General features: G+C 49.9%; 1 protein-coding gene across 11 annotated transcripts; it reads right to left on the bottom strand.

Moving 5' to 3' along the window:
- Nucleotides 1-2290: 2290 nt before the first annotated feature.
- Nucleotides 2291-24898, bottom strand: SLC45A3 (solute carrier family 45 member 3). 11 transcript variants are annotated; one of them, XM_054451568.2, is made up of 6 exons: nucleotides 24770-24898; nucleotides 10812-10931; nucleotides 8909-9310; nucleotides 7256-8041; nucleotides 6270-6535; nucleotides 2291-4091 (listed from the first exon to the last, which is right to left on the bottom strand). In XM_054451568.2, the coding sequence occupies exons 3-6, from the start codon at nucleotides 9078-9080 to the stop codon at nucleotides 3654-3656; spliced, it is 1662 nt and encodes a 553-aa protein (XP_054307543.1). In that variant the 5' UTR covers nucleotides 9081-9310; nucleotides 10812-10931; nucleotides 24770-24898; the 3' UTR covers nucleotides 2291-3653. The 11 variants fall into 11 exon arrangements, with proteins under 11 accessions (XP_054307543.1, XP_054307552.1, XP_054307558.1 ...); XM_054451577.2 differs by having other exon boundaries at nucleotides 10812-10927; nucleotides 24770-24871; XM_054451583.2 differs by lacking the exon at nucleotides 24770-24898 and adding an exon at nucleotides 15362-15414.
- Nucleotides 24899-57352: the final 32454 nt, after the last annotated feature.

Below are 57352 nucleotides of genomic sequence, written 5' to 3'. Positions count from 1 at the left end.
TGCACACGTACGTTTATTGTGGCACTATTCACAATAGCAAAGACTTGGAACCAACCCAAATGTCCAACAATGATAGACTGGATTAAGAAAATGTGGCACATATACACCATGGAATACTATGCAGCCATAAAAAATGATGAGTTCATTTCCTTTGTAGGGACATGGATGAAATTGGAAATCATCATTCTCAGTAAACTATCACAAGAACAAAAAACCAAACACCGCATATTCTCACTCATAGGTGGGAATTGAACAATGAGAACACATGGACACATGAAGGGGAACATCACACTCTGGGGACTGTTGTGGGGTGGGGGGAGCAGGGAGGGATAGCTTTAGGAGATATACCTAATGCTAAATGACGAGTTAATGGGTGCAGCGCACCAGCATGGCACATGTATACATATGTAACTAACCTGCACATTGTGCACATGTACCCTAAAACTTAAAGTATAATAATAAAATAAAATAATACAAAAAAATTATCTGGGCATAGTGGTGCATGCCTGTAATCCCAGCTACTCGGGAGGATGAGGCACAAGAATTTGCTCGAACCTGGGAGGCGGAGGTTACAGTGAGCTGACATCATGCCACTGCACTCCAGCCTGGGCAACAGAGCGAGACTCCATCTCAAAAATAAATAAATAAATAAATACATAAATACATAAATAAATAAATCTAAATTTATTCAAGCCTCTTAGCTCTTATTAGCTTACAGGAAAAAAAAAAAAAAAAAAAGAGGACAAAGAGGAGTATCTTTTTATTTTTTGTGGAGATGGGGTTTCACCACATTGCCCAGGCTGGTCTCAGACTCTTGGACTTGACTGATCTGCCTGGCTCGGCCTCCCATAGTGCTGGGACCACAGATGTGAGGCATCTGTGCCTGGCTCAAGAGGAGCATCTTAAACACCACTCTGAGGATACAGTCAGCCAAATATAGAATGGGGGCAATTCTGTAGGAAAAATTATTGTTCATCAATAAATAGCATTGAAAGAATAGAGGAGCTGTTAGAGATTAAGAGAAACCTGAGGCACACAGAAACTAAATACAATTTGTTTATCTCAGTTGATTCCTGATTCAAACCAACCAAAGAATTTTTGAGGCAATTGGAGAAAACTGTCCATGGACTGGATAATTGATAAGGAATTATTGTATACTTTGTGGGATATCATGGTATTGTGATCAAGTTTTTAAAAATTTAGTCCTATTTCTTAGAGACACATACAGAAGTATATACAGGTGAAACTAAATTGTCTGGCACGAGCTTTAAAAATACCCTAGGGGATGGGGGGAAGGGGGATAGATGAAACAAAGCAGCAGAATGTTAATAACCGTTGCAGCTTGGTTCTTTATATCTGGTTCCCTACTTGTGTATATTTGAAATTTTCCATAACAAAAAAGTTAAATATAGAACATTTTTTAAAAATAGGCAAAAGAAGCCCTTGCACAGGTATTAACGGAACTGAACTCTTGGGAATTTAAGGAACTGGAAGGCCAGTCGAGGTTGGAGGCATCGGGGAGATGGCAGGGCAGGGAAGACTCTGAGCTTGACCTGGGCCTGGCATGAGGGTGGAGGAGAGGGGAAGGGGCATGAACCAAGGCACAGTGGAGTCAAAAGCCTCATCGTGCACATGCCAGGTACATTCCCTATTCCCATGCTGTGGGTGATGGGTGCTTGTTCCATCTCCTGGCCACACTATGGGTTTTTTTTTTTTTTTTTTTTCCATTTTTTGAGATGGAGTTTCACTCTTGTCACCCAGGATGGAGTGCAATGGCACGATCTCAGCTCACTGCAATCTCCACCTCCTGGATTCAAGCGATTCTCCTGCCTCAGCCTCCTGAGTAGCTGGGATTACAGGCATGCACCACCACACCTGGCTAATTTTTTATATTTTTAGTAGAGACAGGGTTTCATCATGTTGGCCAGGCTGGTCTCGACCTCCTGACCTCAAGTGATCCACCTGCCTCAGCCTCCCAAAGTGCTGGGATTACAGGCGTGAGTCATCATGCCCATCCCTACTCAGGGGTCTTTTAGAAGGAAAATGCCACCATTGTCCCACACTTCAGACTCTTCCTGACCCCCTCTCCCCAACTCCCAAACCCCCCAATCCAAGGTGCAGCACAACCCCACCCAATTGGCAATTGACACAGAGTGCTGGTCTATGCCTCCACCTGCTGGTGGCCACTGGGAAGTGAAGCTGTCAAAAGCCAAAGGGCCCCCTGAACAGAGAGTTAAGAATGTTGTAGAAAGATCTGATCTTTCCCCCTCATAAAAGAAACACATGCCAATAAACATATAAGAAAGCCTTTAATTTCGTCACCATAAACATTATACTCTGATTGCTCACTTACAGTATAAAATATTCACCCCGCTAAATAAATAAGACGACATTATTGCAAACGGCACTTAAACCCCCCTGAGAGATAAGACCTCCCTTAGCTCAGGCAGGGGGTGCTCCTGAGTTTCTGTGTGAGATTCCCCAAGCACAGATATACTCTGGGGGCTGAGATGGACAAAGGCTTGGGAAACCACACTTTGTGCTTCTGGTCCAGCAATAGCTCCAAACAGGGTTGTGGAGCCAGTGGGGAAAGTTGGGGGTAGGGGAAATTTCGGGCAGTGCCTTCATCACCCCAGTCCTAGAGAGAGTAGAGGGGAGTGGAAGTGGGGGGAACCAGGCTGGGCCAAGAGAAGAGGGGTGGTTAGGGAAGCCGTTGAGACCGGAAGCCCCACCCTCCACCTTCCTTCAACACCCTAACCTTGGGTAACAGCATTTGGAATTATCATTTGGGATGAGTAGAATTTCCAAGGTCCTGGGTTAGGCATTTTGGGGGGCCAGACCCCAGGAGAAGAAGATTCTGGCAATGATCAGCCCAATGGCCAGATATCTCAGGGGACCTGACTGTTGGGGATCCCACCCTACCCAAATATTAGACACCAACACAGAAAAGCTAGCAATGGATTCCCTTCTACTTTGTTAAATAAATAAGTTAAATATTTAAATGCCTGTGTCCCTGTGATGGCAACAGAGGGACCAACAGGCCACATCCTGATAAAAGGTAAGAGCGGGGTGGATCAGCAAAAAGACAGTGCTGTGGGCTGAGGGTACCTAGTTCTTGTGTGTTGCCCCTCAGGACTCTTCCCCTACAAATAACTTTCATATGTTCAAATCCCACGGAGGAGTGTTTCATCCTAGAAACTCCCATGCAAGAGCTACATTAAATGAAGCTGCAGGTTAAGGGGCTAAGAGGTGGGAAACCAGGTGACTGAGTTTATTCAGCTCCCAAAAACCCTTCTCTAGGTGTGTCTCAACCAGAAGGCTAGCTGTTAACCCTGAGCCTGGGTAATCCACCTGCAGAGTCCCCGCATTCCAGTGCATGGAGCCCTTCCGGCCTCCCTGTAGAAGTCCAGACCGAAACCCCCTTGGAAGGCCTCCAGTCAGGCGGCCCTAGAGACTGGGGAGAGAGCAGAGGGACGCCCCAGCCCCCAGCTGTGCAGCTATGCACCTCAGCAGCACAGGGTGGCAGCAGAGAGCCACATTACTTTGGCAGCAACAGAAACTGGCGGCCAGCCCGGCAGCCCCATGGGGCTAACAGGAGTGGGGAGCTGGGACCCAGTGAGGCAGGCCCTCCACTCCAATGTGCTGGAAGTGTTCTACACTGAGTATTTGGCCAAGTCGCTCTTGTCAAATACTACCTGTGTAGCAAAGTAAATGGCGACCAGACCCAGGCCTGCAGCAGACACCATATAGGCAGTGACAGACTGGCTGAGCTGGACGATGGAGCCCATAAACAGGGACGGGGCCACCTGGGACAGCAGGAAGGCACTATCCAGGATGGCGAGGTCCAGGCAGATGCCCCGGCCCGGAACCACCCTTGCCTCGGTGGGCTCACCCACCACCACACGTACGGAGACGTCGCAGGCAGAGGCCCCGCAGAGCGCGGGCGGAGGCGGGAGCAGGCCACTGCCTCCAGCACCCACGTGTCCATTAGGGAAGGGAGCTCCAGGCTTAGGGCCTGGCAGGAAGCTGGTCATCAGGCTGTCCTCACTGCTAGCGCCTCCAGCGTCCCCTCGGTATTTGGGCAGGAACACCTAAGGCGGAGGGGTGAAGAAAAGGGGAAGAGGACAGGTGTGTACCCAGCACTGGCACCTCCCCCACCAAGGTGTGAGAACAGACCCTTGTCTCCATCCCAGGGGCAATGGGACTTCATGAGAATCAGGAGCAGGAGAGAAGATGGAGACCCTACTTGGTTCAGGTCTAACCAGGACCCTTCCTCAGGAGTGGGAGAAGGGTAACGGGGTGGGGCGGGGACAAATGTGAACCCAGAAGTCTAGGTCTCCTCTAGCCTCTTAGAACAGGTAAGAGGCAGACAAACTCAATAGCACAGGTCAGAGAGAACAGAGCTCCAAGGTAAGGAAAAGACACAGGGGGAATGAAGACGGTGGTAAGAGATGCACAGAATAGAGGAACAAAAGCCAAGGCAGGGCCCCTGATGGCCCAAACCCCACACAGGCTCTCCTAACCTTCCTTCCTGTCTGCCCTCCACTTCGACATCTGGAGATCCTCATTGCCCTGTGCAGAGAAGCTCTGCCTCTCTGGGGTCCCAGATGCCATGGGCAGCTGCCCTGCCATGAGCTCCCTTGTCCCCAGCCTTGGGGCAGGGAGAATCCAGTAGACCCAAAGCAGGAGGAATGCCCCTCTTCCCACCTCCCCCAGCCCCAGCTGTGCTAATGTTGAAGGCTTCTCACTTCCTTCCTGCTGTCTGACTTAGATCAGAGTGACTGGTCGACCACCATCCCCCCAACCCCTGCCCTTGATGGCCCAGAGCCTCCTATTTAAGGACAAGGCCAGGTCTTATCCAACATTGTCCCCATGCCAAAAGAGTTGAGTTGGCTGCATTTGCGAGCTGGGAGCCATGGCAGAGCTCAAACCTGATACCAGGGAAGCCCACGGCTCACCATGCAGCTCAACAAGTGGGCAAAGAAACAGGCAGACAGCGTGCAGTGCCAAGTCTGCCATCAGCTGCTGTTAGGAAGGGGCCTCCCAGGACTTCTCCTCCCTGCCTGCCACCCCAGGAATGTCCGCTGAGGCTGGAGTCTGGAGTGGTCCGAGGACAGACATGCTCCTCCATCTGGAGAAGATGGCTAGCCCCAGAACGTTCCCTGACACGACAGCACACACTCAGACCTGGCCGCTGATGCCAGCCCCCTGCCCCCAGCCCAGGCATGCAGATGAGTGAAGGCTGAAGAAGGTTATCAGTGGGCTAACAGGAGTCTCAGGGACTAGACTCCCCCAACCAAAACCTTAGCCCCTTCCCTTCATACCTCTCACCCCTGCAGCTACCTACTCAGTTAACCAGCCTCTCAGCTATGAACTTACCTACTCCTCCTCAAGTGCTACCAGACACAGGGGCAGGTCTTCCCTACAGTCTGAGAGCTCTGTGAGAGCAGTCCTGCATCTTCTCCTCCCTTGGGACACCCCAACTTCATGCCCCTCAAGGCAGAGTCCAGCACCCAGGCTTGTAGCTCAGTGAGGTCAGTGGAGGAGACAAAGATGACCACACTGCCTGGGTTAGGTGGCTTCCCAAGGAAGGGGGCCCCTGGAGAGGCTCGTTAGTGTAGGGCCAACCAAGAAGGAGGTCCCCACAACTTACACAGTGCCCAAGTGAGTGGGTCAGGTGTCAAGCTCAGATATCTGCCACAGGGGAAGGGGAAAGGGAAGGAGGCAAAGGAGGGAGGCAGGGAAAGAAAAGGGAATTAGACAGAAAAGAAAAATAAGCCAGAAAGAAAGGGGGTAGGAAGGAGCCTGCCCCATCTCAGAGACCAGAGTAGGACACAGGCTAAGTCAGGTTGCTGCTCCCTGAAGGAAGGTGTTGCTAAGGCCGGACCATTCCCACGCCCATCTGCTGAGGCTGAATGGCCCAGGGTTCATCTGATCCAGCGCCCTGCCTCTTTATAGAACAACCAGCCTAGAAGCCTAGGGCTCCTGCTGGCCTGACTCTTCGGAATTCCCACTAACATATTTTGCATTTCTTGCAATCATCCATTCAAGTGCTACATAGTCCTGACCCCAGAAAGTCATTCCCAGAATCTAATCTACACTCTTCTGCAGCCCAAGCCTCTGGCCCTGGGGCTAGGATAAGCTTCCTCTCTGATTCAAAGAAGCATTCTCCAAAGTCACTTGCCAGATACCAGGTTCTGAGCTAGTCAGCCTCCCAAAAACCCAGACCACCCCTCCCGCCCTGACTCCACCCACTGGCCAATGAGTACCTGCTTCTCCCGGTGGTAGAGGGAAGCCAGTGTGTAGGGCAGGATCTGCAGGGCTGAGAAGGTGAACCCGGTGAGGGCGGCTGAAGCCGTCACCACGGCCACACTGTGGGAGAGGCATGTGGCACCGGCAGCCACAGGGAAAGCTGCCACACTGGCCAAATAGACTGCTCGAGTGCCGAACCGCTGCACCAGCCGGTCCATGACCAGAGAGAAGACCAGGGAGATGGTGCACTGCAGGAACAGCCCCAGACTGCCCATCCGAACGCCTGCAGAGGGAGAGAGGCCATCAGACAGGGCCTGGGAGGGAAGGGTAGGAGCAGTCTCGGGGAGATGAGAAGGCGGGACCACAGGCACCTGCTGCACGAGACCTGCTGTGGACCAGCCCTGCTCCCCAGCACCCTTCCCCTTTCTACCCGTAGCAATGGGAGTCTAGGTTCTTCCGCTGGCCCTCAGAGAATGTGGGCAAAGCCCCTTGCTGAAGGCAGAGGAAGGTGGTCTGAAGGTTTCCTGGGAGTCTCAGCTGTGGGGACAGGCGGGTGAGAGGGAACACAAAGACAGCTGGCCACAGGCTTCAAGACGCTTCTAGGACGCCTGAGCTGGAAGGCGCTGGTGAGATTATTTGGAAAGTCGTCGGGGGAGCAGAGGGCACACTGCGGCTGGAACCAGGCAGATCTGAAATCCAGCCTTGACTCCTCCACTCCCTCTAGACTTTGAATAAGCTCCGCCTTTCCTTCTGTCAAACTGGGGCAATGACTGATCAAACTCCTAGAGCAGCCACAGGCCTTCCTGAAACTGCGAGCAGAGATGTTCCACACCCATGAGAAGCTGTGTATGCAGACGGGGTCCATCCCCACTTTCCTGACAGAGAAGTCGGGGTCAGGATGGAGAGGTGCCAGGATGGAGAGGCACCAGCCCAGACACAGCCCCAAGTGTCATCTCTGGTGGGCGGCTCCCACACCAGCCTCTGCTGGTTGCCAAGGCCTTACCTTCATCATAGTGTCTCCGGGCCTCGGTGCCCGGCTCAGCTCTGGGCACGCCCTGGTACAGCCCCTCGCCCACGAAATCCGTGTAAAACAGCGTGAAGGTCATGAGTGCCATCCAGCTGCACAGCTCAGCCACGAAGAGCCGGCGCAGGGTGCGGGGCATGCGGCAGCACAGCTGGTGCAGTCGGGGAAGCAGGGCGCCCAGGTTCCGGAAAGCCAAGCGGGCCCAGCATGGACAGCAGTGGGGAGGCAAGGAGGGGGCCGACAGCCCTTCTGCTGGCTCAGTGGGGCCCAGCGCTGCCTCCTCAGCCACCAGCAGTGTGGCTGCTACGCAGGTGAGGAAGATGAGGGTGAGCAGGCCAAAGAGGCACTCCTCCTGGGTGCCCAGGTAGGGGGCCAGGGCACTGGTGTCCCAGTCAATGGCAGGCAGGAGGTAGCCCAGGCAGCCCCCAAGACTGATCATGAAGGCATAGACAGAGTAGGCCTGGCGACAGTGGTCCGGGTCCCGGAAGAGGTCAGAGAGCAGGGCCTCCAGTGGAGTGAAGCACACCTGGCCACAGAAGTCCAGCAGCCCCACGCCCAGGATGAGCAGTGCCAGCTCCAGGGGCCTGGGATCCGGGCACAGCAGCCCTGCCAGCCAGCCGGCCCTTGGGATGAGAAAGAGGCTCAGTAGGATGCCCAAGGACAGCACCCAGATGAAGGGCCGGCGGCGGCCATAGCGTCCGTGCCAGTGGTCACTGGCTGAGCCTAGGAGCGGGACAGAGACCAGGCCCAGCACTGGACCAATGCCTGCAAGAAGGGAAGTAGTATGAGTCAATGGCTGGGACAAGTAAAGGGCAAGGGGAAGGGCAACCAAGCTCCGTGAGAAGGATGGAAATAACATTCCGTACTCGACACTGTGCTACGTCTTCACGGGGATGCTGTAATTTACTCCTCGTAACACAGACATTACAGATGCCCCCATTTTCAGATGGACAAACTGAGGCATGGAGCAACTAAGAAGTGATACTTATTCAAAGGTGCAGACCTAGGGAGGGTAAGAGGCAGCGTTTCAACAAGCAGTGTGACTCCAGAGCCTGCAATCCTCACAGGGGCCCCTCTCCCTGGGGGTGAGGGGTTGTCACACAATGGTTACTACTTGCCTTCTGTGGCTTTTGTAGAATTTATCTGCAGAGTCAGGAGCCCGCCCCTTGTCCTAGGGGTAGGAGGAAGCCCCGGCTGGGAGACCTTGATGGAGTCCCAGCTCTACTGTTCAGCTGCTATTTGGCTTTGGCTAAGACTTACCTAACCTCTTAAAAAGCCTCTGCTTCCTTCTCTGTAAAATGGATCACCTCAAATGGTGGTTGTAAGCATTAAATGAGATAATCGCTATAAATTATAAAAGGGCTAGCCAAAGGTTAGGAGCATTTCTCTAGTGTCTCCTATGAGCCAGGCACTGTGCAGGACCAGGGATCCAGAGGTGACTGGGGTATGTCCTTGGTATTCTCTTCTTTCTCTTGGTGTGCCCCCTCAGCCCAGGGTCACCCTCCTGCCCAGCAATGCCTTCCCAGCAGACCACCTCTCCCTCCAAGCAGCTCCCAGGGCAGAGGTACTCCTGTCCCACATCCCAGGTGGCACATATCTGGAACAGGAAGGAAGGAGGATGTAGTGACTCACCCAGCACCATGGTCATGAACTTCTCCTCTACCCCCACTTCCAGCAGCAGAGGCGGCACATAGGTGATGCCTGCGGCCAAACACACCTCCAGGCCAAAGGTTAGCAGGTTGACCAGCAAGAGCTGGGCTTTCCGGTGCCGCAGCAGGCGGCTCACCCACAGCCTCTGGACCATAGTGGGCCAGGCGGGTAGGGCTCAGGGGGCCGTTCAAGCACTCCAGAACTGCTTCGTCTCGGCTCTGCTCCAAAAGCTGCGGCCTCTCCTCCTTGCTGCCGCCAACTGCCTAGGAATCAGCCAGGCGCCCATTTCCGCCAGCCCTTTGGTGCCGGTCCAGCTTCTCAGCCCATGCTCAACACCTGCTGCTGTGGGGCACCTCAGTGGGGACACGTCTCATCACTCAGATCCTAGAAGGGCGGGGCAATCACAAGCACACGGGGTGTTAAGTCCTGGGAGCCAGGTCTCCACGATTTGCTCTAAATTGTCTGGATCCTGATCATTCACAGGCTGGCGACTGGCCCTGTCACCGAGGTGCCACCCCCTTCTGCCCAGTCAGGAAATACATGTTAATATTAGCCTAAGGCTGACATAATTAATAAGGTAAATATGATTTTTTAAACCTCAGCACACTCCAGAGCCAAACAGATGTTGGTTATTCTCTGTTTTGAAAAATCTACAATTGCCCTTCCCTGTTAATATTGGGGAGCGGGAGGGAGCAATCAAACCAACTGAATTTTTAGTTGCCCAGCTATCAAGGTGCCCCTGGAGAACCTCTGCCAGGCCTGGTTTGTTTGCTTTTCTCTTTCTACTCCCCAAACCTGGGGTGTTCAATTCCCCTTTGTTAAGAGTAACACTTCCTATTCTGCATTGCTTGGCCATGAGCCACATTGCACCACAACCCCTAACCCCAAAGACCAGGATGAAGGGGAAAGGGAGGAGAGGCTGTTTTGTTGGGTTGAGTTTTAACTTAGAGAAGGCTCCCTGGGATGAGCCTAGGCCTGAAAATCTCTCCCTTGAGTTTCTCCCTGAGTTCAATGTTCAAGGGGAAGAAACAATCCCTCACGTGGCCATCCAACTGTCATGGGAGAGTGGAGCCGTCCCCAGGTTCTAGCTCACAGGGGCATGAAACCACACCACCTGGCAACACCTGTAATGATACCAGTGACTCCCCCAAGCTGGCAGGATGCCCAGCCACTTCCAGGGCAGCCTTTCTGTGCTCTTAAATGGCAGAGAAAGGAATTTTTCTGTGCTCTTTCCAATTTTCAGCAGAGAAGTCCCACACTCCTTCCTGCTAGCCCTGCCTCCTGTGCAGAGAGAACCATCCTGTACCTCCCCCGCCAAGCAAGCGGTCTCCAAGTCTTGCTTCCCGACAATATACACATTGCAGTATCTAAGCCTCTGCTTAGAAGTGACTATGAAAAGCCGGGTGTGGTGGCACACGCCTGTAATCCTAGCACTTTGGGAGGCCAAGGCAGGCGGATCACTTGAGGTCAGGAGTTCAAGACCAGCCTGGCCAACATGGTGAAACCCCGTCTCTGCTAAAAATACAAAAATTAGCCAGGCATGGTGGCAGGTGCCTCCACCACCCCCAGCCCTGACTCATGCCCTCTGCCAATCTCAGCACCTCATAATAAAAGGCACTTCAACTTCTCTTATCTTATCTTTTCACATAATACTAAGCCCCATGGGGCCTTGCATGTTACAAAGCATGTTGTGGGTGCTCTGAGCTATGCCACAGAGAAATCAGCCAGGACTGAGTGTGGTGGCTCACGCCTATAATCCCAGAACTTCAAGAGGCCAAGGCAGGAGGATCACTTGAGCCCAGGAGTTTGAGACCAGCCTGGGCAATACAGCGAGACCCCCTCACTACAAAAAATTTAAAAATTAGCGAGGCGTGGTAGTACGCACCTGTGGTCCCAGCTGCTTAAGAGGCTGAGATGGGAGATTGCTTGAGCCTGGGAGGTCAAGGGTGCAGTGCGCAGTGATCGGACCACTGCCTCCAGTCTGGGTGACAGAGGGAGACACTGCCTAAAAAAAAATCAGATGGCTATCAGTCCTGAGTAAGGTCTGTTCACTCCACCACCACCTTCAGGGGCTTTGCAGCTGGCAGATCATGAAGGAAGGGAATTGAGATAAGGCTGGGCAACCAGCAGCCTCCTCCCCTAAATCCTGCTCAGACTCACCCTTTGGGATGGGGCACATGGCCTCCTATGGAGGTGGCATAAGAAGGTGTGTAAAATACTGACCCATACTGTCTCCAAAAGGAAGATGGAAGGCCAGACCTCAGTCTTAGCTGAGCTGTCATAGGTTCAACTTGAGCCTCTCATTGCTGCATTTCCACAGTGCCCCCAAGAAGGAAAGCAGGAGACAGCACAGAGACCAAGACGCAGTGCCATCCAGCCTAAAGGGAAAGGTTCTGCGGCCAAAGGCTTCCAACCCATTCCACTCCCCACCCTTGTTCTGGGAGGGCCCTGAATGCTAACCTGCTCTGGGTTTTCAGGAGACCAGGTCCTCCCTGAGCAAACAGAGACTTTGTTAGACCCAGCCTCGCCTATAACCTGCACCCATTCTCTAAGTCCTGGCTGCTCCCTATTGTTTAAAATAAATTGCAGGCCAGGCACAGTGGCTCACATCTGTAATCTCAGCACTTTGGGAGGCTGGAGTGGGAGGATGGCTTGAGGGCAGGAGCTTAAGAACAGCCTGGGCAACATAGCAAGACCCTGTTTCTACAAAAATAAAAATAAAATAGGCCAGGTACAGTGGCTCATGCCTGTAATCCCAGCACTTTGGGAGGCCAAAGCAGGCAAATTACCTGAGGTCAGGAGGTTCGAGACCAGCCTGGCCAACGTGGTGAAACTCCATCTCTACTAAAAATACAAAAATTAGCTGGGCATGGTGGCGTAAGCCTACAATCCCAGCTACTCGGGAGGCTGAAGGAGGAGAATTGCTTGAACCTGGGAGGCAGAGGTTGCAGTGAGCCGAGATTGTGCCACTGCACTCCAGCCCCATGACAGTGCGAAACTCCATCTCAAATAAAAATAAATACATAAAATAAAACATAAAAAAATAAAAATTAGCTGGGCATGGTGGCATGCACCTATAATCCCAGCTACTCAGGAGGCTGAGGTGGGAGGATCTCCTGAGTCCAGGAGTTCGAGGCTGCAAGTGAGCTATGATCGTGCCAGTGTTCTCCAGCCTGGGCAACAGAGTGAGACCTGGTCCCTAAAAAATAAAAAAATAAAAATAAACCACAGCTGTCCAGCAACCATTAATCACCCCACTTGCCTTGCCCCTCCCTTAATCCAGTTCCCAGGCCCCCCAGGAATTAGCAGGATCCTTCTTAGCCCATATGGGAAAAAGACAAAAAGAAAGAGGTAAAGAGAAGAGTGCCCCCCACCATCCTCCTACAGCCCAGCTAGCTCATTAGTAGCCTCCCCCTTCCTGGGGTGCCTTTCTCCAACGCCCCCCATCCCCACCCAGGGATTCTTTACCTGGTAACTAGGGGTTGGGCCAGGTGGGGAAAGGATTTGACTAGGAAGGGGGCAGGCTTCAAGCACCCCTGTATTCTTTGGTTACAGAGTCCGTCCTCCCTCGTTTGAGTTCTCCTCTGCCCAGTGGGTCCAGAGTCCTCTTGATACCCCCAGACTTTACTCTTCCCAGCCCAGAATTGCCTGAGAAGTTCCAAGCCCATAAGCACACACTACCCTCCAAAGCCCCCTTTTCTTATCCTTGCATGCTTTCCAGTGCCCCAGTCCCTGTCATTTCATCCCTACTCCAGGGTCCTCGCACTAAGGAGACCACAGAGGACTCCTGAGCACTAAGTCCAGCTGCTCGCCATCCCCCCTCCAGGGCCGCCTTCCCTGGAGCACAAACGGAGGAGCCCAGCCTTTCTCAGTTCTCAGGCTCAGGGAGGTCAGAGAACAAGAAGTCTTTCAGTACCACTTTCCTGGCCACACTCCCATCAGCAGCCTCAGGGCAAGCTTCTTGCCAAAGCTTGCAAGTGACAGGTCAGTGTTGGAACCCCGCCTCCTGCCCCAAGTCTGCGGAACTCCCCCGTCCTCCTGGGGACAGGGTCCAATTCTCCCTTACACCCTCCAGTCTTAGAGATGCTTCTAAAATCCTCCTGCCCTACTACTCCTGGAACACTTTGGCAAAGACAAGATCAACCAGAAGAGCCAGCCTCAGAGTGTTCACCTGGCAAGGAGTGGGCACGAAAAGGAAGGAAGTGGAGGGGCTGACCTCTCAGAAACGCAAGGAACAGGCAGCCTTCTAGGACAAGTCCCTCTCAAGTTCCAACCATCTCCCCTCCTCTCTGGGCCCAGCAATGGCAAGACAGCAAGAAAGCTGGAGGAAACCTAAGGCCTCTGGGAACCTTTCTGGAGCTCTGCCCCAGGTCAACCTTCCTCATCCTTGGGGGAAAAGAATCAAAACCCAGAGAGACCAAGGGCCCTGGGCAAGGTCAGTGAACCTGGATCCCCACTGCACCCCTCCAGGTACTGGGAGATACATGCCCCTATACATCCCAATATGTGACACTCCCAGGGCTGGCTCCCACCCCAGCAAGAAAAGGGACCGGGAAATGTTTACCTAATGAATGAATGGCTAAGAGCAAGGGGTGGCAGTAGAAGCAAGGGTGAGGGCTTAAGTCCTCCTCCTCCCACGTGCTCCCCACACACCGAGGACTTTGCAGGCCCAACTCCAGAGGGAGCAGCTCCTATAGGCTCAAAGGTGGTGAGGGGCTCAGATAAACCCTCCTGGACTGGAAAGCCCCCACTTCAGACCAGACCCCAAGCAGGGAGTTTTGGGGGAAATGAAACTGCGCAACAGGAACAAACTTGGCCTGAACTTTGTCCAAAATACAGAAGACAGAGTGGCAGAGGAGGAGGAAAGCCGACCCGAGCCCACTCCCTGGTAGCTCCCTAAGGAAAGGGAGGGTCAGAGGGGGATGTATAAAGAGGTCTTTGAGGGCTTTCAAAGGGGCTCCTGCCACCCCGCACGGCTGAGGTGGAGCTGGGGGAGCAGATTCCCTCGACTGACAGACAGAGGCCCGTGGAAGCCCAGGCTGGGGGCAGCCCCCACCCCGGGCCTGTGTCATGCAGCAATTCTAAGGCCTCTTTATGCAGGCCAGCGTCAAACCCCACCCAGGCACATCAAACGGCTGCAGCCCCCACCCTGACCCCGCAGGCTCAGCGACCCTGCGTGTTCCCTGCACACTCACAAAGACGCTCTGCTTTCTCCCAGGCTCCTCCGAAGCGGCTCCTCTCCCCTTCACAGCCACCCCGCAGCCCTCCCCACAGAAGGGGAAATCGGGGGCTGGTGAGGCACGAGGAATAATGACTCAGCTGAGGAAAGCGGGTGGGGTCACCCTGGGCCAACCTCCCGGACACACACTCCACCAAGGCTGCCCTGCCCCAGGTCAGTGAGATGGCAGAGAAGGGGCGACCCCAGCACCTTGCTCCAAACTGAGCTCTCCACGGTCCTCTAGGTTGGGGGCAGGGAGTGGACCTCTCAGGTCTGGGGGTTCCCCAGCCCTCATCCCCGTTACCCACCCCCCACTCGCCCCAGTCCCAGGGGACCAATGCTGTCACCTTACCTAATGAAACCTGGCACACTGCACTCCCCACATGAGCCCCACCCTCACGACAGCTCCACAGGAGCCTTGGGGACACCCCAGAAAGAGCCTGCACTAGCCAGGAGACCTGGAAACGAGCATTCTTGTGAGACAATAAGCTCCCCATCATGACAGATCCCCTTTGTGAGGGGTGCTGTGCGCTTGGGCTGCTGGAGAGATGACGGGAGGGACACAGCATTAGACAAGTATGGCTTTGGTGACTCCCAACCCATTCAGTCTTTGATTCTCTGGGGCCAAATATTTCCAAAGCAGTGAGGGTCTCTGCTTTCCCCAGTCCTGCCCTAGAAAAAAACAGTGATTTGCAGAAAAAGCGGAGGCCCACGACTTCACAGGGCTCCCAGGGGCACCTGAGGATCCCACTCAGAATGAAGCCCCCCCACCTCAGGGACTCCTAAGAAAGAATAAGGGCCGGCAGTGGGACTGGGGACCCCAGCCCCATCCCGGACTTGCTGCCTGGTGCCTGCCTCCCCCAGGGCCCGGAGGCCAGGGATTTAGAGTTCGCCCTGCTGAGCTGCCTTTTCTTCACCGGGACTGGAAGCCTTCTGCTTAGCAGCTTGTCAGAGAGGGTGAGGGGGCTGCAGGCCGGGACACAAAGGGGGATTAGGGAGAAACCTCTCGGCCTGCAGAGTAATCCATCAAACTCTCTCCGGCTGCCAGCGCCGGCCCCTTCCCACTCAATTCCCCTTCCAGCTGCTGCTGGCCCCCACCCCCTCCAGCTCCTGAGCCCGTCACATCGGGCAGCAAAGAGAATCCCAGGCCCTAGGGGGGCAGAGGGGGCACACCACAGACACTGGGAAAAGGGCAATAGCTCCCTCCCCCCACTCACCCCCAATGTGTGAAAACCCAACAGGTGGCTGTGGCGCGGTGGAGAGTGGCTTTTGTTGCCCTGTCTGAGAGCCCCAGTCCAGCTTTGGAAAGGAAACAAATGCCAGAGGAGATTGGGGGAAGGGGAGGGGAAGGGACAGAGGGGCAGTCCCTGGAGCCAGCACTGCCCTCCCTTCCCCTCTCCTACCCAGTGACAGGGATTCTGGGGCTGGCCTGACCCTCACCTTGGCCAGAGTCCGTCCTGGACAGCCTAAGCTGGGGCTGAAGCATGGGGACTCTCCCAAGGGTCACCTGGCAATCCCATGGTGACAGTCAATACAGGCACACATTCTGACTCCAGGCACCTGGGCCTCCCAATCACACTTCGTTTCTGAGAACAGCTGCAACCCAAGGTCACACTGGGCATGCCCTCCAAACCAGGACCAGCAGTGCTCTTCAACCTGGAGCTCTCTTCCACCCGAGGGACCACAACCCTCTGAATCTTGACGTCCCCAAACCCTGGCAGACTCTGCAGGCTGACCTGGGTTTGGGAGTCTGCCTGACCTGGGTTTGCATGCCAGCTCCACCACTTATTATAATTGCATGAGCCTGTAACTTGACCTTCCCGTGCCTCAGTTTCCTCATCCACAATGAACAAAAGCAGGCCAGGCACGGTGGCTCATGCCTGTAATCCCAGCACTTTGGGAGGCCGAGGCGGGCAGATTACCTGAGGTCAAGAAGTTCGAGACCAGCCTGGCCAAAATGGTGAAGCCTCATCTCTACTAAAAATACAAAAATTAGCCAGGCCCAGGCATAGTGGCACACACCTCTAATCCCAGCTACTCGGGAGGCTGAGGCATGAGAATTGCTTGAAACCGGGAGGTCAAGGTTGCAGTGAACTGAGATCGTGCCACACTGCACTCTAGCCTGGGCAACAGGGTGACTGTCTCAAACAAACAAACAAACAAACAAAAAACCACAAACACACACAAAAAAACAGAAAAGAAAACGCACAATAGCAGCCAACATTGAGGTTATAATACATACTAGGCACTCTGCCGTGCGTCTTGGTCTTCCAACCATCCGATGAGGTGGGTACAGTTAGTATACCCATTTTACAGGCACGGAAACTTAGATTAATACCACCAACTTCATAGATGTGGAGTGTGTTTGAGATACAGGATACGAAAGTTCCTGGCGGCCACTTCTTTGGTCGCCTCCTAAGCGGAGGAAGGGCTTTCTCACTCCCAAACAGGAGCGGCTGTGGTTAGGGGAGACCAACTACACTTTCTTCTCAGTTTCCATTCCCCCGCTCACCCACGTGCCTCCCCCACCGCACCAGCGCCTCTTCCAGCCCCTAGCAGCAAGAGGAATGCCAAGAATGCAACTGCCTCCCCAGGTGCTGGCCCCAACAGGTGAGGAGAGGTCACTGCAGCAGACCTGCCTGCTGGAGGAAGGCTGAGAAGGGAGGTAGAAGGTGGGACAATGATCCCGTAGTTATGAGACAGCACGATTTCCATCCACAGGGAAAATGAACACAGTGGCCGACCCCTACTAACTGCCTCAGAGGCGTCTAGCATGTGCCAGGTACTTCATATATTGTACCTTCTCTCTAATAACTCATACAATTCATACGCTCCAAATCCAAGGTAGGTGTTTAATATTCATATTCAAGATGAACAGCTCAGTCTCAGAACGTAACATGCCCAAGGTTGCACAAATAAACAGTGGTTGAGCAGAAAATTCGAACCATTTGAAAATGCTGGAAGGTGCTCTGAACTGGGAGCCAGGAAGAGAGCAGTCCTGTTTCAGCCACTTTTTTTAAGAGCTGTGTACCCTAGACAGGCCATCTCACCTCTCTGGGACTCAGTTTCTATGCCCGTAAAATGAGAGCTAATCTGGATAATGCCAAAGGTTCTTTATACATCTGTGCAGCCAGGTGATCTCACATGCACCCCCTACCCCTGGCAGTTGCTTCTTCACGGGCAGGTACCCCCTAAGGGCTCACTGACATTCAGGAAGGGATTCATGTTCACCCTTGTGAAATAGGAATATAAAATCCCTACTTTGTATTTGGACTTTCATGGCTTCCTACCAATGAGTCAAGGGGAATGAGGTGGAGAAGGACGCCCCAGCTGCACTTACCCCATCCTTCATCTGCCCACACACTCTCAGGCACCAACAGTGCCAAGGGTCAGCGGTCACCTGAAACTCAGCCGAGTAACCAGGACATCTGGGGGCAGAACTGCCCTCTTCCCCAGTCCTTCCCAGAGTTGGACTCTGTTCCTGGCAGAAATTAGTAACTGAATTCTCTTCTTGGGCCACAGTAAATGCTTCCCTGCAAGGCGGGGCAGCAGTACCAAGAAATTCCTTGGCCCAAGGTAGGGGAATAGGAACATGGAGGGGGAAGAGGGAGATTGGCACAGTGTCCAGGCCACTCAGAAGTTCCTTCCCCGCATCCTGCCTTTTCGTACAGCCCCTGAAAAGAGAAGCCTAAATGGCCTTCCTCCTACTGAACTTGAACCCTGCCAGTCAGCCAGGCTAGACAGCTCTCCCTATCCATGTACAGCCAATTCTAGTCTTCCCTTTAGCCTGGCCTCCCTTAGGAGGTGAGGTATACAGGAAAGAGGCCAGAAGACTAAAGATCTATGCAAAGCTACAGATGGGCAGCGCCCTGGACCAAGAGTCAGACCACGGTGCTGGTTCCAACTCTGCCATGTCCCACACCTCTAGGGTTTCAAACTCAGTGGCCTGTAAGGCTTTATTAGATCTGAGTCCTAGAGTCTGTGATCAGTCCCATTTATAAACAGAGGGCTCCAAGTCAGACTCAGTACTCTGCAAGTGTGTTCTCAAAAACAGTCACTCAGTGGTGAGCAAGGAAAGGGTGGGCTCCCAAAGAAACTCATTTTCTGATTTAAAGATCCCAAGCTTGCTGACCCTTGGAAGTATACCTCAGTGCATGCAACCTAACCTCCCCTAAGGGAATGTCAAACAGCACTGAAACCCACCCACCCACACCCAACACCACAGAGCCTCAATTGTGCGTAAGGCTGCTGTGAAGGTGCTGGGGACACAGAAACAACTGATCACAGCTCCCTTTGGCAAAAGGGATAAAATGCAATCGGTGTGCAATGAGGTGGCACAGTGGCACAAGTGTGAAGATACAAATCCACGTGGGGGGGTGGGACCCAATATGGGGGGCATGTGCAGTTCTTCCAGGGCTTCCTAGAGGGAATGGCCATGTTGCTTTAGCCTTGAAGGATAAGCAGGTAGGTGCCATGAAATACAGGGGTGGGGATGGGGGAGATCCCTTTTTCCTCCCTATCATAAAGGTCAGAACTGACACTTCTATAACGAAAAATATGGTAACAAGAGACAAGCACAACAGGCTGGACGCAGTGGCTCACGCCTGTAATCCCAGCACTTTGGGAGGCCGAGGGAGGCATATGACTTGAGGTCAGGAGTTTGAAACCAGCCTGGGCAACATGGTAAAACCTCATCTCTACTAAAAATACAAAAATTAGCTGGGTGTGGTGGCACATGCCTGTAATCCCAGCTACTCAGGAGGTTGAGGCAGGAGAATCACTTGAACCTAGGAGGCAGGGGTTGCAGTGAGCTGAGATTGCGTGACTGCACTCCAGCCTGGGCAACAGAGCGAGATGTCATCTCAAAATTGATACTGTTTCAAAAAAAAAAAGAGAGAAAAGCACACAAATTTATTTGATCATAGTTTTATATGACACAAGAGCCCTTAGAAATGAAAACCCAAAGACCCAGGGTGAAGTATCTTTTCTTTTTTCTTTTTGAGACTAGCTCTCATTCTGTTGCCCAGGCTGGTGTGCAGTGGCACGATCTCAGCTCACTGCAACCTCTGCCTCCGGGATTCAAGCAATTGTCCTGCCTCCGCCTACCAAGTAGCCGGGACTACAGGCATGCGTCACCACGCCAGGCTAATTTTTGTATTTTTAGTAGAGGTGGGGTTTCACTCTGTTGGCCGGGCTGGTCTCGAACACCTGACCTCAGCTGATCCACCGAACTCGGCCTCTCAAAGTGCTGGGATTACAGGCGTGAGCCACTGCGCCCAGCCTAAGTATCCATTTTTATGCTTAGGTTTGAGGAAGCACACACAGGATGCAGAAATGTGATCCGACAAAAATGGTATGAGCTAATGCTAACAGACTGAGTGGTGAAGCCCAGCAAGGCCTGTCCAGATTCTTCTCGGCCTCTCCGTTGCCAGATTTCTTCCTCCCAGGAATGGGGTAGGACCCCTCTGCAATGAGGGCCTTATGACCTACTATCAAACAAGGCAGGTCAGATCATTTCTTGATCACCAGTTCTTACCCAGAAAGCCAGGAGAAAGAGTAATATTTTTAGGTTGTATGGCTGGCTTTGGGGAGAAGGGTTCTAGTTTCTATGACCTGCCCTGGAAAAGAGGGAGTTGCTTTGGCCTGTCTCAGGAGAGAATAAGGGGTGAGAGACAGGAGATCAGACAGAAACTTTGCCTCTGAGGCCTTCACTTTGGGGTATTGTTTTCTGAGCCCCAACAGCAGAAAAGGGTGTATGGCTGTAAAACAAGGCCCTTGGAGTCTGGGACTTCTAATCACGCCCACCCCTCCTTTTGGTCTCTCCCCAGTGAGGTGTGCAGGAAACAATACCGAACTCAAAATCATGAGACTGGGTTTTGATCTCAGATCTGGGCTGGCTATCTGCGTGTCCCTAGACGATTCAGCATACCTCCATGGGTACCCAAATAAGGGAATTCATCAGCACTAGGCTTGTTTTTGCTTCCAACATGGTCACCGTGCTCCAGTTACTTCCCCTTCCTGGACTGCCTCTCCCCTCCACCTGAGCCCTGCCCAGCTCAAATCTCACACCTCCTCCACAGCCCCCTGGAAACCAAGCCGTCAAGTATCCCCTCTCCCTGCTAAATCTCAACTGCTCTAACCAGGCAGCCCCCAGGGTTGGAGGCTGCCCACGGTCCTCAGAGTCTTGGATTTGCAGTCCTTCCCCCACTGCTGTCCTCCCCACTAGTGCTTCAGCCCCTGGAAAGCAGGAAGCACAGGCCCTGAGAAGAGTAGGTGCCCAATAGAAGGCCTATGGGTAAGGCTGAATCAGGATTCCCATTGGATGTGATTTTACCAGTGTGCCTGGGATCCAGGCAGGGCCACATTCAAGCTACCTGGGTGCTCCGCTCACTAAGGACAGGAGCCAGGAGTGGGAATCTAAATTGCCACATCCCTAGGGATGGGCCAGGCACTCCTAGCTTGAACACTATTTGCCAACTCAAAGTACACTTGAGATTAGCGAGGCCGGGGGCAGGGGGGCACACAGCGACCACAGGGGAAAGACAAGAACTGCTGTTGTGGGCTGGCTGCTCCTGCGGGTATCACCTCTGGCTGGGCATCCTGCTATCCTGGATATGGTGACTGGGGGACTGCGGACTACAGCGCCAGGAAGTGGCCTCCAAACCCCTTCTTGCTGGCTGGTCCCCACTCCCCAGAAAGTGATCTCCAGAAGTAACAAAGAAGGGGAAAGGAACAAACATCTATGGAACACCTGGTGTGTGCAGGTGCTTGGCTGAATATGCACATCACGTTTAATCCTCACCATAACCATGCAAGGTGAATCTTATCTCCATTTTACAGGCAATGAGGTCAAGACCAATAGCGGAAGCAGGCCCATGTCCAACATCAGAAGCAAGAAATTCCACAAGTCAGTCAGGGCCTGTGGCAAAACTGTGGATTTCTTCCCGTGGAGGGGAAAACACAGACCACGTAGTAGAAAAAAGGATTCAACAGGAAGTTCTGGCCAGGGATCAGGAGCATCCCGTGATGGCTCTGTCACCAGCTGCCCCCCTCCCCAGCCCAAGCAGGGACACTTAATACACTGGACAAAGCTCAACACTCCAGCTCTATTGCTGGGAATCGAGTGGCATCAGTGTTCAAGACACTGGGCCTGGTACCAGCTGGTCCAGTCTCCACCCCTGCTGCCCAGCAAACAGGGCCACTAACTGTTCAAAGAAAGCTAGGCTGGTTTTTTTTCTGGACACCAAAGAATAGTGCAAAAGACCCTAAGGGTTGGGGAGGGAGGACAGAGCAGAATCCCAACTTCAGGGCACCCTCCCTATACAGTTTTCCTAAAAATAACAACAAATAACTGTTTGCATAGAAGGCTCTTAACTTCTCAGGATATACATTCATGTTCATGGTACCCTTTTCCAGCCTGAGGAAGGTAGGCTGGGCAGGGGTTTCTGCACTAATTAAATAGAAGTCACACAGTAGCAGAGTAGTAGAGGAGAGACATGGACATCCAGTCCTGCTGTGATCTCTGCACAGGGCCACAAGTTCAACTGCAGATGTGTCCTTCGTAGCTTACATATAGTTATCTGTGGGCCAATTCCCTTGCTAAGAAACTCTGGTTTCTAAGTGTAAACCACAACGATTGGCTCCATTGTCACCAAATAACAGCAGCTGACATTTATCAAGCTCTTTTTACAAGCAGCTGCTGTGCTCAGAGCTTTACCTACATCAGCTTATTTAATCCTGGAAATACTGTGAGGTAGGTACTATTACCCTCATTTTACAGAGGAGGAAGTTGAAACAGTTTAAATAACTTGTGCAAGAGGAAATCAGATTCAAATCATTCTGCCAAAGCTCAATCTCTCAACGGACTCCCCAAAGTCCAGGAGACCTTGCTACCAAAGAAATAAGGTCTAGAGCAGATTTTTGTTTTCTGTTTTTTAAGAGCAAGGCCCAAGAAGAGAGTCTCAGGCTAGGCACTGCTGTCCATTCAGTCCCAAATGATCGATACAATATATAGTTGGTACTAACATTTATTGAGCACTAATGTGTCAGACACAGTTTAGTACTCTATATACAATACTTAATAAAGCTATAATTTTTAGACTTTATATATCACGTAATTATATGTTTATAAATTTTAAGTCTGTTATAATCTACTTAACAAAGCTATACAGTAAGTATTATCATTCCCATTTTGCAGCCAGGGATACTGAGGCTTGGATGAGGTTAAGTAACTTGCCAAGCTGGTGGAGCTCACCTAGCGAAGCAGCCAATATAGAAACTGTCTTTCTGGCCGGGTGCGGTGGCTCACGCCTGTAATCCCAACACTTTGGGAGGCTGAGGTGGGCAGATCACTTGAGGTCAGGAGTTCAAGACAAGCCTGGCCAACATGGTAAAACCCTGTATCTACTAAAAATACAAAAATTAGCCAGGCATGGTGGCGGGTGCCTGTAATCCCAGCTACTTGGGAGGCTGAGGGAGGAGAATCACTTGTTGAACCCAGGAGGCAGAGGCTGCAGTGAGCTGAGATCGTGACATTGCACTCCAGCCTGGGCAACAAGAGTGAAACTTCGCCTAAAAAAAAAAAAAAAAAAGAAACTATCTTTCTGACAGTCTGGGTTTTTATCCATGTTGACTTATCAGGCTGTGATGTCCAGATGATAGTACTTAAAGTCTTCAAGTTAACTTTACTTTGAGTCTTCAGACCAGCCCTGCCCAGGCTGAGAGCTCCCGTTTGGGTAAGGGGAGAGCTGGAGGGAGGCCTCCACTATCCCTCCACCACCCAGTGGCCTGGAAGGGGCTCAGGAGACCACCAGGGATCACTGTCTACTCCTCCTCCTCCTGCAAAAGGTTATTCAGGCAGCCAGGAGGGATGGGGAAGTTCACCACACACTCCATGAATACATAGGAAAACTCCCCCTAACACACACCCACTAAATTGGGGCCTGTCTGTCCACAGCTGTACATTCATCCACAGCTGTATTTTTATCTTCAAACTCATTCTGCTGACTCAAGCTGCATTTTCTGAGCACTTTCAGAACAACAGAGTCCTGGCTCCACGACAGGCCTGGTGGGAGGAGATAAGGGAGGAATGAGGGAATGGGACTGATCCAACAGAATGGCCTGCGACCTCAACTTACGTCTCACTTATCCCCTACAGTATGCTGCTCTATGGGTTTCCTTAGGCTTCCCGCCTAGCCTGGGCCTCCTGGGCCCTCCCACTCCCACCCCAATAGGCCAGCCTGTTTCCCAGGCCTCGGGCAGGTGAGTCTACACCAAGGCGGTCTCTGCTCTGAAAGGAGATCTGCTAAGTGCCTCAGGAAAGGTAGTCCGAAGCCCCTAGGACCTCAACCCCACCCCTGAGCAAAGGTTCCAGGACCCCAGCAAGGGTCACTCTGGGCCCTGGTCAACTGGCCATGCCCGGCTGCAGACTCCAGGGCAGCAAGACAGCAGCTGGGCTATTCTTAGTCCCTGCTCCACTGGGACCGGGTCTGTGTAACAGCTGAAGGGCGAGTCCTCACCAGGTACCCACCATGCCAAACCCCTCCCTACCCCCAACTCTGGCCTCTTGGAAAAAGAGGAAGCATAGGGAACACGCCCTGGGGTGGGGAAAAGCTGAGCAGGTCAAGAGTGTCTGTCAGGAAGATGGAGGCTGATTCAGAGGTCAAGGGCAAGAGCAACTCACAGGACTGCAGTGCCTGGGGGGAGCGGAAGACTACAGGAAGGCCTGACCCGCACTCGGGAGAAAGCATGCAGGTCCCTGGGGCTTTTCCAGCAAGCCTGCCTAGGCCCAGAGCTCTGAGAAGCTGCACGGGATGCCCAGGTACCACATCACACCTGTTTGCCGTTTGCAGAACTCTCTCCTTCCCCACCTGAGACCTGGAAGGCGAGGAGAAAACAGCAGCCTTTCTCTCCCCACAGAGGGGAAACTGAGGCTGAAAAGGGGACACAGTAACACACACACACACACGGTCCAGTCCCAACTCTGTGCCCACAGCTCGCCCCAGGTCTAAGTCCAAGAGGGCTCAGTCTCCTTTCCCTCTCTCAATAACTCACTCTTCCTCAAGAAAGCCGGCCCGGGCCTGAGCACCCCGCGGCGCCGCGGCCGTCGGCCCCCGTCCCGGCTCCCCCAAGTCCCGGACTGTGCGCGCCGCAGTGACTCATCCTGCCCCTTTCCGGTGAAGCCCAGACAAGAGAAGAAAATAAACGCAACTTTCCAAAGAAAAGTCTGAAACGGGAGGCTGCAACAGGAGCCAGCGGCCGGTCCGCCAGCCGTCGGCCCGGCCCGGCCCGGGGCTCCGGGGAGGGGCTGCTCCCCGCCCACACCGCCGCCAGCCCTGGGACAGCGCGGGCACCTCCTGCCTGCCCGCCCTCCGCGGAAAAAAGCACAGCTCAGTGGGGACCCGTGCAGACGCCGGGCACTCGGCACCCGCCCCGGCAGAGCGCGTGGGACGCGCCCCGCTCTGGGATTCGCGCGGGGCTCGGCGCGCAGCGCCCCGGACGGCCACGGCGCGGCCCCATCCCGCGGGGCGCAAAACACGCGACACCGCGGAGCTCGGCCGCGCACTGCTGCTCCCTTTCCCGCGCCGGGACCCTCACCCCTGGGAGAGGAGGGGGCGCGCTCCTACCTGGCCGAGGCGCGCGGCTGTCACCCGAAGCCAGCGCGCGCAGGCTGGTTACCCCCCCTTCCTTGCCCCCCACGCGCGCCAGCCGGCGGCTTTTAAATCTCCAGGTTACTCCGCGGGGGGAGAGAGCATGCGCGCTGGGACTGCCAGGAGGGGGCGGGGCAAGGCGGGACGGAGGTGGGGGGTGCTGCGAGGGGGGATAGAGGGGTGGGGCTGGTACCCAGGGGAAGAAAGCGGGAGGTCTCGAAGCTGGCTTTGTAGCCGCGCCGCGACGGGAAGCCCCCGCGTGGCTCCCAGACTGCCCTATCATTACCTAGGGCAGGGTACCGCCCCCTCTGTCGCTCGCCACCAAACATTTAGGTGAAAGCTACCCGGCTTCCCGGGGCACCTCCCCTCCCCTCCTCGGAGCCAGTCTGCTGCGACCATTACCCAGGCGTGCCATTCTGGCCACCCGATCTCCAGGCAGAGCTGCTCCCTACCTGTCCAGGACCATCCCTTCAAAGGAGATGTCACATTCTCTCCGAATTACCCTTCTGCTCTTTGCTATTCTCCGACGCAGATAGAGCTAACTCAGTCCCTCTTTCTGCGCTGAAAACCAAATTCCAATTTTTTTTCTCGTTAAGAGTGTGTACGAGGAAGAATGGATAATAAATTGCCAATGAAATGTTCTTTTTGTCAGCTGTTGAGCAAGGCCCTAACAGATACCTGTTCCAGAATGTCTTTGATGGAGTCCCAGGCTGGCCCTGGGGGTGGGGGTGGGGGGGCAGTTTTGTCTTTTTTTCCTCCATGGAGTTTTATTGAGTGGAGAGAAATCCAATTTAGTTGGATTGTTGACTTGAATACTACAAAGTCCCAGGAAGATGCCCTTGAAGGGGAAGACCTGGTTGGCCTTAGCCAACCAGGCGCTGGGGCACTGGGTTCCAATGCTGGTCCTGTGTCAACAGCCGTGTGACATGGGCCAAGTCCCCTCCATGTTCTGGGCCTCTGTAAGAGGGGGTTAGCCAAATGATTTCTAAGGGCGCCTTCCAGCTGAGAGGTAGAGGGAGGCAGAGAAGAAAGGGATATAGAGAAGGGAGAGGAAAACAGTGGTGCCCTGGTGGTAGTGGGGAACAGAGAGCAGGTGCCAGAGAGAGTTGAGAAGAGAAAAATCAAGAATCTACCTTCTGAGTCACTAAACAAGTTTAACTTGAAAACTGTCTCAGCGTTGCCTCCCTGGAGCACACACACCTCTACCCGGGGACCCTCCTGGCGATGGCTTTCCGAAGTCTTTGGCATACCCTCCTGTGGCCAGCAGAGAGACTAGGGTGGAGTCCAGGGTCTCTGAGCGGTGTCCCCTCTCCTCCAGGAAAGAGGTCAGGAGTCAGGGGAAATTTCAGGTCAGCTGGAAAATTACAGAGCCAGGAGAGAGTGGACGGTGGTATTTTGCAGGCTCGGGAAAGAACACTGGGAACATGAGAGAGTTGTCGCACCACAGACAAGTAAGAGTCCCCCTCTTCCTCCTGCCTCCCACCACTTCTTTCCAGGGGCTCTTGTGCTTTATGCCTTGTGACAGGGGGATAAGGAAGGAGAGCTCAGGGGAGTGAGCACACAGCCTGGATCCCATGGTGATCCTGGGCCCTACCCAATCACCCCTCCCCAACTAAACCAGGTGGATGCACTGGCCAGGCCCCACCCAATACAGGATACAGTAGGGCTCTCTGCTCTGAAAATCCCCCTCTTTCTGCTGATGTAGCCTCATGTTATAATAATAACAGTTGGCCAGGCACAGTGGCTCACACCTGTAATCCCAGCACTTTGGGAGGCCGAGGCAGGTGGATCACGAGGTCAGGAGATCGAGACCATCCTGGCTAACACGGTGAAACCCCCCTCTACTAAAAATACAAAAAATTAGCCAGGCGTGGTAGCAGGCGCCTGTAGTCCCAGCTACTCGGGAGGCTGAGGCAGGAGAACGGTGTGAACCCGGGAGGCGGAGCTTGCAGTGAGCCGAGATCGGGACATTGCACCTCAGCCTGGGCGACAAAGCGAGACTCCATCTCAAAAAAAAAAAATAAATAATAATAATAATAATAATAGTTAACCATTACTAATTGTGCCAAGCACTGTTTCTAAATACTTTGCATGTATTAACTCATTGAATCCTTAGGACAACCCAAGAGATTGGTACCATTTTCAGATAAAATGGAGGCAATTGGCCAGGTGCAGTGGCTCACGCCTGTAATCCCAGCACTTTGGGAGGCCAAGGTGGGCAAATCACGAGGTTAGGAGTTTGAGACCAGCCTGGCCAACATGGTGAAACCCTGTCTCTACTAAAAATACAAAAATTAGCTGGTTGTGGTGGTGCGCACCTGTAATCCCAGCTACCGGGGAGGCTGAGGCAGGAGAATGGCTTGAACCTAGGAGGTGGAGGTTGCAGTGAGCTGAGATCATGCCACTGCACTCCAATCTGGATGACAGAGCAAGACACCGTCAAAAAAAAAAAAAAAAACAAAAAAACTCACAACGGAGGCAATTCCTCAGGGCAGTTACTTCCCCCACAGCCCCTGATTACACAGAAAAAACAGTCTCTGGGCCCCAGAAACAAGGCAGAGGCAGCAATCCCTCAGCAAGCCTGGCCAGTGACTTCAGAGCCTCAGAGAAAACCCATACTACTCTCTAGGATGCTGTGGCATTCTGGGCAAATAACAACTTCTCTGGGCCTCACTTCTCCATGAGGTCAGCTGTAGGAAAACCACCATTGCCCTTCCCCTTCCTCTCTCTTCCCTCCCCCACCACACGCACACACACACACACACACACACACACACACACACACTACTCCCCAGCCACTTCCCATTTATAGGAAATGGGGGATGACGTGAGGAGCAAGGCCATCCTTGGGGAACTGCTAATAGTCTAGATGGATATTGGAGAAACCAAAGATGCTGGCAAAATGCATTAGCAGTCTCTGCCCCACCCTCCCACACAGCCCTTCCTCATTGTCCTTGGGCTAAGAGCAAGCATCCTTCTCATTCCACGGAGACCAGATACCCAGCTGCATCTGGTTGGCCTCACAGAAGCATGAGAAGTCATGAAGGACCTGGATGGAGCTCCCTTGCTGTTCCCGTCTCTTGCCATCTCCATCATCCAGGGCCGGTGGTCCACTTTGAGATTTCTGTGCTGTCTGCCTCAGGATGAGAGTGAGCAGTCTCTTCAGGCATAAGGGCCAGCAGCAGGGCCAAATCCTGGCTGTGGACTTGGAAGGAGGGATGAGCCCCCTGAACACAGCAATTCCATTTCTAGAATTTCTCTGGTGGCAAAATAATCAGAGATGTGTATATCAGAAGTATGTAAGGGTTTTTCATTTCATCATTCTTTATAATAGTGAAACATTAGAAACAATTTAAATGTAGACTAATAAGCCATTGGCTAAGCAACTTACAGCAAATCCACTCAATAGAACACTATACTGCCGTTAAAAATGATGGCATAGAATAATTTTAATAGGCTAGTCATGGTGGCTCACTTCTGTAATCCCAGCACTTTGGGAGGCGGAGGTGGGTGGATCATTTGAGGTCAGGAGTTCGAGACCAGTCTGATCAACATGGCGAAACCCCACCTCTACTAAAAATACAAAAATTAGCCAGGTGTGGTGGCGGGAGCCTGTAATCCTAGCTACTTGGGAGGCTGAGGCAGGAGAATCACTTGAACCTGGGAATCGGAGGTTGAAGTGAGCAAAGATCGTGCCACTGCACTCCAGCCTGCACTCAATTTTTCTTGAGATGGAGAGCGAGACTCCATCTCAAGAAAAATAATAATAATTTTTTTTTTGAGATGTAGTCTCGCTCTGTCGCCCAGGCTGGAATGCAGTGGCACAATCTCGGCTCACTGCAACCTCCACCTCCCGGGTTCATGCCATTCTCCTGCCTCAGCCTCCCGAATAGCTGGGACTACAGGCACCAACCACCACGCCCAGCTAAACTTTTTTTTTTTTTTTTTTTTTTTTTTTTTGCATTTTTAGTAGAGACAGGGTTTCACCTGTTAGCTAGGATGGTCTTGATCTCCTGACCTCGTGATCTGCCCTCCTCGGCCTCCCAAAGTGCTGGGATTACGGGTATGAGCCACCGCGCCCGGCCCAATAATAATAATTTTAACGGCCTGGGGAAATGTTTATGGTTTTTTTTTTTTTTTTTTTGAGAGAGAGAGTCTCGCTCTCGGCACAATTGCAGCCGATCTCGGCTCACAGCAACCTCCGCCTCCCGGGTTCAAGTGAGTATGTCTAGCTAGGTTTTATATTTTTAGTAGAGATGGAGTTTCTCCATGTTGGCCAGGCTGGTCTCGAACTCCTGACCTCAAATGATCTGCCCGCCTCGGCCTCCCAAAGTGCTGGGATTACAGGCATAAGCCACCATGCCTGACCTTATGGTATACTACTAAGTGGAAAAACCCAGCAACAAAATGGTGTACAGTGGGATATACATTTCTTTTTAATTGTATATATACTAAGGCAACAAGATTGGATCTTGGAACAGAAAAGGGACTTTAGTGGAAAAACTGGTGGAGTCTGAATAAAGTCTGTAGTTTAATAAGTAGTGCCGCCAGTACTAATTTCTCAGTATTGTTTTCGTTTTTGTTTTTGAGACAGGATCTTGCTCTGTCGCCCAGGCTGGAGTGCAGTGGTGTGGCGCAACCATGGCTCACTGCAGCCTCGACCTCCTAGGCTCGAGCAATCCTCCCGCCTCAAGTCTCCTGGATAGCTGGGACTACAGGTGTGCATATTTTTATACAGACAGAGCCTCATAATGTTGCCAGGAGTGGTTTCAGACTCCTGGGCTCAAGTGATCCTCCTGCCTTGGCCTCCCAAAGTGCCAGGATTGCATATGTGAGCCATCAGGTCTGGCCAATTTCTCGGGTTTTTTTGTTTATTTTTTGTTTTTTGAGACAGAGTCTCACTCTGTTGTCATCTAGGATGGAGTGCAGTGGTGTATTCTCGGCTCACTGAAACCTCCACCTCCCAGATTCAAGCAAGTCTAATGCCTCAGTCTCCCGAGTAGGATTACAGGCATGCACCATCATGCCTGGCTAATTTTTGTATTTTTAGTAGAGATGGTTTTGCCATGTTGGCCAGGCTGGTCTCGAACTCCCGGCCTCAAGCGATCCACCCGCCTTGGCCTCCCAAAGTGCTGGGATTACAGGCGTGAGCCACCACACCTGGCCAGTTTTGCAGTTTTGATCATTGTAATATGGTATTGTAAGATGTTAACATTAGGGGAAACTGGTTGAAGGGCATACGGGAACTTAGTATTATCTGTGCAGTTTTCCCATAAATCTAAAATGATTCCAAGATAAAAAGTTGTTTAGGTATATATCTAAAGAGAGGAAATTATAAGAAAGGAAAGACATAACCACAATGTGGATACTGTTTTTTTGTTTGTTTGTTTTTTGAGATGGAGTTTTTGCTCTTGTTGCCCAGGCTGGAGTGCAGGGCACAATCTCCGCTCACTGCAACCTCCACCTCCCAGATTCAAGCGATTCTCCTGCCTCAGTCTCCCTAGTAGCTGGGATTACACGCAGGCGCCACCCTGCTCAGCTAATTTTGTATTTTTACTAGAGACGGGGTTTCTCCATGTTGGTCAGGCTGGTCTCGAACTCCCGACCTCAGGTGATCCACCCTCCTTGGCCTCCCAAAGTGCTGGGATTACAGGTGTGAGCCACCACGCCCGGCCGGATACTGTTTTGTTTTTGAGAGGGAGTCTCACTCTGTCACCCAGGCTGGAATGCTGTGGCGCCATCTCGGCTCACTGCAACCTCCACCTCCCAGGTTCAAGTGATTCTCCTGCCTCAGCCTCCTGAGTAGCTGGGATTACAGGCGCCCGCCACCCGCCTAGATAATTTTTGTATTTTTAGTAGAGATGGGGTTTCACCATGTTGGTCAGGCTGGTCTCGAACTCCTGACCTTGTGATCCACCCACCTTGGCCTCCCAAAGTGCTGGGATTATCCACATGAGCCATGACACCTGGCTCAGATACTGGTATTTTATGAGTGGAAGAATGACTTTAATTTTGAGGGGGTGCTAAGAGAACTTTTTTGAGTCTTTAAGTCTTCTATCTGCATCAAAAATTGCTTTTATAAATAGAAAAGAATCAATAAAAATATTTTTATTTTTAATTTTATTTATTTATTTATTTTTATTTTTATTTATTTATTTTTTGAGATGGAGTCTCGCTCTGTCGCCCAGGCTGGAGTGCAGTGTCACAATCTTGGCTCACTGCAAGCTCTGCCTCCCGGGTTCATGCCATTCTCCTGCCTCAGCCTCCCTAATAGCTGGGACTACAGGCACCTGCCACCACGCCCGGCTAATTTTTTTGTATTTTCAGTAGAGACGAGGTTTCACTGTGTTAGCCAGGATGGTCTCAATCTCCTGACCTCGTGATCTGCCCGCCTCAGCCTCCCAAAGTGCTGGGATTATCGGCGTGAGCCACGACGCCCGGCTCGGATACTGGTTTTTTATGAGTGGAAGAATGACTTTAATTTTGAGGGGGTGCTAAGAGAACTTTTTTGAGTCTTTAAGTCTTCTATCTGCATCAAAAATTTCTTTTGTAAATAGAAAAGAATCAATAAAAATATTTTTAAAGGGCAGGAATAAAATCACATGAAGGAAGGAGAAAGAAAGAGGAATGAGAGATCACCATGGCAGGTGTTCCTCTGTGTGGACTGCCACACTCCACTTCCATCCAAAGGACTGGAGTCACGGAGAGATCAGGAACCTGAACAGGAGAACCAGCTCCAGGAGCCTCCTTAACTGAAATGCTTAGGAAGGTCTGGTGAAAAGAAGTAAGATGGAACAGAGTTTGGAAAGGGTGAAGAAAGAACCTGCACCCAGCACTCTGAGTTTGGGATACTTTGTGAGGACAGGACCTTTTTTAATTTTTTTAATTTTTTTTATTTTTGAGATGGAGTCTTGCTCTGTCACCCAGGCTGGAGCACAGTGGCAAGATCTCGGCTCACTGCCAGCTCTGCCTCCTGGGTCCACGCCATTCTCCTGTCTCAGCCTCCCGAGTAGCTGGGACCACAGGCGCCCACCACCACGCCTGGCTACTTTTTTGTGTTTTTAGTAGAGACAGAGTTTCACCGTGTTAGCCAGGATGGTCTCGATCTCCTGACCTCGTGATCCGCCCGCCTCGGCCTCCCAAAGTGCTGGGATTACGGGCGTGAGCCACCACACCTGGACTTTGTTTTTTTTTTTGTTTTGTTTTTAAAGAGATGGGGTCTCCCTATGTTACCCAGGCTGGCCTCAAACTCCTGGACTCAAGGAATCTTCCCACCTTTGCCCCCCAAAGTGCTGGGATTTCAGGCATGAGCCACTGTGCCTGACCAGAGGAAGAAATTAAAACCGCTGAAAGGAGAATTGGACAGCTGCTTCTTCCTTCTCAAATCCCAAGCTTAGGAATGACTGTGACCTCTAGTTCTGGAGGTCACCCGTGCCCCACCTTGACTGTCATCACAAGATGGCAGAGCCTTGGAGTTGCTGACAAATGAGCCCCTCACTACACAGCTGGTGACCTCAGGTTTGAGTGTTGCCCCTGCAGGGAAGATTTTGAAACAACAAACATGGCCTTCAAGGGCACTTTCTTCAGGAAACATCCCCCTGACAAATGAACATCAGAAACACTTCTGTAAAGGGATCTTTCCTCCCAATTGAACCTCCTTCTGAGTCTTCCCCTTCCCCACCCAGACCTACGGGAAGTTAGAGAAGAGACCAGAAGTGCCTCCAAAGCAGAAAGATTTAGCTGAGCAGAAAGCAGAGGTGGGGAGATGCTGAACCCATTCCTGCCATGGAAACGTGTTGGCTCTTCTGCAGGCAAATTCCACGCTGAAAAGAAATGGCTTCGGAGGGCAAACCTCCATCAGAGGAGACGTTCGGGAGCCAGATCAGAGCTCAAGTTAGGGAAGAAGAGGTCTAAGGGAGTTTCCCTAAGGGGCAAGTCCCAAGTGGCTTTAAGCAGAGATTAAGCATGATGCGGACATTGTGAGACTTTCAGGCACCAGGTAAGAGGTGAGGCCGAATGAACACAATGGTCCTTTTCAGTTCTGAAATCCAATGAAACCCATCACAATCTCCTCTCAAAGACCCAAGTAGCTGGGTCTCTTAGCCTCCCATGCTTTAGAGGCAGCAGCAAAATGCCGTGATGGCTCATATTTTAGAAACAGAAATTACAGGACGGATTGGGATTGGGGTTAGGCTGCTTGGTGGAGCTTAGTCAAGGCTGAGAGGCAGAGGCATAAAAGGTAATGCTATCTCCCTCCCCCTGGGGGTTTCAGGATAGAACCAGACAACCTCCCAATAAATCTCTAAATAGCAAAGACACCAAGGTAACTGGACTGGCTTCTGAAAAGCCTGGAGCGAGGAGGTGATTATGTCACTGTGAATACCAGGGATTCTACTCCGGAGCTCAGATGCCTGAGGTGCTAACTACAGGGTGGAGTTTGAGACTGGGGAGGGACAGCCAGAGGCGACAGAGCTCTGCCAGCTCCACATCCCCCATGGAGATCTTTCCCCAGCTAAAATCACTGACAGGCTGTGTGCTACAGTGGAGAAAGTGTGGGCTCTGGAACCAGACAGACCCAATGCCACTTACCATGCATGCAGTCATTCATTTCTCATTCGATGACCATTTAAGGAAATAACAGTTACAAGTCAGGCTCAGTCCTAGGATCGATCTAGTAACCTTATGCCTGTGAGTAAGTCATTTAACTTCTGAGCCTCTTTTTTTTTTTTTTTTTTTTTTAATGCAGAAAGCTTTTTCTTCTTCTTCTTTGAAACAGGGTCTTGCTCTGTTGCCCAGGCTGGAGTGCAATGGTGCAATCACAGCTCACTGCAGTCTCGCCCTCAAGTGATTCTCCTGCCTCAGGCTCCCAAGTAGCTGGGACCACAAGTGTGTGCCACTATGCCTGACTAATTTTTTAAATTTTTTTGTGGAGACAAGGACTCACTATGTCTCCCAGGCTGTCTTGAACTCCTGACCTTAAGCGATCCTCTTCAGCTTCCCAAAGTGCTGGGATTACAGGCATGGGAGCCACCTTGCTTGGTCACAATGAATGTTTGCTCATTCTTCTGTCTGTATAGAATCCTAAATGTGTTGCTGTGTGGCAGTGGGGAAGATCATACAAGATACAGTTTCTGTCCTTGTGGAGATGACAGGCTTCTCTGGAAAACAGAAAGTTATACACAAACGTGACCCAGCAACATGGCGGCAAATGCAAAAATCTCAAGGCTGCAAACCAACTCCAGAGGGCAAAAATGATCCGAGTTCAGAGGGATAAATCCAAGGAAGCAGGGTGGAGTGGGGGAAGTTCTGAGCTGAGTTTTTGAGGCCAGTTGGCTGGTGATGGTGAAAGATAATTACTTATTTCTGTGCTATACTTAAGGGCTTTACTAAGCACTTTAATAAACATCGTCAGGTTTGATTCTCACAAGTACCTCTAAGGTGGGCAGGTGCCACCTCCTTTTACAGATGGGGAAACTGAGGTCAAGTGACTTGCCAAAGGTGGCATCTCTGAAGAATGAGAGCCTGAGGCCCCATCAGCTGGGTGTGCTCTGGGAGCCCTGAGTTCTCTGTCAGGCAGCGGAGGAGAGGGGTCAGCTGTCCCTGAATTAGTTCTGCACCTCAGCAGTGTGTTACGGCGGCAGCAGCAGGCTCAGACAGAGCCCAGATCAGGAGGCTGAGGAGCTCAAAAGGGATTTGGTTGCCGGCTGTGACTCCACAGTCTTCAGAGTGGGGAAAATAAAAGGGTCAAACAAGGGGCAGGAGGGCGCAAGGGGAGAGGCCGAGAGGTCTCATTCCCATTCTCCCCTGTAGGGCTGACTCTCTGACTTCAAGATAGGCATAAAAGGAGGAGGAGTCTGCTACACCCACCATTAAGTGCGCTCACAGTATTTACTCAACCAGTGACAAGGAGGGCCAAACAAGAGGAAAAATACTAGAACTGCAGCAAGACAGATGGGAATCACACTAGAGGAGGGACTTCCCAGGGCATCTGAGGTAAGGTGTAAAATCTCTGCCTTCTCCTCCCTAAATGTCCCCATAACTGAGTCCAGTGCAATAAAGCCTGAAGATAATAGATGGGTGAGATGGCATATGGAGGCCCCATTGCAGGCCTCTGATGATGGGGGTCCTCCTGGCTGAGTAGCTTTTCCCATTCTGGAAGGGATGTCCTGAATGTGCTAGGAGTTGTGAGAGATGGCTGGGACTCCAGTAACTTTTGGCAGGATTTACTACTGTATCTGGACCTTTGGGGTTGAGAGAGGAGCAAGAAGCTGATACTGCCTACTTCAAGTGGCTATAAAGCCATTCTCACGGTCCTGATGCAATGCTCAAGATAAAAAGCAAGTGAGTAATTAATAACTAGGTTGTGAACTAACTTCTTGCTCCAAGGCATGGTACCATTTTGCACAATCCATCCCCAGGCCTGCGGGAAGGAGAGACACTGGCCTGAGTCCAGGTGTCTGAGCAGGAACACAAGCCGCAGACTCCAAATGAAGCTCCAGAGGAACAGAAGGAGTTGGTGGGAAGGGCCCCTCTGCTGGGCTTCAGGGCCAGGAAAGGGAGAAGGAACAAACACAAGTAGTGGCAGAGCACCATCCAGCCATGTTGGCCAAATGATGCCTCCTTTGTTCAGTAAGAAGTGAAGAGAGAATGCTAGAACCTCAGCCGGGCGTGGTGGTTCATGCCTGTATCCCAGCACTTTGGGAAGCCAGGCGGGAGGATCACTTGAGGTCAGGAGTTACTGACCAGCCAGGCCAACATGGTGAAACTCCATCTCTACTATTAATAAAAATACAAAAATTAGCCAGGCATGGTGGCACGCATCTATAATCCCAGCTACTTGGGAGGCTGAGGCAGGAGAATTGCTTGAACCCAGGAGTCGGAGGTTGCAGTGAGCTAAGATCGCGCCATTGCACTCCAGCCTGGGTGATAGAGTGAGACTCTCTCTCAAAAAAAAAAAAAAAAAAAAGAATGCTGGAACATCCATATGTTCCCTGGCTGTCCGGAGCTGATGGTACAGCAGATGAAACAGCACTTGCAAGCAGTCACACCAAGGTGTGCTTATCATGTGTACTGAGTCTAGAGGACCTGCAGAAGGCACCTGGTCTGCATTTGGAGCAAAGAGCGCCCTCCCTCTACCTCCCTTCTTCACAATACCCCGCCCCCCGAGCCACACGTCTTCCCATCCATTTGTATATCCTTTTTTTTTTTTTTTTTTGAGACAGAGTGTCACTCTGTCGCCCAGGCTGGAGTGCAGTGGCGCGATCTCGGCTCACAGCAACCTCTGCCTCCCGGGTTCAAGCGATTCTTCTGCCTCAGCCTCCTGAGTAGCTGGGTCTACAGGTACACACCACCATGCCCAGCTAATTTTTGTATTTTTGGTACAGACAGGGTTTCACCATGTTGGCCAGGCTGGTCTCAAACTCCTGATCTTGTGATCCGCCCACCTCAGCCTCTGAAAGTGCTGGGATTACAGGCATGAGCCACCGTGCCCGGCCTCCATTTATATATTCTTTCCCATGTTTTTTTTCTTCTTTCCCATTCCCAGTTACTCTTTATTGTTTAACTCCCTCTTTTCCTAGACTTTTTTCTTTTCTCCTTTAATTAGTTAATTAATAAATGGATTAATTTCAGAGTCTCTCCCAGGACTTCCATGTACAGTTGTACATGTGATTCACTTCCCAGGCACAAATAGGCATGCCTCATGATTGCATCTACCTTGTTCTAAGTTGCATAAAAGCACTATATGGACCAGCAGTAGCCCTGGCACTTTCTGTGGGCCAGGTATTGTGCCAGGCACATAGAAATGCTTCCTGTCTCTCACTTCCTGTATTCCAGTGGACTCTTCTCCTCCTATCTCCATTTTACTCTTATGCCTACCCCTAGAATAGGTTTTCTGGAAACTTGGTGGAGTGCAAAGATCACAGACTCTGCAGTCAGACAGATTTGGGCTTGCTGGTCAACTCTGCCCTTACTAGCCTTAAACTTTGGGCAAATTGCTGAACTTCGCTGAGCCTAGGTTGCTTCCTCTGTAAAATGGATATTATAGTGTCCATATCACGGGCTATGAGAGGATCAGAGAATGGTTGGTTTAGTATCGGACGTAGAACACTAGATAATCATTTTCCCCCTGCCCCCCAGTCCCTCCACAACTTGCCCCCTCTGTCCCCCAGCCCCTGGCTAAGGCCTGCTGCCTGTTTCTGTCCCCATTATCCCGCCAGTCTGTGTCCGCTTCCCCATTTCCCACTCCACGAAAATAGCCGTCCCTTGCATGGAAATGGAGCCATTTTCAAAGCACTTCCATAAGCGCCTCACATTTGCTCCTCAGCACTGAGAGTGGACAGGAAGGGAATCGATTCTGCAGTTTATGGGAGGAGGTTCAAGCAGCGGAGATTAAGTGACTTCCAAGAGCTCCATGGCTACCGAGTGGCAGGCCTGGACTAGAGCTTGGGGCCCACTCCCCTTCACACCAAGCTCCCCTTTCAAGGATAAAAGAGAAGAAAGGGAGTGGCACCTGAAGTCCACCACATTCAGAACCTCACCTCCACCCTTCCTGCCTTGAGCAGCTGAGCAGCAGAGGAGGGCCAAGACCCTAGAGAAGCTGCAGCACCAGAGTGGGTGGGCAGCAGACCGCTATCATGGTCCAACTGCCAGGGTTGAACAGGAAGGCTGCGCCCTGTCAGAGATGCTGAGATCAGACCACAAGCATGATAGCATCTCCAAGGCCTCCTAGCTGTTGGAAGGGCCTTCCTCTTCTCACTCACTTCTCCTAGATTGGATACAACACGTTGGTGATAGAAGCCTCATCCCCATGGCCGGGCACAGTGTCTCACGCCTGTAATTCCAACACTGTGAGGCCAGAAGTTCGAGATCAGCCTGGGCAATAACATAGCGAGACCCCAGCTCTATAAATATATTTTTTTAATTAGCCAGGCATGATGTCATGCCTATAATCTCAACTGCTCAGGAGGCTGAAGTGGGAGGATCACTTGAGCCCAGAGGGTAGAGGCTGCAGTGATCTATGATTGTGCCACTGCACTCCAGCCTGGGTGACTATGCTTAGGTGTGTGCACATAGGTCGTAGCTTGTTCACATGAATATTCTTTCCTGGGCTTTATAGTTTTAAAAGTGGTTTCATGTGCAGCATGTCATTTTGTCCTCACAATGACCTTGGGAGACAGGTGTTATTATATGAGGGAAATGTAAACTTAGAGAAGTAGTGGCTCGCCCATGAAGCCACTCAGTGTTGGAACGCATCCTCAACTTCTAGTTCTCCATCCAGATCTACTCATAAGGAAGGTGACCCAAGGGGGAAGAGGCTGCTGGATGCTTGGAACTGGGATGCTGAGAAAGGACAATGTTCTACCTTTCTTACCTGATAAGTCTGGTAAAACAGGACTTTTCTTCCCTGGAGGGAGCAGGGCAGTGGTGGGGGCTCGTCCCAGCCCTCCAGACTTCCCAGAGATGGTGGAATAAGGACAAGGGGAAAGAAGGAGGCATTCAAGTGGTGGGCTGGCTGCACGGCCGCACTCCTGTGCTGCACTGTGCCCTATCCCCTGCACTTAGGAGGGCAGCCAGTGTTTCCTCCTACTTTCAACTTCCTGTTCATCCCCAGTACCCTGGCCTTTGCAAGGACAGAGCCTTTGCGTTTGCATTTAAATTCCTGTCCCTTCTCTGCACAGCCCTGTGAATATGCACACATACCCCCACCCCCAAGGCCACACAGCAGCCTTCTTCAATGTCGTTGGCTCCATCAGCCCTGGTGTCTCTGCCACACGAAGGGGGAGCCTCCCACGGTGATTATAAGCTCCCTAAAGAGAGAGGCCTGTCATTAGGAGCAGACTTTCCACCTCCCTGAAGCGGCTGGCTCTCCTGCTTTTCCTAAGAATAATCTACCAGGGCTCTCGCAGACTGCCCGCCTACATGGGGCCTGCAGTGCGGATGTGCAACAGCCTCTGGGAGGAGAGAGGGTTCCCAGGGCTCCCACTTGGGGTGGGTCGCCTCTGTCTTGGAGAGCTGATGTCTGGAAGTCCAGCCACTTTAACCATGCCACCCTCCCTACCTTCTGGAGAAAACTAAGCCCAGGAAAAAGGGAAGTCAGAGGAGCTGCCACAGGGCAAGTGGCTCCTGGGGGGGCTTCCCCCTGTGGGGGGCTTCCCTCTGGGGGCTCTTTCCCTAAAATGCTTAGGAGGTGGACAGCTCCCTCAAGCTCTCTCTGGGCTCCAGGCTGGCAGTGCCTCTGCAGCCAGAGGTAAAACAGAACCTTCTGAAGCATGCAGCAGAGAGCCCTGAAAGAGAAACAGTCCCCTGAGGTTGGCCTGTCCTCTCCTTGCCACCATGCAATCTCTTAGACAAGCTCCTTATTGGAATCTGTAAAGAGTCAGATGGGAAATATTGCAGGGGCTATACGGTCTCCGTTGCAACTACTCACCTCTGTGCTTGTAGCACAGAGCAGCCACAGATAATAGAGAAATGAATGGGTGTTGCTGTGTTCTAATGAAACTTTATTTATGCACACTGAAATTTAAATTTCATACAATTTTCATGTGTCATGAAATATTCTTCTTTTGATTTTTTCAACCACTTAAAAATGTAAAACCATTCATCACTCAGGGACCATACAAAACCCGGCGGTGTGGCCGGGCGTGGTGGCTCACGCCTGTAATCCCAGCACTTTGGGAGGCTGAGGCAGGTGGATCATGAGGTCAGGAGATCGAGACCATCCTGGCCAACATGGTGAAACCTCATATCTAATAAAAATGCAAAAGTTAGCTGGGTGTGGTGGCTTGCACCTGTAGTACCAGCTACTCAGGAGGCTGAGGCAGGAGCCTCGCTGGAACCCAGGAGGCAGAGGTCACGGTGAGCCGAGATCACGCCACTGCACTCCAGCAAGACTCTGTCTAAAAAACCAACCAAACAAACAAACAAAAAACAAAAACAGAAAACAAAACAAAACAAAACCCGGCGGTGGCCTGGATTTGGTCTGTGGATGGTGGCATTCTGTTTATCCCTCCATCAGGCTTGCCTCGTATTGCAGCCTCCTTAAATGAAGAGCATGATAATGTTGATTAAATGAATGGAGGCGAGATTAGTGTGTAACGGCACCCAGACTCTATTTTACTATCTCTGGATAACCACGTGGATTATTTTTAATCCATATCTATTTTGCACTTTCATGTAATTCTCTCCTCCTCACCACAATCTTAGAAGCCAAGCGATAGCATTTCCGTTTTACAGATGGGGAAAATTAAATTCAAAGAAGTAAAGTAACTTGTCTGGGATTACACAGCTAATATATGGCAAACCTAGGATGCAAACCTAAACTTGTTTGGTTTATTTTATTCCTATACTTGATTTTCTAGTCTCCGAGGCCAGCGTTCTGCCCACAAATGGGCCTTCTCCAATCTCACTGCAATATCAGAGGGATTCATTTATCACCCAATGAAATATTTGGCTGGGCGCAGTGGCTCACGCCTGTAATCCCAGCACTTTGGGAGGCTGAGGCGGGCAGATCACGAGGTCAGGAGTTCAAGGCCAGCCTGACCAACATGGAGAAACCCTGCCTCTACTAAAATATATAAAAAAAATAGCTGGGCATGGTGGCATGTGCCTGTAATCCCAGCTACTCGGGAAGCTGAGGCAGAAGAGTTGCTTGAACCTGGGAGGCGGAGGTTGCAGTGAGCCGAGATTGCACCGCTGCACTCCAGCCTGGGCGACAGAGTGAGACTGGGTCTCAAAAAAAAAAAAAAAAAAAAAAGCCAGAGTACGAGAGGCATAAATGGGGTGAGATAAGTGGGCAGAAACCAGACCATATGAATTTCATTCTCCCGCAACAGGAAGACATTAGAAGGAGTCAAGCAGAGGAGTAACATGATGTAATTGACTTAAAAAAAATTTTTTTTTGAGACAGTGGCTTCCTCTGTTGTCCAGGCTGGAGTGCAGTGGTGCCATCATGGCTCACTGTAGCCTCAACCTCCCTGGCTCAAGTGAATCTCCTGCCTTAGCCTCCCTAAGTGCTGGGACTTATAGGTGGGAGTCACTGCACCTGGCCTTAATGTACATTTTTATTTTTATTATTTATTTATTTATTTATTTTTTTTTAGACAGAGTCTCTCTCTGTTGCCCCGGCTGGAGTGCAATGGCGTGATCTCGGCTCACTGAAACCGCCGCCTCCCAGATTCAAGCAATTCTCCTCAACCTCCCAAGTAGCTGGACTACAGGCACACGCCAACATGCCCGGCTACTCTTTTGTATTTTTAGTAGAGACAGGGTTTCACCATGCTGGCCAGGCTGGTCTCAAACTTCTGATCTTGAGACTTGCCTGCCTCGGCCTCCCAAAGTGCTGGGATTACAGGCATGAGCCACCACGCCCGGTCTACCCATAATGTACTTTTTTTTTTTTTTGAGAGGGAGTCTCGCTTTGTTGCCCATGCTGGAGTGCAGTGGCATGATCTAGGCTCACTGCAACCTCTGCCTCTTGGGTTCAAGAGATTATCCTGCCTCAGCCTCCCGAGCAGCTGGGATTACAGGCATGCGCCACCATACCCAGCTAATTTTTGTTGTTGTTGTATTTTTAGTAGAGACAGGGTTTTGTCCTGTTGGCCAGGCTGGTCTTGAACTTCTGACCTCAGGGGATCCTCCCCCCTTGGCCTCCCAAAGTGCAAGGATTACAGCATGAGCCACCATGCCCGGCCCCATAATGTACATTTTTTTTTTTTGAGACGGAGTCTTGCTCTGTCGCCCAGGCTGGAGTGCAGTGGCGCAATCTCGGCTCACTGCAAGCTCCGCCTCCTGGGTTCAAGCCATTCTCCTGTCTCAGCCTCCTCAGTAGCTGGGATTACAGGCGTCCGCCACTATGCCCGGCTAATTTTTTTGTATTTTTTTAGTAGAGACAGGGTTTCACTGTGTTAGCCAGGATGGTCTCGATCTCCTGACCTTGTGATCCGCCCGCCTCGGCCTCCCAAAGTGCTGGGATTACAGGCGTGAGCCACCACGCCCGGCCTCATAATGTACATTTTTAAAGGTCATTTTGGGAGGTATAAATTTGGCTCCAGTCAGGAGCTGGGAGGTGCCAGAGGCAGGAAGAGTAGATGAGAGCAGGAAACAGAGACTCGAGAGCCTATGAGCCCGACTTTTTTTTTTTTTTTTTTTGAGACAAGGTCTTGCTCTGTCACCCAGGCTGGAGTGCAGTGGCACAATCATAACTCACTGCAGCCTTGAACTCCCAGGCTCAAGTGATCCTCCTGCCTCAGGAGGGATCAATAAAACCAGTGAAAAAAGTAATGATTAGCACAAAGAAGTTTGGAATAGAACAGAAAATGTGCTCTCACCACTAGAGTGGTGGGGAGGGCCTTGAATGAGGTGGAAGGGCTCTTTTAGACTGGCCACATCCAAAGCAAACTCTGTCTCTATCCTCCTCCTTCTATCTCCCCTACCCCATGCTCACTCTGGAGGAGGCAAGACCAGAGGCCCAAAGGGCGATGGGAGAGGGAACTGGCAGACCACGCATCCAGGAGCGCAGTGGCCTGTTGCCCCTGGTCACCACCACCACTGGCTTCAAAGGCCAGGGGCTCTTCCCAGCCACATCTCTGGCTCCAGGGGGAAGCAGGAGGAAGTCAGGAGCTGGGAGGTGTCAGAGGCAGGAAGAGTAGATGACAGCAGAAAACAGAGACTCAAGAGCTTATGATCCCCTTCTCTTCCAAAAGACGCGAAGGGAGGTAACCCATGTTCAAAAGAAACAAGAGTGGGAACAAGGAAAGGAGGGTTCTATTTCCCCCCATTCCAGTGGCCTGGGGCTGGAGAACAGTCCCATGACGGGATCAAAAGGTCAAGTGTCTTCGTGAGATCAAAGGTAGCCCTGGGAGGAGGGCTGTGCAGGGCCAGGCACTTTCTGGAAGGCGTTGGAGGGACCAAGGACTTTGGCTGCTTGGGGTTTGGAATCTGAAGAGGGGGTGGTTTGGTGGATGGTTTTCATGTGCCGGGCTGGAGGAGGGGGGCAGGCGAGCATCTTGTCCAACACACCCTAGTAGCTGCTCCAAAGAGGGATGCACATTGTCTGTGTCAGGCCTTTAATAAAGCAAGGAGAAGCTCACCTTGAAAGTAGAAAAAACAGAGTGTGGAGTACCCAGCCAAGCAGTAACTGAACTAGTGACCCCTTGGGCCAAACCCTATTTGCGAATTCCTTCTCTGCTTTGAGGCAATCCCTATGCTCCAAAGAGAGGGCCTGCATCTAATTCAGTCCACTGCTGAGTCCAGTCTCCCTACCTGAGTTCAATCTGTCCTCTGTCTTACTCGTATGCCCCCTACAAGCTTTCTTTAAACCAAACTCCTTTTCAGAAGTCTTTCCTGACTAGCCAGCCCCAAAATCTTTTTCTTTTTTTTCTTTTTTTTTTTTCTGGAGATGGAGTCTTGCTCTGTCACCCAGGCAGGAGTGCAGTGGCACAATCTTGGCTCACTGCAACCTCCGCCTCCCAGGTTCAAGCGATTCTCCTGCCTCAGCCTCCCTAGTAGCTGGGACTACAGGTGCAAGCCACCACGCCTGGCTAATTTTTGTATTTTTAGTAGAGACAGGGTTTCACCACGTTGGCCAGGCTGGTCTCGAACTCCTAACCTCAGGTGATCCGCCTGCCTCAGCCTCCCAAAGTGCTAGGATTACAGGTGTGAGCCACCAAGCCCAACTTTTTTTTTTTTTTTGAGACAGGGTCTTGCTGTGTCACCCAGGCTGGAGTGCTGTGGCACAATCATAACTCACTGAAGCCTTGAACTCCCAGGCTCAAGTGATCCTCCTGCCTCAGCCTCCTAAATTTCTGGGACTGCAGACATGAGTCACTGCACCCCTAATATCTATTACTTCTTTACTTCCCATTAGGGCGGGGAGGCAGAAAGGAAACTAATATTCATTCAGGGACTACTGTGAGTTAAGAACTTTATGTATCCTATTTTACTCATTCCTCAGGACTCTTATGAGAAAGATACTATTATATCTTCATTTTACAGATTAGAAAATGTAGTCTCAGAGAGATTAAGTACCTTGCCCAGAACACACAGCTAAAAAGTGGTGGAGGCGGGGTTTGAATAAGGTGTTCCCAAAGCCCCTGCTGTCATCACTGTTAGAGCTGCTTCAGGATTCCTGTGACCTGCATGTATATCATTTCACACACTGTCCCATGCCATGTCCACTGTCACTCTCACCCATATATTACCATTTGTTCCCTATATGTAATTTTGGCCTCCTGTAGTCCCAACTGCTTAACACTAATGATGACCATGCATCCTTTGATCAATCCTTTCATCAGACTGAGCCTTGATTTTTGGCTCATTGTTCGTGGAAATGACCACCCCCCACCGTCATTCTTGCTTTCTTCCCTACTTCCACCAGGACCGCAGTGCTAGAGCAGATTGTCCTGAGTCATTTCCAAGGAACGCTGACTGAGGATCTGATGTGTGCCCGGCACGATACTGTCACTGGATAGACAAGCACCTGAAAACTTTGATGCTCATATAAAAATGAACTGTCACATAAATGTCCATAGCAGCCTTATTTGTATAGCCCCAAATGGAAAACAACCCAAATGTCCCTTGACAGGTGAATGTTCAAACAAACTCTGGTACTGACATACCACAGATTACTACTCAGCAATAAAAAGGAATGAACTATATCTTTTTTTTTTTGAGACAGAGTCTTGCTCTGTCACCTAGGCTGGAGTGCAGTGGTGTGACCTCAGCTCACTGCAACCTCTGCCTTCTGGGTTTAAGCAATTCTCATGCCTCAGCCTCCCGAGTGGCTGGGACTACAGGCACACAGCACCATGCCTGGCTAATTTTTGTATATTTTATAGAGATGAAGTTTTGCCATGTTGCCCAGGCTGGTTTTGAACCCCTGAGCTCAAGCAATCTGCCCACCTGGCCTCCGAAAGTGCTGGGATCACAGGCGTGAACCACTGTGCCCAGCCAGGAATGAACAATTGATGTATGCCATGACTTGGATGAATCTGTAGGGAATTATGCCAAGAGAAAAGCCAATCCCTAAAAGTCACATGCCATATGATTCCCTTTATATAACATTTTTGAAAGAAAATTTAGAAATGGAGGGCAGAATAGTAGTTGCCAGGAATCAGGTACAGAAAGGGGAATGGGAAGGGAGGAAGTGTGGTTTTAAGAGGGCAACATGAGGGACCTCTTCGTGTTATAACTGTTCAGAATCTGGATTGTGGTGGTGGATATTCACATGTGGGTGATGAAATTGTATAAAACTCAACACACACACACACACACACACACACACACACACACACACATACAGGTACAAATAAAACAGGAAATCTGAATCAAGTTGTTGGATTGTATCAGTGTCAGTATTCTGGTTGTGATATTTTACTGTAGTTTTGCAAAATGTCATCAATGGGGGAAACTGGGCAAGTATACAAGGGATCTCTCTGTATTGTTTCTTATAACTGCATGTGAATGTACAATGATCTCAATAAAAAGTTTAATTCAAAAAAAGACTTGAGGCCGGCGTGGTGGCTCACGCCTGTAATCCCAGCACTTTGGGAGGCCAAGGTGGGCGGATCATTTAAGTCAAGAGTTTGAGATCAGCCTGGCCAACATGGTGAAACCCTGTCTCTACTAAAAATAAAAAAATTAGCCTGGCGTGGTGGTGCACACTTGTAATCCCAGCTACTAAGGAGGCTGAGGCAGAATTGCTTGAACCTGGGAGGCAGAGGTTGCGTGATCCCTCAGTGAGTGGAGATCACGCCACTGCACTCCAGCCTGGGCAACAGAGCAAGGCTTCATCTCAAAAACAAAATAAAACAAAAAAACAATCAAACACAAAAGACTTGAAAGGTCTCCTGCCCTCAAAGGGCTTGTACTCTCAACTGTGTTCCTGGTTTTTTTCCTCTGCCTGTTTCTCTTATCTAGCTGAATGCATCAATGCACAACAAATGACTGTCCTGATTTTCTTCCGGGAAGACATTGCTAAATGATCGGTGAAGGACCATATATTCAGGTTACTCCTCTTCCCGATTTCCCCAATCCCAGTCTCTTCAACTTTGGCATTTTATTTTTTTAGAGGAGAATTGGGAGGTGGGAAGCTCTTAGAACCTTCAGGATAGCCCTGTGTTTCTTGTCTGTGTTTGGCCTGTTCATGTGTATGATGGAGAAATAGAGAGGCAGAGTATGAAATTTTTGTGTATTTGGGAGGGTGGGGGGCTGAAAGAGAAGAGGCCAGAGATTTTCTCTTGTGTAATCCCACATTGCCAGGCTCCCAGCTGACCAGCTTCCATCTCACTGTAGGTGTTGAAGAGACCATGGAACCGCTGTGGGTCTCTCTCTCTCTCTCCAGTAGTGGAAAGAGGAAAGGTGCCCAGAACCCTCACATCCTGGAATCTGCTCCATGAGTAACCTCTCTAGGGAAACAGCAGCCCAGCTGTTTCCTGGACCGGTAACTTCTCTCCCCAGCCCCCCTCACCTATAGTCCGCAACTGACTGTTTTTTGAAACCACCTCCCAGAGACTGTGCTGACTGAGGGAGGCCCTGGAGGGAGAGGAAGATCTCGCAGCCTTGTCCTGGGACTTCAGCCAATCTCCCCTGCCTCCCCCACTGTGTCCCTGCCCCCAACCCCAGCCAAGCTTGGAGCAGCCGGCTCCGTCCCCAGCAGCTGTACACAGCAGGGGTGGGGGACAGTCACACTCCCTCACTCCCAGGCTGCAGCTGAGGGGCTGTGAATAAAAAACTTGGCTTCCTCAGGGGTCTGGTTGACATCCAGCCTGTATCCACCACCTAATCCCATCCTTTGCTTGGGTTTTCTCAACGTATCCATGTCCTGGCCATGCCCAGTGGCAGGTCTGGAGGCTCCTGCTGGCAGAAGGAAATGGTTCCTGTCTCCAGGTGGGGCCGGGCACCTCTCAAGAGGGTTGGGAAGGTAAGAAGTAGGAGCAGCTGCTTCCTTTCTTGTCCTTCCCAGATACCCATGACGAGGGGGCACCAGGGACTTGGGTTTCCCAGCTTAGCTGAGAAACTATTTCCTTTCATTAAAGAGGCATGTAATTAGCCGGGGGAAATGGGAGGACCCTGGAGAGTGAACACATCCTTTGGTGCATTGACAAGAGAGGGGCTCCAGAGTGATGAGAAGCCCCTGTTCCAGCCCCCCACTCTCCCAAACACACAAAAATTCCACACTCTGCCTCTCTATTTCTCTATCATACACATGAACAGGCCAAACACAAACAAGAAACACTAGGTGTGCCCTAGGGTACATAGAATTCCCTGAAAATCTTGCTGCATTAGGAGCACTGTGCGGCAGGAGGCAGGCAGATGCAAGCCCAGCCCCAGCTGTAAGTCCTAGTTGTGTGTTCCTAGAGGTGCTGTGCCTCCTCATGATCCTTTTCTCACTGCTTCTAGTCCAGGTCTGGGTTGCCAGATGGACTGCAGTGGTCAAGGTGAAAAAGCAGAGGTTTCCTGGGGCTCCCTAAGCTAGGCAGGGCAAGTGGGGCCAAGGGTTGGGCTTCTTCTCTTGAAGCCAGCTTTGTCCCTCGCTCTTTGATAAGACCTATAGAATGAAAAATTCAAGACCAAATCACTAGAAAAAAAATTGTAGGAAACATTTAGATCAGTAGTTGTCAATTGAGGCAATTTTATTCCCCAGTGGACATGTGGCAGTGTCTGAACACTTTTCTTTTTATTTTTTTAATAACGACTAGGAGGCTGGGCGTGGTGGCTCACGGCTGTAATCCCAGCACTTTGGGAGGCTGAGGCGGGCAGATCACAAGGTCAGGAGTTTGAGACCAGCCTGGCCAACATGGTGAAACCCATCTCTATTAAAATTACAAAAATTAGCAGGACGTGGTGGCGCACACCTGTAATCTCAGCTACTCGGGAGGCTGAGGAAGGAGAATTGCTTGAAGCCGGAAGGCAGAGGTTTCAGTGAGCTGAGATCCTGCCACTGCACTCCAGCCTGGGCAAAAGAGTGAAACTCTATCTCAAAAAAACAAAACAAAACAAAACAAAATGACTAGGGAAGAGAGTGCTATTGGCATCTGATACGTAGAGGCCAGGGTTGCTGCTAAACATCCTACAATGCACAGGACAGCTCCCCAAAACAAAGAATTATCTGTCAATTCGTGCTAAGGTTACAAAATCCTGATTTTGGCTGGGGTGGTGGCTCACTCTATTGCACTCCAGCCTTGGTGACAAGAATTAAATTCCGTCTCAAAAACAAAAAAAAGAAATCCTGATTTAGATAAACCAACATTTCTCTGACTCCTTACGATAAAAATTTCTCCTTCCTCCCCATCCCACAGGAAAAAAAAAAAAACAAACCCCACAAAACTGTCCACTTAACAAGATATTACTTCCTGATCGCTTTGGGTCAATTTTTCTTCTCTCAAGAAAAAAAAAAATGGAAGCAAAGCTCCCCACTAACAAAAAATCTGTCCTCCACCTAGCTGGCAGATCAGCTTGCATCCCCTTCCACAGCGGCACATTTAAAAAAAAAAAAAGGAGAAACACAGCCAAATAATAAAACAATATCTTCTGTAAGTAAAGAGTACAGCCCTGTTTACCTGGTCGCCACTGTTTATTCTGAAAGCCTACACTAAGCAAATACTGAGCCTGACAGCTAGGCTGGAGGGGAGGGGTCTCTAGGCCACAAAGGTGCAAAGCCCTCTTTCAGATCACAGTCTCCACCATTTCCCTTCAGGATGGTGGGTGCAGGACCACCCCTAGCCATGAGCAACTTGAGTTCCTAGAGGGAGGTGGTCCTTTTCTTCATGCTTCATGCTTCTTTTTCACTTTCTATTCACCATCAGCTCTTCCCTACCTCCCCCCAAGACTGAGAGCCTGTAGTTCTACAAGGCTGACAATCAGAGTCTATCCACCTATGTGTGGATGTGAATTCCAGGCCTCTCCACCACACTCTGACTCTGCTAAGCCCCTGTAGGGAGGCGGAGGTGAGCCAAAAGCTGACTGATGGGAAATACCCAGTGTGGCCTGTCTTCCTCTCCAAGGCTCAAATAAACTCAAGTCATCTGCACCGAGGGAGCAAGGGAAAAGGAACAAGAGAGCTGTGTGGGGTTATTCTGCATCTCACCTGCCCACCACCTGTCCTTCCCTCCTTTTTAGGAATCCACTGCAGCATTAGAGAGAGAGGCCTAAGAGGGAGCTCACCGTACTCCCAACCCATCCCTCTGCCCAGCTTTTATTATTATGGTCCCATTTCCTAGGGTAGAACTTCCACATTCAGTGTCTCACAAGGGGTATTAGTTACCTATCATTTCCATCACGCCCTCCACCCATCACCTAACCAGGGAGATCTGACCAGCCAAGAGAATGTTGTGAGGCTGACCTGGTTGTTGCCCTTCTGAATGTTAGGGCATTCCAGCAGAGACCTCTGCCTGGCTCCATCCACAAGTATCAGAATGTCATAAGAAGCGTGTTGTTTGCCAGACAGTTCACAGAACAAGTATAAGAAAACAGATAGTGTCTGAAGCAAAGCACCCAGGGAGGCACAGAGGGACGCAGGAGCGCTGAGACATGGTGGATGGTAGGATTCCAACCCGCCCTCCTTTCCCCTTATTTACCCAGTTTGCGCCATCATCCCACCCTCCAGAGAAAACACGGAGACAGGGAACGTCCCTCGGCAGCAAGAATGAAAGGTACTGTGGCTCAGCAACCAAGGCTGCTCCTTGTTTCTGCTACTGATGTCCTATTAACTTCTTATCTCCCAGGGTGAAGATATTACTGCAAGGCCTTTTGCCGGGCAGTTTCATGTATGATCCTTACTACAACCCTGAGAAGTAGATGTTACTGACCTGGTTAACAGTCTCAGAAACTGAGACTCAGAGAGATTGTGTTCCCAAAGACCCAGGTGGTTAGCGGAAAGTCAGACCTAGGTCCCTGACTTTCTGTCTAGAGTTTTTCCCACTCTGTCTCTCTTTTCATCTATTTTTGGTCAATTCACTGTTCCCTGATGCTTCTGCTGGAGGCTCTATATTCTGGGAAACAAGTGAAGGCAAGCAAAATGCAGCTGATCAGTGCTGACCTTAGTCAATAAAAAGGTTGCAGAGAGTTATGGTTGTCAGGCTTTGTTGCTTAACCATCTCTAGACCTCTGTTTCTTCCTCTGTAGATTGGGGACAGTATATTACCTGTATCTCATGGGACTGTGGTGAGGATTCAATGATAAAAGGCAGGATAAGTGCTCAAGATGATGCCTTGAACATAGTAAGCCCTCAATAAAGGGGAGCTGCGGTTACTACTAAGACAGTATTGGAGAAAGTACAAGAGCCACAGTTTTTCCAGGCTAAGAGGTAGATTATTAAAGGCTGATACTGTATATGTTCTCTTAGCTCCTCTCTTGAACATGAACATCTGTGGTTTGTCAAAGACATTTTCAGGATCCGGTTTTCTTTTCAGAAAGAGGAAGGAAAAAAACTCCAAGGCCTGAATCTATAGGAAGTCCAAATGCACCCAGGATTCTTAAGTCACAAGATAAAAAGTGGAGATGCTTGAAGAGGCATCTGATAGTGGAATTCATCAAAGAGGGAAAGGTCAGTTCCATCTCTAGTGACTCCAACAGAGGGATGAAACATCCAAGAATGAAGAAAATTATTTCCAGGAATGGCAAATGAGGATGGAAACATAGGATTTAGTTATTGTTGTTAAACCAAACCCAGAGGGTGCAATAATTGGTCTGTCTCAATAACATCACTCCGGCCAAGTTGCCTTTTCCAAGAAGGAAAGAATAAGAATTTAGTCCAGCTGATCCTTCGGCGTGATTTAAACCAGCAGTGGTTGTCAAACCTTAGTGTGCCCCTTCAGCATGATTTAAAAAAGCAGTGGTTGTCAAACCTTAGTGTGCCTCAGAATCAACTGGAGGGCTTGTTAAATCCACACTGCGAAGTCTCATCCCGAGTTTCTGATTTAATGGATTGGGGGTGGGACCTAAGAGTTTGCATTTTGAACAAGCTGGCCAGCTGATGCTGAGACTGCTGGTCCATCCGGGGACCACATTTCGAGAACCACTGATTTAAAGCAATCAAAGAATTTTCTATGGGCAATCAAAGAATATCAAATTGCATAATTTTTTTTTTTTGAGACGGAGTCTGGCTCTGTCGCCCAGGCTGGAGTGCAGTGGTGCGATCTGGGCTCACTGCAAGCTCCGCCTCCCAGGTTCACGCCATTCTCCCGCCTCAGCCTCGCGAGTAGCTGGGACTACAGGCGCCCGCCACCACGCCCGGCTAATTTTTTAGTATTTTTAGTAGAGACGGGGTTTCACTGTGTTAGCCAGGATGGTCTCGATCTCCTGACCTTATGATCCGCCCACCTCGGCCTCCCAAAGTGCTGGGATTACAGGCGTGAGCCACCGCCCCTAGCCTCAAATTGCAGAATTCTTAATACCTTGATTCTCAATATGTGTAACAGTTGCATTTACTTATTAGCCTCTCTCCTCTCTTCAGTCACATTGATTAGAAAATGAATATGTGCTTCTCAATTAAGAATCTTATGGTAAGGCCGGGCATGGTTCCTCACCCCAGTAATCCCAGCACTTTGGGAGGCCGAGGCGGGTGGATCACGAGGTCAGGAGATGGAGACCATCCTGTCTAACAAGGTGAAACCCAGTCTCTACTAAAAATACAAAAAATTAGCCGGGCGTGGTGGCGGGCGCCTGTAGTCCCAGCTACTCGGGAGGCTGAGGCAGGAGAATGGCGTGAACCCGGGAGGCGGAACTTGCAGTGAGCCGAGATCGCGCCACTGCACTCCAGCCTGGGTGACAGAGCGAGACTCCGTCTCAAAAAAAAAAAAAAAATCTTATGGTAAAACAGGAAAAATCAAGAGCAAAAAACCCAAAACAAAGAAACTTCCTGTGCAAGTCTGACTGACATAACAAGAACTTGGCTTGTCAAGTAGGTAGACACAGGGGGCTCCAGAAGCAGAGCTGCTTATTTCTCACTCTACTCCTTCACCATTGAACGCCTTCAGACTGAGAATCGGCCTTGCCTGTGTTTATCTCCAACTAAGTTAGTATTCTGACTCCACAAGAATGTTGTGAAAGCGAAGCCTGGGGAAAGAATGCTATCTTAGTTTTCAGCTAAGTTTTCTTAATATCATACTCTAAAGAGGGAACAAAATCCAGTTCTCACGACCTTAAATGCTGACACTTGTCCAAGAGGCCTAATGAGGGAGAAGCATGCGTCATGCACATTAACAGAACTCAGTGATAGAAATTGGGTTGAGACAAGTGAAAATTTTACCAAGGCCCAATGACTAGTTCTATCTCCTTCAGCAAGATAACATGACAAGAGGAACTTCAGACTTCTGAGAGTTATCTTATTAATCCAAGAAGCACAAATGATGATCTTAGCAATCTAGAGGAAGAGGGTATCACAAGATAACAGGCTCCTGACCAAAATTTCAGTATTTATACAGTCTGTTACTCAACTTACATAAATCAAACTTTTAAAAAAGGCCTCTTCACTATGTTGAAATTGGGTCTTTCTTCCTCAAAGATTGAAGAGAATTTGTGGGGGATGAGGGCGGTGTCTATCTTATAGCTTGTCCCTGGGGTTCAACTGCCAAAATGTTATCAGTCTATGTAAGGATCTCATGATAGGGGCCACCCACAAAAAGCATTCTAGTGAGACTTCAGTATTGTGAGAACACAGGATGTCACATTTCATCAGTAAAACAGCCCAGCTGAGCCCCAGGATTCTGTCCCCAATCATGGCTCCAGTAAGTCTTGTGGCTTCCTTTCTGGTATTGAACTTGAAAGATCAAGGACACAAAAATAGGATGATTTCATAGACTGAAAATATGCTATTGACAAGTATTTGTAATCAGGTTTCCAGTCCAAAATGAATGTTCTCTCACTTGTAATATATATCCCATAACTAGAAATACAGTTTGAAATCATTGGATAAAATTCTTTTTTTCCTAGGAGAAGCTAAAGAAGCATTCAAGATCCAATCAATAATTCTGTGTACCTACACTGGGAAAAAACAAAACAAAACTTTTACTAGTGCAGGTGACTTGGAAGTTACTGTCACTCTTCCCTCCCCTCTAAAACCATCCTATACTGTGAGCTGGTTAAAGTTTACCTTTCTGCAAGAGTTAGTGTTCTTACTAATAAATAACTCATTTATACTTCAGAGACAAAGCTAAAAGGATTTCAGTTCTGCAGGAATGAGGTTTTCAGCTCCCATAAACCTTGCCTGGAGGTACATCACTGCTTTTGTTTGAGGCTAGTTGGTCTACAATGCCAACAGCAACATATGTGCATAGACAGCCTGTGTTCCAGGCATTGAGTACCCACGGCCTCACTTATTATCATAATGTCCCTTTGATTTTTTTGTTTTTTTTTTATACGGACTCTCGCTCTGTCACCCAGGCTGGAGTGCAATGGTGCAATCTTGGCTCACTGCAACTTCCATCTCCCGAGTTCAAGCAATTCTCATGCCTCAGCCTCCCGAGTAGTTGGGATTACAGGCGCCTGCCACCACACCTAGCTAATTTTTGTATTTTTAGTAGAGATAGGGTTTCACCATGTTGGCCAGGCTGGTCTCGAACTCCTGATCTCAGGCAATCTGCCTGCCTTGGTCTCCCAAAGTGCTGTGATTACACGCATGAGCCACAGTGCTCAGCCCCATAATGTCCCTTTGAAGCAGAGGAGAATCAGTCCCTTATAATCCTCGTTATATAAAAAGAAGAAACAAGCATAGAGTGGGAGGTAGGCGGATAAGCTGACTTGCCCAAGATCACCCTGTCGATTGATCTGACTTCATCTGCAACCAGCCACATAGCTTCTCCAAAGCAGGTCGCCAGACAAGGAAAAGTGATTGGGGGTTCAAATAAAACAAATGACTACTCATGCTATAGTTAGCACTATGTGCTGTTCTGAAATCTGCTGTGGAACACCTATTGCACTTTTTATACTATTCACATACATTACCTGGAATACTCCAGTTTTCAACATTGCCTGCTTCAGTCCCTTAAATCATAGAAGTATCCAGACATGCCAATATCATGAGAACCAAACTATATCTTAAACTGTTTTTCCTGTTGAGGAATATGAAAGAACTCTTCATTGTAGCACAGGTCCCAATTTTTGGTGGAATATAGTCACCACAATTTTCATTGTCAATAAATATTGCTGGCTAATTCAGAGGTGACCTGTGGAAGCAACATGTGCTCTAAGAACTCCTGTTTCCACTGTCTGGCATTATTAGTGTGTCCTTACTTAGACTTAGCTCTCCCAGAGAGAGAGCCATCTGCTTCTCTCATTGCACAGTGACTGTGCAATGGTGTTGACTTCTAGAGAAGAGTAGCCCAAGAGCTAAATATTAGAGGTCTTACTGCTTTCCTTAAGTGCATGGCAAGAGAAAGAAGGAAAGCAAGGTGAGAAAAGGACTGACTTGCTTTGCCAATGGCCCAGGACTGGTCCATTTTATAAGGTTAGCACAAAAACCACTCTTTTGAAGTAGATACTGTGTATATCCTGTGTACTTCAAGTCACACCAGCATTCCCTACAATAGAGCTTAGGAATGCTATTTATCTTGTACTCAGGCCAACTGTGTGGCTCTCTACCGAACAGCTGGTTCCCCATCCACCTCTAGGGCTATCTAGTTGACGTATAAACAATATTTTTGCCTCAAAAACACTAACCCCATGGAAACTAACTGTTTCATCCACACACACACACACACACGCACACATACACACACACAAGAAGGAAAAGAAAGATGGGGTTAATTAGGTCAGAAGCAGGAGGAAAAGACAAAACAGGGGGAGCTTGGGGTTTGTAACTGAGATGTGGCATGCATTAGATTTGAAGTCAGGTTACTGAAGCCCCAGATTATGTTCCAAGGTCTAAACAGAACGTCCATTGAGTCTTTGATTCCTAAAGACATTTAGTGCCTTATAAAAGAGCTTAGCTATATCATTATTCCTGATTACCTTAGAAGTAAAACGATATTTTTAAAGTGTTTAGTATTTGTATTCCTCTAGGCTGAATTAGTGAACCACAAGAGACCCAATTTATAGCCACAAAATGAAGATCCAGTGTGGGTCACTGTCTACACACTTTTTGGTAAACACCAGTGTTTCACAATCTATTTCTCGTTATTTTTTTTTTTTTTATCTTTTAAGAGACAGGGTCTCATTCTGTCACCCAGGCTGGAGTGCAGTGGTGTGATCATAGCTCACTGCAGCCTTGAACTCCTGGGCTCAGGTGATTCTTCCTCCTAAGCCTCCCCAGTAGCTGGGATTACAGGTGCATGCCACTATACCCAGCTAACTTGTTTATTTTGTTTTTGTAGAGACAGGATCTCACTGTTTTCCAGGCTGGTCTGAACTCCTAGCCTCAAGTAATCCTCCTGCCTTAGCTTCTGAAAATGTTGGGATTACAGGTGTGAGCCACCACACCTTATTTTTTGTTAATTATATTACTACACATGTTCAGTTCTTTATGGATGAGACACTTCTTACCAGATAACCAATCAGCTAGGGTTACCAAATTGGTAGTTATCATATCCTAAAATTTAGGCTATCATTTTTCTTGGATCAATGACTTTCTATCTCCTTCAGAGCCTTACTTTACCCATCTACCCTAATCTCTTATAATCAAGAGAGCCCCGACTACATATAGACTATGTATTCGTGTTTCTTCCCAAGATGGAAAAAGTGTAACTATTAGACATATTGCATTGTACATCAGCCAAGGAGGTGGTCTTACACATTCTAATAAAAGGGTTTGTGTATTCAACTTAATAGCTAAAACATTACCAATAATAATATATATGTGTACTCTTCCTTGATCAACCTGTTCCTTAAAGTTAGATTTTTAAACAAATCCCTTCTGGGTGCCAGCTTACTGCTAAATCAAGGCAAACAATTATTTCCAACGTTTTGTTAGCATATTTTAAAGTAATTATTTGCTTTATTAGGATGGGAACTCTGGCTGTACCCTCTCACTCCCTGACCCCAGAATTAACACAGCATTTATTTCACAATATTTGTGCAGGTCTTTACTATTGAACCAGGGGGCACACCCATGAATAATACTGATTTCTCTTGGTGGTGACCCAGCCAAAGCATGTCAAAATGAGTACCTATCTATTCTATTACAACAATGGAGGAAAAGAGAAGCATGTCATCAAGATAAAGGACGACAAACTACCACATTACCTTGAAAACAAATCTAAGTATTTGTTGTGTGTGAACACATATCAGTGCTGCTTGTGCAAGAAACAAGGCTTTTGAGCTGGAAGGCAATTTCAAAGACAACACCTGTTTCAAAACAGGGCAAAGAGTTCACAGCTGCATTTTGAAATTTCAGTCTGCACTTTTATTTCGGGATGTTATCCACATAGGCTTAGGAGATGTAAAGAGGGAACAACACAAGAGGACAGATGTGCATGAATCAAGAAATTCTATTTCCTATTTAAAATTCAGAAAAGATTGCTGCTACATACACTAGGATGTTAACTGGGTACACTGATCACAGGGCTTCAATAACCCAAGTAAGTGGCAAGGTGTTGATACACTTGCAGAATATCAACTGAGCCTAGCCGACAGTATCTAAAAATGTCCTGAGCCTAGTCCGATAGTATCTAAAAATGAGATGGGGACAGCAAGCATTCCACTATCTATGGAGGACAAACACTGCCCTCTACTGGCAGACTGTAACTGCTATATAGTGAATATGACGAACATTTTCAACAGTCACTATCATGAGACATAATCAGAAAATAAAAGCTTTTAAATAATTTGAGGCTTTGTATCTAGGGGTCACCAGGATTTTCAAGCAAACCGAAGTATTCAATGAGAAATCTCCTTACTCATTGAAGTTTCCGATTTTCCCCATTAATCTTTGATGTAACTCATTGGACTGGTTCAAGTATCACTGTTACTGGGAGATGTGAGAGAACAGCAAAATGCTCAAAAGCTCAATACTAGGAAGGCTTAAGGGACCCATGTATACCAAAGGGAGCTGGCTTTAGAACGAACAACTGTGATAACTTAAAGCACACAGCACTGATTCAAACCCTTGTTGTACTACATACTAGCTACATCAGGTAACACATAAACCTCATCTTACCTGAACCAAGTTATTCTTTACAATATTGGAAGAACAAACACTTGCCGATCTCACAGTTGTTGGAAAAATTAAATGAGGTAATATGTGTTGCACAACTACAGTGTAGTACTGTATACCAATGTTCATGGATAGGAGTCTAGGTAGCTCCAAGTGTGTTTTAACCTCTCTTCATCTGTTTATCCACTTGTTGGTATTTGAAATCCTTTAAATCAGACTGCATTTCTTCAGCACTGTCCTGAAACATAAAATTGTCTATGTTATCCATAAAATACCTAAGGATTATGAGGAAAAGTAGATAGTTAATGTTCATCCAAATTCAACTTTAACCTGAGACAACTCATTATATTAAGAAATAAATGTATGTGGGCAGGGTGTCTGCACCTGTAATCTGAGCTACTGGGGAAGCTGAAGCAGGACCCCTTGAGTCCAGGAATTTGAGACCAGCCCAGACAACATAGCAAGACTCTCAT

Source organism: Pongo pygmaeus, chromosome 1 (genome assembly GCF_028885625.2).
Source record: "Pongo pygmaeus isolate AG05252 chromosome 1, NHGRI_mPonPyg2-v2.0_pri, whole genome shotgun sequence".
NCBI classification, from domain to species: domain Eukaryota; kingdom Metazoa; phylum Chordata; class Mammalia; order Primates; family Hominidae; genus Pongo; species Pongo pygmaeus.
Note: the sequence above shows the minus strand (reverse complement) of the source record. Positions and strands in the feature narration are given on the sequence as shown.

Coding starts and splice junctions, on each gene's coding strand:
- SLC45A3 (XM_054451568.2), bottom strand. CDS start 9,080: ATGGTCCAGAGGCTGTGGGTGAGCCGCCTGCTGCGGCACCGGAAAGCC. Junction 8,042..8,908: donor GTTCATGACCATGGTGCTGG/GTGAGTCACTAC, acceptor CCCTTCTTGCAG/GCATTGGTCCAGTGCTGGGC. Junction 4,092..6,269: donor TCTACCACCGGGAGAAGCAG/GTACTCATTGGC, acceptor CCTCCGCCTTAG/GTGTTCCTGCCCAAATACCG.